The sequence below is a fragment of the Sarcophilus harrisii genome, chromosome 2 (genome assembly GCF_902635505.1).
Source record: "Sarcophilus harrisii chromosome 2, mSarHar1.11, whole genome shotgun sequence".
NCBI classification, from domain to species: domain Eukaryota; kingdom Metazoa; phylum Chordata; class Mammalia; order Dasyuromorphia; family Dasyuridae; genus Sarcophilus; species Sarcophilus harrisii.
In genome coordinates, this window is record NC_045427.1 from 101,805,488 (window position 1) to 101,877,576 (window position 72,089).

The following is a 72,089-nucleotide window of genomic DNA, read 5'->3' on the forward strand; positions in this document are numbered from 1 at the left end:
TCTCTTGAATAACTAATGCCATGAAATAAAGAACAAGGAAAATGCAAAAATCCTCTCAAAGTTAGCAACGTGAGTAGCTTTCTGAGACTTTCCAAGGTAGTCATAAACTGAGAAAATTTTTGATTGCTACCGGACTTCTCTAAATGCTGAGAAAAATGACAGAATTAAGTTTTTTTTTAGGATCCATTTATTGAGGCATGAAAAAGATGACTGAAATCTGGTAGAATTTCAACTCAGTAGTTAGCATTATTAATAAACAAGAATTGGCAGGAACTAAACTGATTGGCACATACATCTGGAATGATAGAAACAAAGTTTCAGAATGGCAAGTTTCTCTGCTAGAAAGATTTTAAAAAATAGGAAATAGCTGGCTTGTATAGACTTGGACACTTACAAATTCATCATTTACTCACATTATTTTTAAATTTTTATAACTGCTGAATCTTCATCTAGTTAAAGAGAAAAGAAACTTACTATTATTTGGGGGAGAGCAGAATATTGATTTTGTGAATGGCACATAATAGGCGCTTAATAAATGTTTATTGGCTTGATCACAGGGTATCTAGGCTCATAGGCTAGGAATAGCCAATGTCTTAAGGGAAATATTATTTAGAGATGCTCCTGTATTAAATATTAATTTCCACCCTATAATTAGAAGGAAAATGACCCTTTGTTCTATTGGCCCAATTCTCTCTGGGCACTATGAAATTGATTAATCCTTTAAAGAAATACTATCACATTAAAGTTATTTTCTTTTTAATTCTATTCATCAAATGTATTCAATAAATATGTTCCAGGCACTAGAGATACAAGGACAAAAATGAAATAGTACCTGTGTTTGAGAAGCTTGAATTCTACTGGGGAGATGTCACATTAACACAGAGCAATAAATACAAAGAATATTTTCTTTTTTAAGCCTTGTATCTAAAGCACAACTCCAATTTCATTTTAACACAGTTATCCCACTGATTTAACAGGATACTTACACTTGGTAGTTCAGGCATATCTTTCTATTTGCTGTCTATTGTACACAGCCCTCCATCTACTATCCCCTTGCCTTTGAACTGACTATACTCTATGACTGGAAGGATCTCCCTCCTTACCTCTGCCTCTTAAAAATCTTGATTTTGCTTGAAGACTCAGCAGAAGTATCACCATTTTCAAGAATTTTCCCCCATTCTCTCAAAAGCTACTTTTCATCTACTCTGTATCTTGCACATTCCCATTTATTTAAATGTTGTCTCCTCCATTAAACCATCCCCCGCCCCTTTTCCATTATGAATCCAGTGCTTAGCACAGTGAATGGCACATAAAGATTAAGAGCTTAACAACTGATTTATTGATTATTTTTTTTTAAATCATTCACATATTTTGTTTTTCCCTCTCCCCTCACCCCCCCCCCCCCCCCCCCCCCCCCCATTCTCCACATACCCAACCTTTGGGCTAAATAGGAACAAAAAAAAGAAATACATCAAAAAGAAAATTAATACATTGACAATTATGGTTTTTTCCCCCTTTCTCTCCAATTCCTGGAAATCAGAAAAGAACTTTTAAATTATTTTTCATTTATTTATTACTTTGAATGTTAGTGGTAGCTTGCCTCTTATCACACAGTAATCCAGGTATATAATCTTGTTGCTGGTTGCTTCTTGAGGTAAATTTGTTACTTTTTAAATGAATGAAAAAGCATCCATTAAGTACTTACTATGTTCTAGTGCTGTGCTACTTGATGAGGATACAAATAAGATTAAGCAAAAGAACCCCTGTCTTTGATACATTTACATTATAAAGGAAAGCTTCAGAAGCATAATTTGGAAATGGCCTCTTAGGTAGAAGTCTAAATTTTGGCAAGTCAAGTCAAAATATCACCCATATGAGTTGAGGAACAGAGTCTCCAGAGAGAGGAAGTTAAGGATGGTAAGTGGGGCAGAAGTAGTATGCTTAGGAAACAAGTACTGATAATGTAACTTATCAATTGTAGCTTAGAGACAAAGCAAATAGATATGGAGACAGGGGAAAACCAAGATTGTAGAATTCTAGCAACCATGATATACCAGCAGTCATATAAGAGCTGTTCATGTTGGCATAGACCCATGAGCATAAAATAAATCAAACTGAAACTAAAGTAAAAATGTTAATGAAATGGAAAATGGGATTCCAATTTTACTACTCCTCACTACTTAAAATGAAATGAAACACTAATAGTAGTTGGTTCTTGAGATGGAAAAACATATACTCAGTTCGTTTCATCCTTTGGACTTAGAGAAAGGAGAAAAATTAAGGTCCAGAGAAATGATCTAAAAACAGATTCATTGGAACAGTTACTTGAGGATTTGAGAAATAAGGGTCACATGGAAATTTTGGATGACAAAGTGCAGCACATGCATATTCTAGTCCTGTCACTAGGTTCCATAATTAAATGACATCTCCAACAAATATGTCAACAACTTTATTGAAAGATTTACTATGCTACTAAATGTCACTTCCATCGAACCTTTTGTATTATTTTTATTTAAGTAATCTATTGAAAGAAGAATTGTGGTCAAAAATATTCGCCATGTGAAGTCTATGCCTGTATTATTATTGAATTTAAAAGGAACTTGTCTTTTGGGTAAGACTTATTAGTAACACACTTACCAATGATTCCAGTAGATCTGGAATAAGTATACCCACATATGTTTGAATTTTACCTAATACGCTAACAGTACGACATTAGGAAAGCCACTATATCTTTCTGAACCTCAGTTTTATCATTTGTAAACTAGGGATGATATTTGTTTATCTACCTCACAGGATTATCATAAGATATATAGCATACATTATTGTTTCATCATTTCCCCAAGCATCTATTATTTTCTCAGTGTGATTACTCCCCTTTCAACAAAAATCACAACCACTTGGTAGACAGTCTTTAAGAAGTGCTATGGCTAAAAGATTCAGCATCCAATAATCACATAGTGAGGAGCCACACCAAATGGAATTATTCTATACACCAACCAAAAGACATATGATATACATTGCTAGTATTGTGCTGAAAGCCTTTTCAACTTGATAGGATCTGTTAAAGCTTACTTTCTATACAATTTTGGGGTTATATATATAAACAATTTTTTAACCTTTGTTTTTGAATTTTTAAAGTTCCAAATTCTTTTCTTTATCCTCACAACCCTCACTGAAAAGGCCTATGTGAAGTTGTGTAAAACAGTTCGATAAAAGTCGTGTTACAAAAGAAAACAAAGATAGTCTCCCTCCCCCCCCAAAAAAAAAACCCCGCAAGAAAAAAAAAAGTAAGTTAAAAAAAAGTATGCACCAGTCTGTTTTCAGACTCAATCAGTTCTTTCCTTGGGTATGAAGAGCATTTTTCTTTTTTTTTTCTTTTTTTTTTTTTTTTTTTTTTAATTTAATAGCCTTTTATTTACAGGATATATACATGGGTAACTTTACAGCATTAACAATTGCCAAACCTCTTGTTCCAATTTTTCACCTCTTACCCCCCCACCCCCTCCCCTAAATGGCAGGATGACCAGTAGATGTTAAATATATTAAAATATAACTTAGATACAGCATTTTTCATCATAAGTCCTTCACAGTAGTCCTGGTTCACTGTGTTGCTGAGAATACCAAAGTCATTCATAGCTGGTCATCCCACAACTCTGCTATTAATAGGTATACAATATATTTCAACTTTGCTTGAGTTTAAGCCTTTCCAGGCTTTTCTTAGAGCATCCTAGCAGAATTTTAAAAGACCCAGATTACTTCAATTTAATGAGGAGACATTCATATTCAATATTAGTTGAGGTATTATTATTATTATTATCCTGAAATGCCATTTATTTCTAATCTGCTTGTTCATTCCCTTTGGAAATATTTAGCATAAGCTCGTGTTCTGGGATTGATTCTATCACTAATTAGTTGTGCATTTTGTATATTATAACTTCTCAATAGGCCTCAATTGTCCTCCGTAAAATAAGGGGTTTGGATCAGCTATCAAATGTGAACTCTAATGTTCTAGAAGTCAATGATTCCAGGACACTGTTAAAGATCCACCTACAATATACACAGTATTCTGTTCTCACTCCTTTGAAGAATGTCTGAATAGGGATCATCCACCATCCACAGTACATTTTAATCCTATTATACTGAGCAATTGTAACAACATTAAATAGTCGAGCAAAAGTGAGGCTCTAGAATTCCCATGTGCCTTTTAATTATTTCATGGAGGAAACAAAATAAACAAAAACAAATAAACAAAGCATAAGACTGGGGTCAGAAATTATATGATACTCCATCCTGTTTAAGCCAAAAAGGTCATTCTCATGGAGATCTGAGGCCTACTTAACTTTCTTCTCTCTCCATGCTCCCATGAATGTGTTTTCCCTCTTCAAAAATTTGACTTTCCCCTGCTTTTGTTCTGCTGATTTATCATCATTCCCAGTCCCCACCCCTCCCCAATTCCTTGATCCTTTGATACAATAGGGGAGTCAGAGCCCCAAAGAGTGAAAGAAAACATAGGACCTACACTTTTCAGTATTGCTTGGAGCTATGTTAATGAAAAGTATATGAAAAAGGATGGATATTCCCAGGTAAATTTTGTAAGCAATCTTTGGATGAACATGTATTTATTGGAAGAAATGTTTCCTTTTTCTCCACTCAATAATGAATGGTATTTCCAGGTTTTATTCTAAAGTGCATTGGATTTGCAAAATAATGCTTTTGTTTGTGTGATTTTATCTGCGTTTTGCTATTTTCTTGTATTCATTTGAAAGCTGATTTTCATTTATTCTATAAAACCTACTTGCAGTTTATTTGAAATGGAGGAAAATATCATGTATTTTTTGTTTTGTTTTGTTTTTTGGTGCGGAAGTAAAAGTGATACTGTGCAAGTCTTGTGATGAAAAAGTACAGAAAGACTTGGCAGAATTTAGAAATTTTGGGATTTGGAGTCCAAGCAAATTTTCCACAAAATACTAAACCCTATCTCAACTTTTGATGAATGTTGACCACAAGAACCTAGTTTGTCATCTCTAATGTGCACATTCTTCCCCTTGTTTCCTGGGCATCTGGGAGAAGAATATGCGTGTTTTGGTTTATCTCCAGATGAAATTCAGCCAAGGGGTTCAGGTGGAATATGTCTGAAGTGTTATAAGAAAGAAATCTCTTGCTGCAGAAGCCAATGCTTCTTAAAAGCAGAGGTGGAGAATTCTAGGGTTTTTTCTTTTTCTTTTTCTTTTGGAGTAAGCCCTTTGGGGGGGGAAATTGTTCCTGTAACTTTGAACACAGACCAGGTGTAGTTTGTGTTGGTGACTGACTTGACACAAGGGGGCACTGAAGTGTCATAGATTTTGCCCAGGGACCTTTCTCCACAAGTATATCCATCCCCATATGCAGATGAGGCCAGGAGGTGCTCCTGACCCACAGCAGGACACTTCTCCTCTGAAGGCCTGTTTGGCAGAGGTTCTGGCCACAGCAGTAGAATCATAAAGCATCCCTTGCATATTGTATTTGCCCAAGCATCCAACTTGGGACCAAATTGAAAATTTGCCACCATGGTAGTTGAAACACCAAAATCAGCTGCCCTTTTTTTTTTTTTTTGGCAAATTTACCATTGCCCTGTCAGTAGAGAAAGAGTTCCATAAAGCATTGAAAAAAATAGCTCAAGCTATAAAATGCCAGAGCCTCTTTAAGATTCAATATATTCTTGACAAAGATGTTAATTTTCCTTTTAAGTTTCTTGTTTCCCTATGAAGACAAAGATGTGTCTTTATTTGGGTCCTTAGCATTCTTCTTCCTTACGTGAATAAGGGGGAAAAAGGAGTTTTTAACTAGGAAACTAGAGGAAATCATAGGATTTGGAGCTAAAAGAGAATTCAATGAGAATCCGGTTTAATTCTCTCAATTTATAGATGAGGAAACTTAAAGTTGATGACCTTATGTGCCAGAATTTCAGACTAAGACCTCTCAATTTAAATCCAGTGGGCCTTATGGATGTACATCTCTTTAGAAAGATAATGGCATAATTTCGGAGGTGGTTACAATGAAGCTATCCTCTGGTTTCTCTTGCTTAAAATTAAGATGGAAAATTGGATTATTGATTTCAAATTTTCACTCTCTGAGTAAAATAGCTTGTATTTTGCTAATTAGAGTCGATTTATAGTGAAATATTATTTTTTATATGTCAAGATAGATTGTTGATTTATTTTAGAATGAGAGGAAGAGGTGAGAGAAATATTTGTATCTACTGAGCACTGAAGTATTTGTTTTATTGATTTGTACTATTTTTGTAAGATTTTTTAAATATATTTTTCATTTGGTTGCAAAATACAATCATGAATGTTCCTATCTAGAATATGTATCAAAGTTGGTGGAAACTACCCCAAGGAGTTGCTGTTAGGAATCTGTGTGAATATATGTATGTAATTCCTGAAACTGAGGACAAGAAGAATTCTTTTTTTCTCAGATACTAACTGAAGGAGTTAGGAATACTACATTCATTTGTTCTGTAGAACTAATCTTCCTTATAAAAATTCTCTCTCTCCTTCTCTTTCCCTGTCCTTCCCTCTCTCTCTCCCTTTTGTTCTTCCTCTTCCTCTACCTCTTACTCTCCTGCTCTTTCCCTCTTTCCCTCCTCTCCTCCCTCTCCCTCCCTCTCTTCTTCCCTTTTTCTCTTTCTCTCCCTCCCTCCCTTCCTTCTTTCCTCCTTTCCTCTCTACTTCTCTTTCCTTCTCCCTCTCCCTCACTTCCTTCCTTTCTCCTTCTCTGTCTCTCTCTTAAATCAAAGACTTGACATATAGAGTAGATCAATGGGATTATACTCCATACTGTTTTCAGTGTAAGGGAAGATGGAACTTAAAATTGGACAAGAAAAAATTTCATTAAAAATGTTATTTTGTGCTTAGTAATAGATAAGAGGTAAGATTCCTGCAGGTTTGCTTCTAAAGAATCAAGTCAATCCACTTTTGTGTTGTTCTTGTATTTTATTAAATTTTTATTTTTTTTCATTTTATTAAAGTAAATAATGGGAGATCACTATCTAGTCTATCATCTATCTGTATCCCCACACTTTTCCCAAATCTTTTTTTTTTTTAAATCAAATTTATTTATTTATTTTTGCAAATTGTGGACTCTTTGAAATGTGAATATTATCCCCTAGTTTATTGGCTGGGTTGGTTGGTGTTTTTTCCAGAGTTGGATATTCTTAAAGTTGTACCCATCTGCATTGCAGATGACCATTTTTTTTCCTGTTTATTTTTAAGAATTTTAAATGAAAAAAATTAAGATTTTTAGTCCCAGTAGATTTGTTTTTTTTTATTTTTTTTATTTTTATTATTTTATTTTTCTTTTTATTTTCTTTTTTTCTTTTTTTTATTTATTTTTCTTTTTTTCTTTTTTATTTTATTTTATTTTTTTTATTTTATTTTATTTTTTTTTCCCAGTAGATTTGTAATGGAAAGGCTCATGCTTGTTCTCTTTTAAGTAATGCCCATTTTTTAGTAGATCTACCCGTTTTCATATTGAAAAATTTGATTATTGCTTTACTTATCTGAATTATCCAGTGAACAAAACAGGCATTTCAAATTTAAAAATATATATATATTGCACTGGAATGAACTGGAGTTTATTGAACGCTAGGAAAGCTTTTTGAAATGACAAGAAGAGTTATATAATATCATAATTTAATATTTTCTTAAAAGACCAATTATAGCTCAATAGTTCTATGTGTTTTTCAGAGTTTATGCTATGACTTTTTATTATTTATTTTAGGGAAATTCTAGGTTTGTCATGTACTAAAGTATTATTAGTTTATGCACATGTGAGATTAGTTAGAACTGTTTGCTTTTTAGTCATGCATAGACTATAATTAAAGATAACTTATCTTACCAATCTAATTTCCTATGGGTACCCAAAGGCTCTGATACTGTCGGTGTTTTAGCAGAGGAAGGAAATGCAAAGGTAAGAACATGAAGGCATGTTGCATTCTAGGGAGAAAAAGAAGCTCTTTTGTTTTGGAGACTGGTGGGTGGGAGGAAGCTTGCTTTGAAGTAATGTTGGGAGCTTAGATAATTTTCCAGGAGCCTTTCCAAATTTAATGCTTTTTGGTGCCCAGTATTTCAAAACTCAAATAGTTCCAGTTGTCATCTTGATTTCAATGCTGGCACATGGGCAGCTGCCATCTATTTTCTGTGCCTTAGAAAGGTACTAAGTTTGGGGTAAGGGCTTTTAAGGCATATATATGTACATATATATGTATATATATATATATATATATTAATTAAATACTCTACTGGCTTCCCTTTATGAGTAGGAAGTGAGAATAATTTTATCATCCTTGTATCAGTGATGAAATTAAGAGATGAACTGGTGGCAGTGAATAATAACAAATAGTGGAGAAAACTCAGGGGAATTTGGTCCAGAAATAACCATTATCAACAATTTATTTTTAAAAGTTAGCAATTAAAAAAAAAGAAGAAATGATAGCCAGTATTTAAGAATGATGAATTTCCATTTCCATCTCTGCATTTAGTCTAAAAGCAATCTTTGTAATTTTATATTCTTATTTATATTCACTTATGGGAAAGTATTTCTTAAATCAGCTGCCATTCATTATATATCTCAAAGTATAAATTGCACTTTACTTGGTTTCCTGACATTGTCAGTAGTTTGTAAAACAGCAGAATCTCTACATTTGAGTGTCTATTAAAGATGGAGCATGGAGTAATGATCTTACGATGAAGAAGACTGCTTTCAAAACCCACTTCTGAAATTTAGTAGTTTTGTGGTCATGGCCAGGACACTTAACTTTTTGAATGTTTTCCTATCTGTAAAATGGGTATGATATTAATGGATATAATATCTGCAGAAACCTCATGACAAAATTGCTACAAGATTAAAATAAGATAATGTATGCAAAACACTTTGTACTCTTTAAAGTTCTATATAAATCCCAGGTCTTACTATTTTTGATTTCTTTTTTTTTTTTTTTTTTTTTTTTTGCTGCCTTGTATAATTCATAGTGTCAAGGGTTTTTAAATTTCATTCTCTAGTCTTCCCTTATTTTCTCAGCTTGATTAGAAACTGGATATAGCTTTTAGGAGGGCACTTATTTTATTTATATATACTTATGAGAGGACCATTTAAATGAACATGTATTGAAATACATAGTTGTTAGGCAACTAGATATCATCTTAATAATAATAATAAATAACAATAAAAAACCACTTTTATTTGACCTTATTTTAAAGTAAGGATATTTTTCCTGAGGTCTGTTTTTAAATATTTTTTTAATTCTTCTATTTTTAAATATTTTAATAACTACATTTCAAAATAATTATTTTCCTTTGTATTCCTATGTGTTATATTTTATACATTTGAAAAATATTATTTTGAGAAGAGATCCATAGACTTTGCTGGAGTGCCAAAGGCTTTCATAACACCACAAAGCTTAAGAAACCCTGTTTTAAGGTTTTTCTAGAAATGAGAGATCATGAAAGAATTATAAAATACCCTGCTTCTCTGAATTTCCAAATGTCATGAGAAAATGCCTGATTTAGAATCATATAGCTAGAACACAAGAATGACAAACTGAACTTTTTGCACTTCATCCAGTAGCTTTGCCTTCACATAGATCTAAATTTGCATAATACCAATGAGAACTTCTAGTCTCACATTAGGAATCAGAGGTGAGGACACAAGGATAGGAAGAGATAGTCCTCATATATCTATGGCAATGGAAAGTAAAACAGGGAAGTATGAACATTGAGCCAATGAACATTGAGCATACTAGCCACAGTTCTCCTTATTAACTTCACAGGCACGTGGGAGCTGGTTTCAGGGCTGCCTTAAAACCTAGATGGCATCTGTCCTCAAATCGCAGTGGCCTTAAGCTTTATTACACAAACACACTCACACACACACACACACACACACACACACACCACAATGGCTACAAATAAGATCACGTGCTCTTCAGGGAAATCACTGGAGGCACCTCAGCAGTTCTGACATTATTCCATGCCACCTTAGTAAAGGGACTCAGTGTGTCATTTCAATAAATTATTCTTCATATCTCCCCCCAAAGAACTCTGTTGTGTAGTAATCCTGGAGCTGAATGACTTTCCCGTTTGAACTGCAGCAGTGACTTCATTTAAGTGGTGAGAGACGTGATCCTTGCATATAAAAGTTAGTAAAGCAAAGATGATTTGAGATGGCGGTGTAAATGTATTATTAATGTGTGTTTCTTATTGTTTGGGCTCTATCTACATTCAAAAACTGGTTTTAGAAAAAAAAAAAGTCAGCAGCATCTCATTGTCTTTAGTTCACTGCTACATGGATAAATTTATCTTTAAATACATTTTCCCTTAGTGCTGGGAATATTGAGTGAGTCCAGTCTGTATGTGACTGACAAATTCCAAAGCCTGTCTGGTGATGTACCTTTTGAATATCCTGGTGTCCTCCTTGTTTCCCATTTTTTACTGTTCAGACCCTCCACAGAACATTATTGTCCCTGCAGACCTTTTATCCAAGGACTGTTGATCACAGCCCAAGAGCTGTCAGCCCATTTGCATTCTGTGGATGCATCATTATTCACAACATTTGATGTCCATAAAACACATTAAAACTATTTCCTTGAGCAAAAATAATCAGCTCTCTGCTGTACATATCATTTGTATACTCAAATTGTAAAGTGTAAATTGATATATAAGAAAATGGCCCATTAACTTTTTCATTAATGACAATAATACATTTTGTACACCAGCAATGGGAGGATCTTGCATTCATTGTGGGCAACCTGAACGATAAATGAGGTTTCTCTCTCTCTCTCTCTCTCCCTCTTTTTCTCTCTCATACACACACTCTGTTTCTGTCTCTCTACATCTGCCTCTGTTTCTGTCTGTCTGCTTCTTTCTCTTATATTAAAAAAAATATATATAGGTATTGCTAAATGTGCTATAGCCCATAAAGAGTTTCTTTTATATGCACTGAAAAAATATAAGGTCTCCAGTTTTATTCTAAAATCAAAAAGACCATAATGTGTTGATATAAATGATTCTCTATCTTTTTTTTTTTTTTTTCTCCTCTCCCTCAAAGAATTCTTTGCTGTTTAAATATGCCCAATAGGACTTGCTTTCAGCATGGGTAATATGTAATTGTCTCCAAGTGTTTATCGTGTTCCCAGAGCTTGCTTTTACACTTTCAGCTCTACTTTTAAAATACTGTCAAAATCTATAAATAGTAAGGGGAACTATCTTTTGTTGCTAGATAACTTTGACAAAGTGCAAATCTCAAATCAATTTTAAAATCCAGAAAGAACTTTTTTTTATTATGAAATAGAGTGACCATGTTTTATCAAGTTTCATTAGCATTTGCTTTGATCACTTTGTGTTAGAATTTAGTGCAAATTTTTTTTTTTTTGTATAGGATTGAATGTTAAATTAATCACATCCATCTCTTTTCAGGTATTAATAACAGTGATATTTTTACCATGCACATGATTTAACTCCTATAGTACCTACATGATGGGCTGTCAACTCACTGCATCTCCTCCATTTGATTAAAACACAGATTAATAATTTGTCTATAACTGATACATCATGCACTAACAGATAAAGAGCATCTGATATTAAGTGAGAAATAAAATCTGCCTTCAGTAAATTGCTTAGAAAAATTACACAGTACATTTAAATTACCATTTGCTTAGCAACATGCCCTTGTAGCCATTCCAGTGGGGCTATAAAATGATCGATTTACTTTAATTTTCTACTGAATCCTGAAAAAAATGGCTATCAGTAACCTATCCCTTCATCATGGCATGCTGATTCACTCTGTGTATTAAATTTACTGGCAAGGAGCAAGACGTTAACAAAAAGTAACAGATAATGTGAACATTTCATGCATAATCTGTAATATGAGATATGTATTAATAGGGAAATTATGATGCATTCAATTATTCTGAAATGCCTTCCAGAGATGTTTTGATTTGGCTGCGCTCTGATAGTAGCAGCACAGCAGGGAACATCTCAAGTGATGAATAACCTAATCTCCTAATCTCAAAATGGGCACTATTCACAGCTAGCCTGGGATAGACTGGTGGAAGAAACCACACTTTTCAGACACGGCTACAGAAAGGAAAAAAAAAAACCCATAAAACCACAATTATACAGACATATTATATATGCATATGTGTACATATGTGTAGGTATATGAATGCAGTGTGGATATGTGTGTCTGTATACATGAGTGCATAATATATATTCCGATTGTCTTATTCCCCTCTCCCCATCTCTTGCTTTGAAAAAAATAAATAAATAAAAAGGTTCATTCCTCATCACTGCTATTTGGCCCTCCATGATTGTACAAATTTGAATTCTAATCTGGGAGGAAACCTTTCCCCACCTCTAAGAGAAACTTGCAAGACAAAAGGCTATAAAAATGATTGTACTTGCATTAGTGTTTTTAGGATCCCGGTATTTATGAAACATTATGTATGCACAAGAATCCTTCCTAATTTGCCACGTTTCATGCACACCTGGAATGATTTCCCTTCCATCTATACATTTTTCCTTTTGTATTTTCCTTAATTTCCAAAGCAAACCCACCACCCCAGGAAACTGTTCATTTCGTATCATAAACCCCATGTTCTATAGAGCTGCTTGGGTGTAATTAAGCGGCTACATTTAGTTCTTCTTGTGGTGAACAATAGTCTGGTTCCTTGGAGAGGTCAAGCAGGATTTATTTTATTGTGTACATAGTCAGAGCAGTCGAAGAGGCTGTCAGATAGGAACCTGCCATTCTTTGCCATTTATATGGCATTCTCCATACACGAGTGAGCGGAGCTGATTTTGCTCTAATTTACTTGCCTTCTTTTCTGGTATCAGTGCTACAAGAACTGTTAGCTAATACCCTACTGTATGGAAAATAAGTCCTGAAGAAAATATGCTATGCATGTATGCAGGTTTCCCCCTAAATTACTTGATTGCAGTAAGCTCACTTTTTGATTAATGCAATTTTGCATAAAGTAATATTACACGAGTGTATTACTTTTCAGTAATTATTCAATGGAGTTAATATGGCAGACTTCTTGAAGAAAAATTAGAGCAGCGGCATCTCATTTCTCTAAATCCCCAGCACTGTTCAGTGGGGTAACAATAATAATTATGTATAAATAAATAAATTTCTTTTATCAATGTTCACACGGGTTAGAAACAACGGGCAGCCCCATCCCAGACCAGGGCACTAACTGTTGTACTTTTAATTGGCAATGTTCCGAGGTTCAGAAATGGTTTGCCGGGCAGTTCTATGTTGCCGCAATTTAGGAAAGTGTGATACGGTGATTTGTTGGAACAAGTACCTTTGCAGTTTAATCATCATGCAAAATTATGTATGCTTGAGGTTTGCTTTGTACCTTTGGGGCTGCGACACTTTTTGCCAAATGGGGGACAGGAAAAGCTCTTTGGACTCCCTTTCCTAAAGCAATTTTCTTGCCTCTACATCTTATTTCATGTGAGCATCATTTTAAACTTAAGCAAGATATGGGGCTTTTTAACTAGCCCTTGCTTCCAGAGGTCCCATGCCTACTATTATATCTCCTTACTCCGGTATATACTTTGCAGAGCATTTTCCTCACTAATCATGCTTTAGCAAACAAGGAGGAAGAGGGCCCCATTTTATGAAACTTTCAGATGAGTGATGTTCAGTTGATTTCAGTCTTTAGTATACTAGAATGTACAATTGCTCTGAAGATAAATAAAAGATTCAGCTGGGTGCCACTAGAGAACAGAGCAGCATGTCTCCGGCATTGCTTGAGTCTTATCTGATTTGGATTTGTATACCTCATGGGGAATGGCAAAATATTGGAACAGACGGCTTGATATTTCCGAAGAATATAGTGGGCTTTATTAGCACCAGTTTCACTCCCTGACTGACGGCTTTTTCAAATTTTTTATCTTATTAATCCGTGCTACTGTATGTAAATGTTATTCCTCTCTGCATAAGGGAGGCAACCAGCGATTTGTAATAAATGCTTATGAGTGCCTGAGGCTGCACTTAAACTTTAAAACATCTATTATTAAGTTGCAAAAAAACACTGTAATGGCCAATAGTGACCTCATAGGAATTTTAAACTGTGGTCTGCTCTTCTGCATTAAAAACAAAAAAATTGCCTGAAGTTAGAATTATGAGCTATGCTATTTTAACAGCTGCATTTTGATTATTAAAGTGTGTTTTACAACTGGATTACAATGCTTTTATGGACTCTAGGTATAAGATTTAAAAAGGTCATTAAACATAGTCGTTCTTGTCACAGTGGGTGTCATTGTGTACAATGGACACTACACAATCTATTGGATGTCAAAGCATTTAGGATGGAAAATAGCACAGAGGAGCATTTGAGTTTGCTTAGCCATGTAGATTACTATAGATCTCTCAAGGATTATGACAGTTTGCAGTCGGAGATGACTACTTTCATTATTATTTTATTAATTTGACAAGAAGCCCTACAGATTTTCTGTGTATTGCTGATCCATTTGTCCCAGAAATAATTAAAAATGCCAGCCTGAAGCAACAGACAACAGAAATACTTCTGGCAAATCAATGTTCAGAAATGCATTGCTTGTACTGGAGCCAATTCTTGAGTCCTGAAACATTTCCACATTTTCTCCATCTGATAGTATATGAGCTCATTGACAATAGGTATTGACCCAGAGTGTGGGTTTTGCAAAAAGCAGGACCTTTAAATTGATTTATCCACTATGTCATATGCTGGATCCCATATGTAATGTTTACGTCTCTTGCAGCCAACACTAACCCAGGGTAAAAGTTGTCCGAGCCGGAGGTCCCCTCTGCTCTAGACAGTTCAGCTGGGCAACACAGGGAAACTCATTCTTTTTGACTTTGTCTGGCTTCGTAAACACATATTTAAATCTTTAATTGCCCCTTCTTCCATTTGGCATGGCATCCTCCCTGTGAATAACTGGAATTCATACCATACATACAACTGGATTCTGGGTGTCTGTATGTTGATGGGGGAGTAGGAGGGGGACAGGGGTGAGATAAGGAGTATAGACACCTCAAAATAGTTGACAAAATGTCACAAAGGATTGTATTTGCATGTAGTACCATGGGTAGGACACAATGATTAGTGTGCTGTGCGTTGCTGGCAGTGTGTACTCCCGCTCAACCTGATAACATGTCTGCTGCACAGCTCTGAATACTGTATATGTACTTTGAACATGTCTATGACGACCACGGCTGTCATTCTGTTGAAAAATGTAGCTGTGCGAATGACAACGCGAGTTTAATTTTTTTTTAAAGAGGACGTCTTCTAAATAATTATTATCATGCTAATAACATTTGTATTCTTTTGTGTATAATTAAGATCTGCCTGTCTAAGCATGAAATAGGGTTGAAATCGTGAATAAGTATGTTATCCTTAACCTATTTAGTAAATCAGTTTTAATTTAACATTCTTTAGGTTAAATCATAACAATAGCCTGCTGTATACAAAAATCCACAACTCAGTGGCTATAAACAATCTTAGAAATATTTAATAATCAGCAAAGCTTTTGTGAAATTAAAGAGACCCATATTATAAGCATAAGTACTGAATCAAAAATGATGATTCAACTATTGCAGAAGTCATGTATTTTATTTAATTAGTGTTAACTCTTTATGCTCCAACATGACAGGCACTCTGGAAATTTTGTCTTGACTTCTGTGACTTTTCAACTTGACATTTTTTCAGGGGACATAATCTATTTTATTTATTTAAATTTATACCCTATTCACCCCTTACATCTAAAAGGCTTTTAGATAGCTGTTGGACTCAGGCAAAGTGTTGCATGATGATATTTAGGGATGAAACAGTGGCGTTCCTGTCATTTAGAAAAGCCACTTACTTGATCTATTTATTTTTCTGAATAATTTTCATTTCATTCAAACAGAGATGTCACTCTGTTTTGTTTTCTTCTTCTTAAGATTCTGTTGTTAATATCTGATCAATTGTGCTTTAAGAAATTATTTTTCTTATTCATACAGGGGAGCAGTACATTTTTTTTTTTTATTTTCAAGTTGCTTATGCTTTCAATACCCCTGCAAATTTACTCTTCCCAATCTGGACTAGAACCATTTGCATGCTGTGATTTATAAGGTTATTGGAGAACACCTCCATTTGTCAATTAGGAGAGGGCACAGACTGCTCAGGAGCAGAGCAAGCAAATAAGATGTCTAAAGAGAAAGGAAAAATAAGAAAAGAAAATGACAACAAGAAGAAAGAGGCAGCAGAGAAAACTAGTGGCACTGATCCCTTCTGCTTTTATCTTACTGGCCAGAGCCAATTATCCTTGTTTTCAATGCCTGGAACAGCTTTTTAGGTATATGCACATATCCCCCTGCCTTTTGGTAGGCTATGCATATTCTTGCCCATTAGACATATCTCTTTTTTATATGTGTATTTTTTTTCCCAGTTTTTCAGCAAATGTATATATGGAATGGATTTACTATGTAAGGAATTCCACTAGGTGCTATAAGAAGTATATTATATGGCTCCTGTCTGCAGGGAGATTACAATCTCATTGGGGAAAATTATATACCAAAAACTGGGAGGAAAATATAAAACAATACATAACTAAATAATTAGGTAAAGTCCATGGCTGAGTTTTTTCAGATTCCTGCTTCAACATATTTGTTAACAATAGAGTTTAAGTCACAAGTCTAATCCAGCAGACAAACATTTATTAAAACATTTCCTTCATGCCAGCCACTGTTAAATGCTGGGGATAGAAATACAAACCACAATAAATAAAAGATAGCCCATGCCCTCAAGCAGCTTACATTCTAATGGGGTAAGACACATAAAAGGGAGCTGAAAAGTCAGATGACTGAATACAAGTGGAATAGGGGTCAGAAAGGAATTTTTTTAGGGTGAGAAGGCTACAGGAAAAGAGGGACTGATTTACTTTCAGTTTCACTTCTCTTTCCCCTGGCTATCTTTTCAGGGAGGAGACAATAGATGATGGAAGAGCTGACATGAAAGAATCAGTAGTATGATGATGAATCTCAAAAATTATTTTTATCTAAACTGGATAGTCAACCCCACAATTATTAAGAATTGAGTTTTAAGATATCCTAAAGACCGACTATATGGATGTCTTAGTTTGGGGAAGAATTTCATTAGATTTTTTTTTTTAATTCAGTTGATGAGAAATGTCTTTCATGGAAAGCTATATTTTTATTCATCAGAATCACAGACTTAAAAAAAAATGTTTCATTTCATCCGACTGAACTAGTTATAAACAAACTAGAAACATCATAGGATCATAGATTGAATACACATACAAAAAGTATCCAAAAGGTGAAGAATCCAATGTCCTCATTTTATAGATGAATAAGGAAAATAAGGTCCAGAGAGTTTAAGTGGGGTCATGGTCACACAGCTAGTAAGTGGCAAAGCTGAATTCAATCTGAGGTCTCCAATGAATAATCCAAAGGTCTTTCTTCTATATCAGATTTACTCCAATTAATCAGCAAACATTTATTGAATATAAATCATGTTGTAATAATTACTTTGGGGGATATAAAAACATCTAAGATTCTGTCTTTAAGAAACTTAAATCCCTTTAGATGACAGTAGGAATACTAGTGATAATAGTAATAGAAGTATTAATTCTTTTTATTTTGTTTGTTTGATTGATTGTTTAGGGGTTTACTCATCTGTTAAGAGATGATGATGGAGTTCAAGAGATAATATTCTACATCTGTGGGGATATATTGTACAATAGACCAACTCCGTCCTATAAAGTTTAGATTTTATTAGATAAAAATGAAGAAGGATTTATTTTTCAAAGTAATGGTGATTAATCAGAGGCAGGAACATAGAATATCCAAATGGTATAGCTGGAAAGTAAGCAAGTATTGATTGAGAGTATCTCATCATAAATATCATAAAATTGTGGCTTCCTTAAGACTAATGACTCGGTTGACTTTAGACTATTAGTGTAACTTCAGAAATATGAACATAAAGACTAGTCACTTTAAAACAAACAAACAAACAAAAATGTGAACAGCAGGGACACAGTCTTGGAATACTCATTGACAAGGGGGCATGTTGAGAAGTGCTGATTTCCCTAATATGTTATAATCTGTGGGTATTGATCAGCTTCCTAAAAGAAAAATCTCTTGTATTTTTTGGTGATGTCTGAAAGAGCAATTGTTTTGTATATTTACTCAGAAATATGTAAGAAACAAAAAAGTAGGGAAGATGAGAAGGAAGAAAATTAAAGACCCCAATCATTAGGAAAGGTAGTGATCAGCATTGAGATGGTTTTTATCAAGCAATATCTGTAAATCCATAGTCCAAATCTTGACATCTTTCCATGAACAAGATAGGAAGTGTGCTACAATAGAGCTAGATATTCCATGGACAAAGTCCCATAATGGCAAGGATTCCAATCTTCTGCAAATGAAAGATTAAAGACAGGAATAAAGTATTAAATTTATTTTTATTTTATTTGCCAGTTACCTGTTGGTTACTCATTTAAAATAAATTTCAATTCCAAATTTTCTCCTTCCTTCCCACCCTCTTTGAAAAGACAATTTAGTATTAGTTATACATGTGAAATCATATAAAACTTATTTCCATAGTAGTCATGTCACAAAAGAAAACATAAATAAATAAAACAATAAAAATTTCTAAAAAGTTTTTAAAAAAATTATATGTTGCTTTGCATTGGAAGCTCATCAGTTTTCTCTCTGGAGATGGATAGCATCTTTCATAATGGGTCCTGTGGAATTGTCTTGAAACACACTCTTGTTCAGAGTAGCAAAGTCTTTCATACTTGATCATCTATAAAATATTGCTGTTACTATGAACACTATTTTCCTGGTTCTGTTCACTTCATTTTATATCACTTCATGTAAGTCTTTCCAGGTATTTTTATAACCACCTTGCTCATTATTTCTTGCAGCACAATAATTTTTCATTTGTATTTATTTAAAAATTAAATGCAAAATAAGAAAAAATATTTAAAAAGAAAGATAGAAGAAAAAATATTGTCATTATCCAAAATATTGTCATGGAAGATTAAAAATATGTAACAAATTTCCATTTCAGTAAAGCATATATTTAATAGAAGACATTTTATTCATGATTGTCCATCTTTTCTTTGTTTCCTTGTAGGTTTTGTTTTGTTGTCTGATGATCACTTTTTACTTTATTCTTTTTTGTACTTTTTCTCCTCCCCATTTCCAAGGAGACTACAGTTAAGTAAACATATATTTAGGTATACATACATATATACATATGCATACATGTATAAGTTTATCTATACATGTACATAAATATATCTAAATGTACACAAATGTATTGTATACACACACCCTTCTCTCTCTCTCTCTCTCCACACACACATACATTTAAAACAATTTTAATGTGGTGAAACATATAATGCAGATTTCTCTTTTGATTGATTTTTAAAATTTAACTTTGAAATCAATGATTACTATCCCTACTGTAAAAAAAAAAAAAAATTCTATTCCTGATCATTGCTATTGTGTTTGTGTTTATCTCTTATTTTCTATCTTTGTTAACTCTTTTTTTACTTCTATTCAATAAGTTGCTTTACTTTTAATTAATCTCCTCACCCCGTCCACTTTGGACACCTCCCTTATCTTCTTTCCAACTTTTTCCTTTTTTTCTTTACCCCATTCCTATTAATATACACCCCTTATCCCACTCCCATTTCTATACTCTACCTTATTCGTTTCTCTTGCCCCTTATTTCTTGATAGAGTTTGGATGGTGCTATACCCTTCTTAGCATATATGTGTTTTGTTTCCTTTTTAACCCATTCCCAATGTGAACAGGTTTTCAGAATTACCATCCCTCTTTCCCCATCTAATTTCTCTGTGTTCTTGTTTTTGCACCTCATCCATGTAGCATAATAGCTATTTTTACCTTTTCCTAGATGATTTTGCTTTTTAAAGTTACATCATACTCAGCTTTATCTCAATCTTTCTTTTGGACTACCCAAATATTAATGTCAATCTTAGTCTTATAATTTATATTATCACATTTAAAACATAAACAATTTGTCCTTATTGAGTCCCTTGAAATTAGCTTTTGATGCTGGCTCATATATATTAAATTTTCTATTGGATTCAAGTTTGTTTGAGATAAAATCCTGAAAATCTGAAAGTTCATTGGATATCCATTCTTTTTCACTTATTATTATACTTAATTTTGTTGGATATAATATTTTTGGCTGCAACCCTAGGTCCGTAGTTAACATATAATATTATAGATATAGATATAATATTCCAGGATCTGTAGTCTTTTAATGTAGCTGCTGATAAATCCTGAACAATTCTAATTGTAGCTCCAGCATCTTTGAATTTTGTTGTTGTTGTTATCACTTATAAACTTTTCTCTTTGATCTGGGGTTTTTAAATTTAGCAATAATATTCCTAAGTATTTTCCTTGTAGCACAATAATGTTTCATAACAATCACACACAAGAAATTGTTTGGCCTTCCCCCAGTTGATGTACATCCCCTAGATCTCAAGTCTTTGCCACCACAAAAAGAACAGCTATAAATATTTTTGTATAAATCAGTGTTTCCTTTTTCTTTGATCTCTCTGATATACAAACTTAGTTCTGAAATTGTCATTTTCCCTTTCTGTCATGCTAGCCAGTATGATAGCTGTGAGGTTGTTTAATTTGAATTTCTTTAATCATTAATGATTTAGAGCATTTTTTGATTGATGGCTTTGCTTTCTCCTTATGAAAATTGCCTGTTTATATCTTTTACCCATTTATCAGCTAGGAAATGGCTCTTATTTTTAGAATTTGACTCATTTCCCTATATATTTGAGAAGGGAAGCCATTATTAGAGAAACTTCCTCTAGAAATTATTTTCTAGTATTATGTTTTCTTTCAAAAATTTGGCTGCATTTGTTTTAAAATTGTTTTAATTTAAAATTTAAATCGTTTTAATTTAAAATTTGTTTTAAAGTGCAAAACCACTTTAATTCCATGTAATCCATATAATTCTATTTAATAACTTCATTCCCTATAATCTTCTCTATCTTTTGTTTGGTCATAAACTCTTTCCAGGACACAGCTAGGTGGTGCAGTAGATGGAGCTTCAGCCCTGAAGCCAAGAGATCCTGAGTTCAAATATGGTTTCAGACACTTAATACTTCCTAGCTGTACAAGACTGGGCAAATCACTTAACACCAATTGCCTCAGCAACAATAATAATAATAATAATAAAAACTCTTTCCTTATCCATAGATCGGAGAGGTAAAATATTCCATGCTCCCCTAATTTACTTATGATATCACCATTTATGACTAAATCATTTTTACTTTATTTTGTTATCTAGTATGAGATGCCTAGTTTCAGTCCAGCTGTGTTCTTTCCATCAATATTTGTCAAATGGTAAGTTCTTGCCCCAAATGATTAGAATTTGGGGAGATGAAATGTTAGATTACTATGGTCATTTACTACTGTATATTGTCGACCTAATCTATTTCACTCTTCCACCACTCTATTTCTTTGAATCAGATTGTTTTGATGATTAAAGCTTTATAATACTATTTGCAAAATATTACTTTTAGGTTGCCTTCCTTCACACTATTTTTTTCATTGATTCCTTTGATGTTCTTCACCTTTTTTCCTTCTGGTGAATTTTCCTATTTTTTTCTAGCTGTGCCATTAACACTCCTAAAATCTTTAATTAGTAGAGCACTGAAGAAGCAAATTAACTTAGGTAGAATTGTCATTTTTTTAATATTGATTTGACCTACCCATGGGCAATTAATCTTTCTCCAGTTCTTTGGTCCTGTCTTTATTTATGATTTTCTGATCACAGTGATATTTTCATAAGATTTTTGTTGTTTTTGTTATTGATAGTCAATTATGCTTATGCTTTTTATATTGAAACAGTGTTGCAATTCTGATATAAATCCTACCTGCAGATAGCATATGATTTTTGTGATTTGTTTCCGTAATCTCTTCCTAATATTTTATTTAATATTTTTGCATTGCCATTTATTAAGAAAATTTCTTACTTTTTGTTCTCTCTGATTTTGGTATCAAACCTATATTTGTGTTATAAAAGTAATTTAATAAGACATACTTTACCAATTTTTTAAAATTATTTTTTTAGTATTGGGATTAATTTCCTTTAAATGTTTAGTAGAATTAACTTTTAAATTAGGTGGTTTTTGGATTTTTTCCTAAGGCAGGAATTCTGTCTTCTTATTTGTGGCTTGCTCAATTTCTCTTTTTGTGAGAGTTATTTAAGTATAATATTTCCTCTTCTGCTAATCCATAATTTACATTTTTATAAATATTCATCTATTTTGCTGAGATTGTAAATTTTGCTGGCATATTATTGGGCAAACAACTCCTAATAATTGCTTTGATTTCATATTCCATGATGCCTCATTCACTTTTTTTTTTGATTCCAGTAATTTGGTTTTCTTTCTTTTTTTTAATCAAATAAATCAATGATTTTTCTTATTGTTTTCATAAAATGAAGTTCTACTTTTATTTTTTAATTCAATGATTTTCTTATTTTTCAATTTTATTGTTTTTCTTTTGATTTTCAGTATTCCAGGTGTTGTATTTAAAGATTTCTGTTTTCTACTCTTTTTTATAAGTTGCATGCCCTCATGCAACTCATTGATCTGTTCTTTTTCTATCTTATTGATATATTCTTGAAGCAATGTAAATTTTTCCCAAGTACTGCCTTGGCTGCATCCCACAAGGTTTGGAATGTTGTCATAGTTTTTGCATTCCTGTTAATGAAATTATTGTTGTTGTTCTTTTTATGATTTGTTCTTTGACCCATAGGATAAGATTATTTAGTTTCCAATGAATTTTTAGTCTAACTTCCATGGACCTTTGTTAAATGTAATTTTTATTACATTATGGCCTAAAAAAGGTGCATTTAATATTTCTGTTTTTCTGCATTTAGCTATGAGGTCTCTATACCCTGATAAATGGTCAGTTTTGTGAAGGTAGATATATAACTCAGACAAAAATATGCTTCCTTTCTTTTCCCATTCAGTTTTCTACAGAGGTCTATCATATCTAACTCTTCTAAGATTCCATTCATCTCCTTGCCTTGTTTCTTATTTATGGTGTAATTCCTTTCTGAGAGAAGAAATTTTTCCCACATTATAATTTTATTGTCCGTTTCCTCCTGAAATTCATTAAATTTTTCCTTTAAGATTTTGGATACTTTGCAATTTGTTGCAAACACATTTAATACTGATATCACTTTATTGTCTATGGTGCATTTTATCGATACTTTTGCTTTCTCTGAAATGAGTACTCTGGACTTTGTAACTTCAGCTGAATTATGATATCTTCTGTTCCAGCCCCTTTATTTTAAACATTCTAATATATAATGTTTGGACTAGCTCTCTGGAGGGCCTCAGGATCAGTCAGAGTCAGGATCAGTCAAACTCCTTGGTCTTTAGGAGGAGAAGTGAAGGAGGCAGGCAAGCTGTCATTTGACTCATTAAAAATGAATCCTAGATTCTTGAGTTTGGAGCCTGAAGTCTTCTCTCCTCAGCATGTGGGAGAGAGATTCTGATCTCTCTCTCTTAGCCCTCTAATCCATTCCTAGGATTATCTCACCACTACACATTCAGCAAGCACCAATGAGGAGAGCCATCATATTACATATCATCTAAGTATATGCTTATAGAACCATTATCTCACATCCAGTAAGTAATTAGCCTTAAGTGCTCTGCTGTCTTAGATTCAATATACCTTTTCAGAGTTCCAGAACCCTCAATTCTAGCCCCTTTATTTTAAACATTCTTTGTTCTCTTCTTCTCTCCTGTTCTCTCCTGTCCTCTCCTCTCCTCAATTGATAATAGAAATCTATTTTTTCCAACAGGGATGTAAAAGAGTAAGCAGATAAGAGAAAGGTATGGGGGGATGACAAAAGGGAGAGCAGATAAAAGAAGGCAGTGGTCAAAAACAAAATAGATTTTAGAGGCAGGGAAAGATAAAATGAGAAAGGAGGATAAACAGAAGTACATAGGATGAAGGGAAAGAAGCAGCTGGTAATCATAACTATGAGTGTGAATGGGAAGAACTCACCTGTAAGATGGAAGTGAGTAGCATAACAAATTAGAAACTTGAATCCAATAATATTTGTATACAAAAAAAAAAAAAGAGAGAAAGAGACAGAGAGAACAATAGAGCAAGAGAAAAGAAGAGAGGAGAGGAGAGGAGAGGAGAAAATTATGTACACACACACACACACACACACACACACGCACGCGCATACATTTTTCTCTTTAAACCAATTTAAATATGTTAGGTTCAAAAAATGCCTACACACTGTGAAAGGCCTTCCTTACATACCTGTTTGTATGAGGTAATTTTCCCCATTCTTCCTCTTCCTCTCCCCTCACCTCCCCCCCGTCCCCCAAGGCCTATCCTAAGATATCCTTCTTTCTTGCCCATTCATTTTTTATACTATCCCAACATATTCAACTAACTTTTGTGCCCACTTTCTATATATAATTTTTCTGACTGCTCTATTAATGATAAAGTTCTTAGAAGATAATGTATAATCTTTTTATATAGAAAGTTAAACTATTTAACCTTACTGAATATCTTTTATGTTTACTTTTTTATGCTTATCTTGAGTCTCATATTTGCAAGTCATATTTTCTATTCAGTTCCATCTTTTCATCAGGAATGCTCAAAATCCCTCTATTTTTATTAACAACCATTTATCCCCTTAAAGTATTATATTCAGTTTTCTATATTGTTTTATGTTAGTTGCAATTCAACTTTTTTTGCCTTATAGAATATCATATTCTAAGTTCTCTGATTCTTTAATATGGAAACTTTTAAATCTTGTGTGATTCTTACTCTGGCTCCATTACATGTACATGGTTCATATCTTCCTGTTTAAAGTGTTTTCTCTTTGACTTAGGAACTTTGGAATTTCACTAAATAATTCCTGGGAATTTTTATTTTGGGAGTTCTTTCAGATAGTGATCAGTTGATTCTTTCCATTTCTATTTTATTCTATGGTTTGACCATATTGGAGCAGTTTTTTTTTTTTTTTTTTTTTGTGACGATTTCTTGAAATATGATGTTTCAACTCCTTCTTTGATGATAGTGTTGAGGTAATCAAATAATAATTAACATATTTCTCCTTGATCTATTTTCCAGAAAAGTTGTTTTTCCTATAAAATATTTCCTTTTCCCCCTTTTTTCATTTCTTGGTTTTGTATTATTAGTTCTCAATGTCTCATAGAATCATTAGCTTTCATATGACCAATTCTAATTTTAATGGAATTATTTTCTTTAGTTACCTTTGGTACTGCTTTTTCATTTGGCCAGTTCTGGTTTTTAAGGTGTTATTTTCTTCAGTATTGTTTGTGCTTTTTTTGAACCAATTTTCATAATTTTCTATTTTAGCTTTCATGTCTTTGCTTAATTTTTTTTTCCCTTTACCTCTCTTATTTGATTTTGACAATAAGTTTTTAGTTATTTCAGGAATTCTTATTGGATTTGTGTTCAGTTTATATATTTTTCCCCCTTTGAGGCTTTGTTTATAGCTGTTTTGACTTCATTGTTGTCTTCTGATTTTTGTGTCTGAATCTTTCCTGTCATCACTATAGCTTTTTATTATTCTTTGTTATCTACTTTTTCCCCATATTATTTCATGATTTGGAACTTGATGTTACTATCTAGCTCTATTTCATTAACCATGCCTTGCAATACAGGCCTTGCTTTGTACCTATAGTTTACCCCTGGAGTTGACTGATCATTTCCTTGATCTGAATTCTCATAGTTTTTAGTTTGTTTTACTTTTCATTACTATAATCATTGTTCTTTATATTTTTCTGTTGGTTCTGTTTTAATTTACTGTGCATCAATTAATATAAGAAGTATTTCTCTGAATTTCTCATATTTGTTATTTTTATGGAATAATATGTCTTGAGATAAATATATTCATATTTATATATTAAAATTTACATATATCACTGTATTATAAAAGAAATTAAGTTGTGGAATAACCAGGATCTTATTCCACTTTCTGCATGTCTCTCTTTTTTTCTCTTTCTCTGCTCCTTCTCCTCCTCCTTCTTCCCAACTATACATTCTATATATCATATATACATATAAAAAGACAGTCAATATGAGTTTTTTTTTTGACAAATTATAAATACATACATCCAAAGAAGGTCAAAAATAAAAAGAAATGTGATCTAATGTATATATGTAATTTAATGCATAGGTATACAATACTATCCACATAGTATACAATACTATCCACATAGCACAATACACTTATGTATATATATGCATATTTATAATGTGGTCATATATGTCAATTGTAGACATACATGCCCAACATGAATATACATGCTAATACAATAAGACTCAACCTAGTCCAAAACTAATTTTTTATAAAATATATACACATAAATTTATTTATGTGAACATGCACAGTCCTGAGGAGGTCAGAAACAGAAGAAAAGATTGTATCTCTCTGCCCATATGTCTGTTTGTCTCTCCACTTACTTACAATGATCCTTCCTATCTTTTATCTTCTTGGGATGTTTGTAACTAGTGATATTAATGAATGAAAGTAAGCGAACAATTTAAGCATATTTCCAAATTGGATTATAGAGCAATTGTTCAAGTTTACTGGTCCGTTGCGTTTTGGTGTGTACAGCCCTTTATATCATTTGTTTTTTCTTTTACCATCTATCATTTTTATGAATAGGAGTCATTTTAATTATTATATTCTATTATAACTAATTCAGAATTATTTTTATATGGTGGATCATCATTTCTATTTCCTCTTTGGAAAACTATTCCTATCCCAAGATATTATTCAGAATATAAAATGTTATTATAGGAGAGATTTCCATAAAGGATCATCTATGCCATGACTATTTTCTTAAATTTTAAATTTCACTATGATGTTAAAAGATAGAAAATTAATATTGATTGCATTGTTAATTTTGCTCAAAGACAGACATTATGAAGAACTCAAAGAAAATTTTTATCTGGTGCCATGTCAGTTAAAATGCTGTTTTCTCATAATGATGAAAATGTTGCAGACTCTGGGGCATATCTCCAAAACACTTTAGCATACTTTTTAAAATGTCAATGAATACATCATCTATAGCATATTAATAAACAGCACAAGTTAGAAGAGTATATGAAAGGTGAAAAAAAGAGTTGTCTATGGTTTAGTGTGCTAATAAGTGACAATATTGTGAATGACAGTCAAGTCAAAGAAAAATGATAATCATAAAGATAACAGTATGGAAGGTGAGAAAACCACATGGAAAAAGGCTGCCTTCACCTTTGATTCCCTATTTTTTTTTAGAATAGTAGCCAAATAATCTTGTCCAAGAGATGATATAACTAGAGATATATCCATGTACATTAATGAGACAGAGGCAACTGCTCAACAGTAATAACCATTTTAAAAAGAAATATCCCAGGGCCATTGCTGGAATTAAATCCTGCTGAGTTCTATATCTCAAAATCTCTATATGTGCTACTCCAGCTGGAACTACTGCTTCATCTTCTATGACTATTTTTTACGTTGAAGAAAAATAAGATCATCATTGAAAAATTAGATTGTACAAAGTGTTCTCAACTTAGCAAATCCAAGAATGGAAAATATATATACTTTATGAAGACTGCCATTAAAAATAATTTTTAAAATCCTATCAGATAAAGTGTTGAAATAGGTGGATGTTAACTTTACCATCCAGAATAAATCATTCCTTGAGTGGATTGTTAATATGTGTATATGCATATGTAAAATATGTATGCATTATTTTATGCCCACAACATAATACAACAATACATGCTAGATATATGTATACTTGTATTACATATCATGTTGTATACATATCATAAAGTATATACATGTACGTTATAATTTGTATATTTATAAATACTTATGTGGTATATTTATAAATCTAACAGTCTTTACTTGAAGATATCACCCAAGTTAGCTTGATCTAGTCAATAACCTCGCCACCAAGATTTCCTTTCCCTTTTTCTGTCAACAAGATTACTTTACAAGGGCAGTTGAACCATGACTCTTAGTTGGAAACCTGATTAATACATATAGATTAATGTGTGAATGACTCCTGACCGTCTTAATTTTTAAGTCTTCTAGGTCTAATCTCCCAATGTCATATACACAACAAAAAAGAAACTTCTTAGAGTAAGGAATGTATATGTAATGGTATACTTTCAAATGTGATTTTTATTTTTTTTAGGTAAGGAAACACTGAAATTATACCATATGGGTAAGACTTTTTTTCCTTTTTAAATATTATCAAGTGTTCATGAAATCATAACTTTTTAACCAAAAATTAGGAGCTATAAAAAGCTTAGAATAGAATATCTAGTACAACCCATACCTAAAACAATCCCTCCTATAATCTCTGCTAATTGGACATTCAAATTCATCTTGAGGTCCTCCAGTGAAAGGGGATTTACACCTCCTGAGGAAGTCCAGTCCTCTGGAAGAGCTCTAATTATTTTTCAATGTTTTCCTTATATCAAGCTGAAACCTGCCTTTTTATAATTAATCAAATTAAAATCTGTTTCTAGACCTGCCTTTTGAGGCCAGGGTGACCCTGTCTAATCTCTCTTGTAGTTGCCATCCTTTCAAATCCCAGAAGATAATAATCATACCCTTCCCAACCAAATTGTCTTTTCCTCTGGCCTAAATGCCCTCATATTCTTCAATTAATCCTCTCATGGCATTATTTTTGAGGAAATAACATGGAAAAGCTGAAAGACCCACCCCTAAATTTAGAGTTAGAAAGTCTGTATTCAAATCTGCTGCTGACTACCTGGGTGGCTTTTCTTTTTTTTTTTCTTTCTTTCTTTTTTTTTTTTTTTAAGAATTACATTTCTCTGGGATTCAAATATCTTTATCTTTAAAATGAAGACATTACATTAAATGATTACTAACATTTCCAGTGATAATATTCTAGGATCTGTAATCTATGAGTACCTTATCCCCCTAGTTATATGCTTCTGAATCATCTCCCATCTGTCAGTGACTTTCTTAGACTTTTCCACATGGAAGAGAAAATAATATTTGAGATGTTTGACCAATAGTGAAAACTGTGAGACTATACTCTCCCTCCTTTTGGACATGACACTTCTATTCATGCCATCTAATATTGTGTTAGTTATTTCAGCTTCCATATCACCCTGTCAACTCATATTGAACTTGCAGTCCACTCAAATGTCATTTTCATATAAACTGTTATCTAGCTACATCTTCCCATTCTATTCTTGTATAATTGATTTTTATTTAAGCCTGAGAAAAGGAATTTACATTTCTTTGTATTTGATTTCATCTTATTAGAGTGGATCTGTTGTCTAGCATGGTCAGGGTCATTATGGATTCTTTTTTTCTGTCATCCATTGTATTTGATATCCTGACATCATGAAATTTGCGGATCTGATGATCCTGCCAGGGTCATTTTATTTTTTAAAATCCAAAACAGTGGTCAAGAGTAGATACTGATTCATTCCTTTAATGATTGTTTCACTACAGATCTTCCTGGGTAAGGAACATGGCACAGTAGGTTCAGATCTCACTTTCTGAGAAAAACTACCTGTGGTAATTTTAGTAAAGAGCTTTGCTTCCACAATTGCCTCAGTTTCCTTATCTGTCCAATAAAGGAGATGGACTAGATGTCCTCTAAAGTCCCTCTCACTTTATGAACTATGGTCCTAAAGCCTTGTACTTCCAAGGCTCTAATGACTAATGACTGCTCTTTGTGTCCAGTTTTTTGACTCATGACAACTTTGTCTATACTTAGTATATTGTCTTCATCTTGTCTACAAGTATCTCATAAGATACTTTGTCAAATTCATTACTATATTTCAAGTAATCCCTGGATCTATCAATCTTATAACTGTAAGAAAAGGAAATTAGATTATGTGACCTGGCCTTTAATGAATCATCCTGGCTCTTAGCCATTGATGCTTCCTTTGCTAAATGTTCACAACACCTTCCAAGTAATAAATTCTTAAATTTAATGAGGTGCAGAAGTCAAGTTCCCTTTTGTCAATAGTTAGAATAATCTAGTTTCTTCCTTTCTGTTAAAATCAAGATATCACCTTGCTCTCTTCACTCGTGTACCATCTCATCTATTATGTGCAATTTTTCAAAGATCGGTGACAAAAATTCAGCAATTACAACCTTATATTCTTTAGTTACCTTAAAATGTAGCTTGTCTGTACCTGCAACTTGGACTCATTAAGAATGAATAGGATTCTTAGCGTTCCTTACTTACTTTGAGTTTCAATTCCATTAACAATTTTTTTTTGTTTTATTTTCCTGTTGTAAAGATCATTAACTTGGTAATAAAAGCAGAAACAAAACTGAAGTTGTTATTTGGTCTCTTTATGTTATCATCATTCCAACTACTCCAGTTAGGGGCTTTTATTTCCTTTAATTTTCTTCTTGTCCCCACTGTAGTTAAAAGTAGCTCTATTTCCTTCAATATTCCTCTGAATCTATTACCTTTTCTAGGCCTTCCAGACATTCTTATTGGAAATGTACCTAAAAATTCTTTTGTTTCCATCTTTTTCTACATCTTTTCTAAATTTAAGTTCATTGATCAGTTTCCTATGAAACTATGTTGTCTTCTTTGAGTATTTCTCACTTTTCTTCTACATCAGAATCATTTGTGTGCTATAGCATGGCACACATTCTTGAAAACCTTCCCTTAACTCTAATTTTTATTGATTTATTAGATGGGAGAACTATTTTTTCTATTATACTTTACTAACTCATTTATCTTCCTTCATTGTTGAATGAACTAATGTACTATTTTCTAGATAACTAATAAAAGTAAAAATATGTTTCAGATTCAGGAGATTAATTTTTTCTAATAAACGATATATTTTACATCTTCTTAAATGGACTATATAAAATTATAGTTTTCATGACCCACAGTAATTATTAATTATTGTCCTGGGTCAATGATAAAAAATGTTGACCCGAGGGACCACTGAAATATGTCAGGGATGTTTTGTATAATAAATAATCATCTAGAATTGTGCTTTTAAGACCCTTGTTTTTTTAATAGTTTTTTAAAAAAAGTTTTTAAAAAAAAAGATGTTAGTTGTCTTTCTTGGTGCTGCCAGCATTCTTACATATAACAGTTCCTTCCCTTTTTCTAATTTGGTGTTTCTGTTTTGTATGATGAAACCAAAATAATTGAACTTGTTAGAATCTTTTGGGAGAAAAGCAAATCAGCTTTGAGGAAATAATCAATTAAGTTATAATCTTTTAAGTTAAATTTCTACTTAAGTTCATGGAATTGTGACATGGAATTGTATCTTGTCAAATTGTTTATTTTATTATTTGGTGCATGTTATTTATTTTCTGACTCTTGACCAGGTTCCACATGGTAGAGATTGCCAGATAAATGACATTAAGGTAGGGGAGTGATTACTATATTCTGAAATGTTTTTATAACTCTATTTTATATAAAGTGAAATTCAGTAGTTCTTTTTTTTTTTTTTTTTTTTTTTTTTTGATTTCCCAAAGAGGAGATATGTTGTGATATGGGAGTCACCTGCCAGTGGCTGCTGGAGGTCTAACTCAGACTTTTAGAATGGATCTCTTCATGTAAGAGGATGATGATGATGATATAAGGAGACCGATAAGCAGTTATGTTGTCTGACCTCTCTCCTCTTCCCTCTGCCTCCAATTTATTTCATTCCCAGTCCACAAGCAACACCTATGTCAGTAAAGGCTGCTTTTCAACTCCTTCAGATGTTATGATCCACAGCTGTGGAGGCTCTCAGAGAATTGACCCCATCTTCACTTAGGCATGGTTCTTTACAAGGATATTTCCCAAAATACTGAATGAATGCACATCTTTGGAAGGTAGTTTAAACCTGACCACAGAAGTATGGCAAAATAATAGTTTCCTCTTTGCATAGATGTTCTCCAAACCTCGATTAGTTCAAATGGAAGTATCATACCAGATCTTCTGTGAAAGAGTGCTGATTATGAAAAATAGCAGCATATTTAGTACATTTTGTGCCTGGGAAAACCATGATACCTTAGTGGGGTATGGTGGGAAAATATATATTGGCTTATCAAAATATATTTGAGGAAGTTACTTGGTGTTGTCTCTGACAGAGTATTTGGATTTTATGAGAAGCCAGGACACTTGGAAGAAAAAAAAAATCTTGCAAAGTTTGCTGAAAAAGACATGTGGGTCTCTAGGCACAATAACTGTCCACTTCTTAGGATATGATTGACATAAGAGTATTTTTCATGAGACCAAAAATCAGAATAGTTATGGTAGAAAGAGGAAATCCTGAGCAAGATCTTTGGTTTAGAATCTCACATCAATCAAAATTTGTCAGCCAATATGAAAATAGTCTGGAAGTATCCTCTCTCTATAATGGAGAACTTTACCTCAGGAGTGACCTATGTGACTACCAGCTGAGAACTATATATGAGGATAAGATTTGGATTGGAATTAAGATATAATGAGGCCACCTGGTCCCTTCTAAACAAGAAAAGGTTAAATGCAAAGGAATTAAGAGGCAGCAGAAAAAGAAGCAAGAACTCTTTCATCTACTGAGAGCCAAGGAGAAGTACTGGGAGTAACAAAAAAACAGAAAGAGAGACCATTGGCTCCTCAATAGGATATCTGCATCAGAAAGTTTTTCCAGGTGTTAAAGCTGGGAGTATATGACAGTAAATAATTAGAACTATGCAGATCTTTGGGGAAGGATGTTTAATGGCAAATATAATTATTTTTATATAGCTTTATTCACTTTTTTATTAACCTGCAAACAAACACTTTTTTCATTGCACTTGAAGAATTATAGGTTTATAACTAGAGTTGATGACCACAAACTGTAAGGTGTCAGATAGTGTAGCTGCAACATATTATAAATGAAGGCAGCAAATTAGAGCAGTAAAATATACCCCCCTTCCAGAATTACTGATAGAATGGAAGCACCCCTATTAACATAAAATTCCTTATTAAGAAATGTTGTGTGTCTATCATAATGTCTATAGAACTAACAGAAAGTGAGATCCCCAGTGATCCCTATTACTACTCATGGTACAAGGGGTAATTGTGAGGGTCCATCTTGTATTAAAAAGGTCCTTCTTATTGATGGTTGGAGAGATTTGATTAGCTTTTTAGACAAATGGCAGTCTACCAAGAACACATGGCAAAAAATATCTCCCCAAACCAAACATATAAGATTCCTTAGACATAATGGGCTCAAAATAACTAAGAAACTGTAGACATATATGTAAGCAGCACATGTGACCAAACATGCAACTCTGGATTATGGGGAGTCCTTTTCTCTCTCTCTGTGAGTCCTCATGAGATTTCATGAAAAGAACGATATTGCTTGTATCCTATTGTATGAGGGGAAACCTCATAGGCCATCATGTTTCTGCTGATAGTCTGCAGTTTCTCCATATATTGCAATGGCCATAATTCACTAAATGTACATATCCAACTTCAAAAGACAGGAGGGAATCTGATCAGAAAATCTTGACCAGATGCACATTTTGTCAATTTGAGGTAAACATTAATATATATACAGCTATAAGGCAAATTACATGCTTAACCATTATTTCTTCTGCATTCCCTTACTCAGATTGGTAATTACTTTTTCATTTAGACTCACAATTTTCTTTAACACCTTCTTCTCCTCTTCCTTCTCCTCCTCCTCCTTCTCCTTCTCTTTCTCTTTCTCCTTCTCCTTCTCCTCATTCTCCTTCCCATTATTTTCTAAGAATTGATTTACTTTCCAAATCCAGATACCAAAACTTTTTCTTTCATTCTTCACAAAATTTCCACTTTCGTTATATTTCTTTGAAAATACCATAGTCCAAACTCTTATTACTTCTATTTTTTTTATCTCACCAAATATAGGGATTGCTTCTTTTCTCTCACTTTACTTTCTTCCTTTTTCTTCCACATAGGAAATATTTTTTGGATCTTCTACATCCCTTTCTATAAGGTGAGGTGTAATTGTTATGATCAGAGAATTTTTTATTTTAATCTTCTCTGGATTAAGAAGACTTCAAAATGAGTAAAGGCCTCCAAGTTATCCACAAATAAGGAAAAGGACCCATATGTCCCCAAATATTTAAAGCAGTCCCTATTATAATAGTGGCAAAAAAATGGAGAATATGTGGATGTCTGTAAATTGGGAACTGTTAAATAAATTATAGCATAGGAATATAATGAAAAACTATTGTATCATAAGAAATGATGAAAAAGATGGTTTCAGAGCAACCTGGGGAATTTTATATGAATTTATGTTGAGTGACATAAATAGAACAAAGAGAATAATTTAGTCTGTAAAAACAACAGTGTGAAGACAAACAACTTTGATAATTTTAACAATTCTTACCTATGTAATGACCGACCATAGCTCCAGAGAACTGATGAACAACTATGTTATCCATCATGTGACATAGAGGAGCTGTATTCAAGATATAGGGGCAATTAAATGGCACAGTATAGGCAACAGTGGACTTGAAATCATGAAGCATCATCTTTATAAATTCAAATCTTGCTCTAGTCACTAGCTGTTTGATGCTGGACAATCACTTAATCCTGTTTGCCTCTCTTTCCTCATCTATAAAAATTAGTTAGAGAAGGAAATGGCAAACCACTTCAATATCTTTGCAAAGAAAACCTGAAATGGGGTCGCAGAGAGTAAGACAGGACTGAACAACAATAACAGCAACATTCAAGATATACATCAAGGCACACAATTTTGGACATAGATTCTATGGGAATGTTTTGCTTGCTTATGCATATTTGTTATGAGATTTTTTTTTTCTCAACTGGAGGATGTAGGAGGCAGAGAAAATAAAAGCATATAAAATAAAAAAGAAATTATTTTTTTTTCAAATAAGAGAAAAGTGGGTGTCTGATGAGTATTAATTAGAGTTTCTTCAATTTGGTCTAGTTAGTGACAACAGTTCCACATTTGTCTAACAAAACAACAGCAGAATTCCACCTTAGTAGCAGCCAGTGTCATTTTGTCTGAATGCAAAAATATACCAAAAATACTTCTCCCTTGACAAGAGCTGTTTTGCCCACCTTCTCAATCAAACTAGAAGAATAATCTACTGGCCTAGATTTTTAAGAGCTAACTAATCAGAGGTGAAAAGGCAGGGGCAATCAGAGAGAATTGATGAGGGTCTTTTTCCTTCTACATATTCTAGCTCTTTGACTTCTGTTTATTTGAGTATTTGTCCAAAAAAAAAAAAAAAAAACAGTGATGGAAGTAGCCAGGAGCAAGCATCTATGTGCATCAACCAGAGCTAAATTTCCTGCATCTCTGGGAAAGAACTTTATTGGGAGAAGTCATTCATCAAGGCTCATGAGAAAAGGAGGGAACTAGAATATTGATAGCATTCATTCAAAAAGATATAAACAGATACCAAGACATACAAAAAAGGGAGAGGATATAGTTAGATATTTCTATCTATCTGGAATCACCTCTGTCTAATAACTATAGGGAGAAGCTTCCTGACTCAAGGAAGAAAGGAAAATTGATATTGGGTTAGATAGTGATGTAATTTCTACTATATTAAAAAAAACGTATATCTGGAAATATACAGGAAATAAATAAGAAAGAAGGTAGGAAGGAAGGTAAGAAGGAAGAAAGCAAGAGAGAGAGAGAGAGAGAGAGAGAAAGAGAGAGAGAGAGAGAGAGAGAGAGAGAGAGAGAGAGAGAGAGAGAGAGAGAAAAGCAAGAAAAGAGTAGAAGTGTTATATTGAAGTGAAACAAGCTGCTTTCTAGGAAAAATAGCAAAAAAATTCTAGACAGGGCATACTCAACAACTAAAGATAAAGTGTTCTTACAAAGATTTATGATTTTTTAAAAGTAAACACCAAAAACAAATTGTCTGTCTTCCTCAGAACTTTTTGAGGCAAAAATTATATATACCCCCCTCATAAACACACACACATATATACACATATTTATATATTCTACAGATATATATTTAGATACTATACACATACATGTGTGTGTATACATAAACATAATGTGTATGTTCATGGGTCAGTTTTTTTATCAAATGGGACTTGGCCATTATTTAGTACAGAGATAAATAGTCTACAAATTGTTTTTGTCAATCACTAGTGAATTCACTATGTATACTTTTGAAACAAATAAAATGATCCATTCTGATTGGCTCATTCAGATTCCAAATAGACTTATTTGGGGAAAATACACATGTGTGCATATATATGTATGTATACATCTATGTATTATACAGATATACATATGTATTATATCTTGTAGTTTTTTGAAGAACAATAAAAATCACTACCAACCAAGTGTCCTAATTTAACAGAAGAACTCTGGGGTCTTGCATACTGTTTTTTGTTTTTTGTTTTTTTTTTACTATAAAGCATATGTTTTGAAACTAAAAAGCTTTATAATTGACCCTTGCATAACCTTGTGTTTCAGATTTTCTCCTCCTTTTCCCCACCCCCTCCCCTACATGGCAAGCAATTCAATATATATTAAACATGTTAAAATATATGTTAAATCCAATATGTATAAACATATTTATACAATTCTCTTGCTGCTCAAGAGAAATTAGATCAAAAAAGAAAGCAATGAGTAAGAAAACAAAATGCAAGTGAACAACAACAAAAAGAGTGAAAATGTTATGTTGTGATCCACATTCAATTCCTGCAGTCCTCTCTCTGGGTATAGATTGCTCTCTTCATCACAAGTTCATTGGAACTGATATCCATCATCTCACTGTTAGAAAGAGTCAAGTCCATCATAATTGATCATCGTATAATATTGATGTTGTTGTGTACAATGATCTCCTAGTTCTGCTCATTTCACTTAGCATTAGTTCATGTAAGCTTCTCCAGGTCTCTCTGAAATCATGCTCCTGATTGTTTCTTATAGAATAATAATATCTCATAATATTCATATACCATAATTTATTCAGCCATTCTCCAACTGATGGGCATCCATTCAGTTTCCAATTTCTTTCCACTATGAAAAGCACTGCCACAAACATTTTTGTACATGTGCATCCCTTTCCCTCCTTTAAAATCTCTTTGGGATATAAGCCCAATAGGAACACTGCTGGGTCAAAGGATATGCACAGTTTGATAACTTTTTAACATATTTCCAAATTGCTCTCCAGAATGTCTGGATCCATTCACAACTCCACCGACAATGTATGATTGTCCCAGTTTTCCCCCAAACCCCCAAACCCCCACCCCCAACATTCGTCCTTTTCTTTTCCTCATCTTAACCAATCTGAGAGGTGTGTAGTGGTATCTCAGAGTTATCTTATTTTGCATTTCTCTTATCAATAGTGATTTAGAGCACCTTTTCATATGATTAGAAATAGTTTTAATTTCTTCATCTGAAAATTGTCTGTTCATATCTTTTCACCATTTATCAATTGGAGAATGGCTTGGATTCTTAAAAATTTGAATCAATTTTCTATATATTTTAGAAATGATGCTTTTATTAGAACCTTTAAATGTAAAAATTATATCCCAACTTACTGCTTCCCTTCTGATGTTGTCTGCATTAGTTTTGTTGGTATTAAAAACTTTTAAACTTAGTATAATCAAAATTATCTATTTTGTGATCAATAATGATCTCTAGTTCTTCTTTGGACACAAATTCCTTCCTTCTCCATAGAGAGGTAGATCATCCTTTGTTCCTCTAATTTGCTTATAATATCGTTCTTTATATCTAAATCATGAACCCATTTAGATCTTATCTTGGTATGTGGTGTTAGGTGTGCATCAAGCCCTAATTTCTTCCATACTAGTTTCCAGTTTTCCCAGCAGGTTTTGTCAAATAATGTGTTCTTATCCCAAAAGCTGGGGTCGGTCTTGCATACTTTTGTGGAAATCCTCAGTTATAGAAATCACCTTATACTCTAGAGTTTTACATAAAAGTTGAAACTTTGGAACAGAATGTTTTTCAATAATACATTCTGTAATGTTAAACCATAAGAGTCACTTTCCTACAGCTTCAAGAACTCAAATATTAAAAAATCATGTGATTTTAACAATAGTAGTTTGTGAGAATAAATTAAATCATATCTTGTCATATAATTAGAAATGTTAAAATCTTCTGATGTTTTATTGTTTTTGCTTTTGCTATGTATTGACACATAGCCTAATTTGTTTTCATCATTACTCAATAGCTTTTAAATGGAGAGGCCTAATAAACTTCAGACTTTATGAATTAAATTATCTACAATTTTCTTCATTATGTTGTATGGATATTTACATATATGATTCTATGTGTGTACATATATGTTTATATACACTTATATCTATTTTTGTTTATATCCACTGTGTAATCCATATATAGGAATGTATGTACACATGTATATTTTTTGCATATATATTTGAGTGTAAAATTACTCATAATACTAAGTGTAAACTAAGAAAAAGGTGATTTCTTCTTTTTGTGTTTCAGTTGGAAAAAAGTAGTCCAAAAAACAAAATACCTCAACCCATCTGCATGATGATTACCGTTTCTTCTTTTTTGTGTATATTATCAAGATGATTGTAAGGAAGCTTTTAGATCCAGGTTTTTCAGTGACCTGTAATCATTCCCCTTGACTTGATGGCTCAGTTTTGATTTACTTAGCAATTAGGAGACTTATCCATCATTTCCTACCAATTGGAATCCATATAAAGTTGAATTTATGCCTCCTAAACCCTATTCTTTTCCCTGACAGATACCAACATTGGAGACTTCTTATTGGCCACTATGGCTCATTTACTACTTATTTTAATTGACTGAGTTGAAAAGACAATAATTTCCTCATTGAAAGAAAAACACATGTATATAGAATATTAAGAGATGATCAAAACCATCCCTTTTCTTCCCTTTAGGAAGAACAAATAACAGATTAAGAATAGTTTTCTCACATGAGTCCTATATTCTTATATCAAAATAAAATAATGCTACCATCATTGTCCTTTTATTTCCTGATTATGTCTTTCTTGTGTTTTACTCATTTTTCTTGTTCATTAGAGATGTAAAATCACTAGACAAAATCATTTGAAAAAGTTGTTTTTGCATCTCAAGATGTATTAATGTAATCTATTAAGTACATTAAGTAATCTGTTAAATCCTTAATAACTACTTGGTCATTTATTCATTGAGCTATAACCTTTACTGGTCAAAAACAAATTTCTTTTCAAAACATTTATTAAATTCCTGTTGTATGTATAGTACTTTGGTGCAGGGATAAAAAGACAAAAACAAACAAAAAAAACAGGCCCTACCCTCTAAAAACTTACAATTAACCGAAGGATAGATACAAATAAGTGCCAGATAACTTGAGGGTAAGAATATAAACAATTAGGAAGGCTAATTAATTTCAATTAATAAGCATTTATGAAGCACCTGCTAAAGGTTAGGAAATATTTAAGTACTGATAATATAAAAATAAAACTGAAACATCCTCTATACTTCAATGGTCCATATTTTAAGAGGAAAAAAACATATACCTAGATAGGTGACTTTAAATTGTCAATATTATATGTGTATGAGAGAGGGGCAGAGATAGAGAGACAGAGACAAAGATAGCAACAGAGAGAAAATGTGTGTGTGCGCACATGCATGTCTATATATGGATAAAAGAAACACAAAGCAGTGTTTTTTGGAAAGACGTTAATATCTATGAGATAATCAGAGAAGACTAGTTAGAAGAAGTGCTATTAGTACCTAATCTTGAAAAACTTGGAATTCTAAAGGAAATGATGAAGAAGAAATTGTCTTTCAGGTTTAGGGGTAGGGAAGGAGAATCTGTACAAATGTACAGAACAATGCCTGATTTGGACTGGTTTACCTTTTAATAGGGAAGAGATACAGTGTGCACCTATATTTTAGGAAATTATATTTAGGCAGCTAGATTCAAGAGAGAAAAGACTGAAAGTAAGGAAATCAATTAAGAGTCTAATGTAATAAATAGCTCAAATGAGGATCTGAACTAGGGGATACCATTCTTATAAGGAAAGAGAATGGAAGCAATGGGAGAAATGTTAACAAAGAACCTCAGCTGTTTTTAGCCTCTTAGTATGAAGTTGATCTAATCTATGTCATATTTTTCTTCTTTCATTTTTATCAAGGTGAAAAACTTTTTTTTATTGCAATTGCTTTCATTTTTTAAAAGTGACAAAATACCCAAAGTTCATTAGTATTCTAGACTATGTATATCAAACAGATTGTTAGCTGATCGTTATCCCAAGTCTCTACCATCTCAATAGACCATATAGATGAGGATGCATTGAAGACAAAGAAATGATGCTGACAAAGCAATGACATTAGAAATACACAATAATATTGTATCAATGTCAATTGTTTTTATGTAGTCTAGGGTAATACTCTCTGTGCTTTATAGTTTCAAGTGTGCTTTTCCCAATTATTTATTTGATCTTTATAAGGCAGAAGATATATTTGTATCTTGATTTACAAGTAAGAAAATTGAGGCTTAAATAAATTAATTTTTGGAACAAAAGGTTTGGCAATTGTCAATGCTGTAAAATTACCCCTGTATATAACTTGTAAATAGAAAACTATAATAAAAAAATTGATTTATTTATTTCCAAAGTCACACAATTATTAAGTGTAATATTTACAACTTATGAATCCAAGTCTAATGATCAGATAACCCCTGGGGGGAAGGAAGGAGGGAAGGGTGTTGGACCTGACTAGAAAAAATACCATTTCCTGCTACAAGTTCGTATTAACTGCCTAGTTCCAAGCAAGTTATAAACATGTTATTTCTGACCATTTTCTCCTAAGGCAAAAGTCTTGCTATTTCTCCTCAGGACAGAAATAGAAAATAGAAAAATTGAAATTCAGCATCCATTTGGAGTCAGAAATGTCTAATTTCTCCTAATGTAGACATTGTGTCACTTTAATATTATTTCTAAAAAATAAAGGAAAATAGAAGTTGAGCAATAATTCAATGAATTTGATTGTTATTCTTGGGTCAGAGTTATCCATGTGACAAAGGGCCCATATATACTTTGTGGGATTTCTTATCCTTCTGACTCATTGATCCCACCAAGAACATCTAAAATCTCAACTATCTGATGCCATCAAGTATATCATCCTCTTAAGCACACAGTTCACAAGACTCAAAGAAAAGTTTTATTTGCAGGTAAAAGAAAACAAATAGAGCTCATAATAGAACTCATGGAAAATAAAAATGCCTGCCAATGAGCAATACTGCTCTAGAAACCTCCATTACTTCTACCACTTATATTTGTGGCCTAAATAGAATTCCCAACAAGTATGACTTTCATCAATAGTTCAGCACATGACTTCTCTTGTTCTTTGTGTCTCTAAAGAAAGAGTGTCCAACATTATTCGTTGTTATGATATATTGTGACTTCTTTGGCCATTCTCTCTGTGTGGTGTAACTCTTCAGGCATTCTAACCAAAACAAATAATAATAAAAATAAAATTAAGACAAAGCAAAACAAAACTTCTCTATTATGAGATGTTTGTCTGCATTGCTGAGAACAATATTTTAGAATTCATCATAGAAAGATCCATTTCTCTTTGAGTTATAGTTCTAACATAGTGGCAAATAGGGTTGCCATACTTTTCCTTGTGCTACCATTCCCATCAACTTCTGGACTCAAATAAATTCATGTAGTGGTCAAGAATGTATAGCTCATCTTCCTGTTTGTTTCCTTCTATCTCTGGCCCAAGAGATGACTGAATTATATTCTGACAGTCATACTCACAACAAAGTTAGGAGAACTGGTGATAATGTGCATATTGTGATATGCAGAGTATTACCAGCTCTGTCTTTAGACATAAAGAATCTTAGCAACTGTACGGATCTCTAAATTTATCAACAAACAATGTAAAACCAACTAACACTGATACATACTTCTGTAAAATATACTTAAAACATCTCTGCCAGGAAGAATACAAATTATTGTCATTTTGTTCATAAAAATTATGAAATGTTTATTTAATTTCTTACATGATTTTCTCAAGGTCTAGAGTTGGTAAATGGCAGAGTCAAGATTTAAGGTTAAATCTCCCCATTCTTAAAGATCTTTGCATTATTCCACAATAACTCTTTTTATATAAAATGCTCTTGGGGTGGGGTTGGGGGGGTCCTCTATTCTTAGCATGAGATATTTATGGAAAATTAGGTAGTACAATAATGTTCTACTTTATTGCATTCTTTCCTTTAAACTCATCTGTGATTGTTATCCCTTACTTGCTTCATTTGGATTATATCATATATCAACATTTCTTGGAGTTGATTTTCTCCATATCCATATGCATATCCTTTGTGTCAGCACATTTGTTTTTACGTTATCTTTCACAAAATTCAGTTTCATATTTTTTTTATTAGATTTTTTTCTTTTTCCTAAGGAAAAAAATGTCATGCTTAATCAAAAGAGTCAATGAAAAATTAAAAATATTCATTTAACTTTTGGCCATTTTTTCAATGTTTGTCCCTCCAATTGAGTATTATTAGATAGGGTATTTATTAGAGTAAAACTGATTTCTGCTTCTCTTCATACTTTTATTCCTCCTGTCTATTAATGAGTTTACATATACTGTCTCCACACATAAAGCATATACAAAACATAAATGAATGAGTGGGATGGGGGAACATACACAAGGATCCTCCAAATTTCTTGATTTATAATTTGTTTCATGATTAATGGGTCAAGCAGGGTAATCTGAAATAAAGCACTAGAAAGGATCGTGTAACTTTAGAATGGAATTCTTAATGTTAAATATTTCAAGTTTTACAAAATTCCTTCTTGTCAATTGAGTGCTTATTCTGACTTAAATATGGAAACTAATATACTTGGAACTTACTCAAGATTTTATACCTATTTTCAAATATATAATTCTTGTTGAAGTAAATTAAATTAAGCGAGTCCTTTGGTTAAAACTAAAGAAGGTAAAGAGTTATTTTATAGCTTGTTACTAAGTCATGAAGTTCATTTGAAGGCATTTTTTTTTGGCATAGTTGATGAATCATGGGAAAAAAATCCCCAGAGAGATGGAAGGAAATGGAGAGAGAACCCTGTGTGCATGGACTAGCATGGTACTCCAGAAGTGTGCATCATTTTCTCTACCTTTACAATGAAATGCTCAAAGATGATATAGCCCAGAAGTGTCAAACATACTACCTATGCAAATCATAGTGTTCCTGAGTGAGATCTGAGCCAGATTAAAATGTAATTGAAGAATATGTTTTAAAAATAAAGAAGTTATAACATGTAGATTATATTACCTTTAAAAACTAAGTTAATGTATAGTTTGCAAGGATTCCTCCATACAGATTAGTGACTTCCATTTCTATTTGAGTTTTGAGATAGCCTATAATTCACATGGAACTAGAAACTTCTTGGTAATTTCTGGATAAGAGATAAAATTGTGTTCTAACAAGAAGAAATGTACCCTTCTGAGAGTCAATACTTTGTTTTCATATTCCATCTTTCATGTAAGCTAGATCTTAAGCACTTTTTCCTACGCCAGAGGGAAAGAGACCTTAGGAGCCATCTGAGATTTTTATACTTCTAAGCCCTGAACCTGGGTTACTCTCTTCTAGTAAGTTTAGGATCTTCTCTGTATAAAATTTTAACGATAGCCTATTAAACATTTACTAAATAATACAGCACAAATGGCCCCATATAGGAAGTAATTATGTTTTTAATAAATATTAGAAATGACTTCTTTCCCACCACAAAGAATCAAATCACAGTAGCTTAATTAGCTGGCCAACTAATATCTCTGAATTTTCTAAATTTCACTCCCAGAGGTGATGATTTTGTGTTTGCATAGGGTAGGCACTAGAAAATTGATAGTTTTAGCAAATGTAATGTCATATAACAAATTTAAAAGCATATTCTCTTATTCTTTGCTTAAGACTGATATCCAGAATGAATACTATTTTTGATAGTCATTTCCTTATTTAAAAATTATTACATCCATCTTGCAAAGAGATGTTTGTCAATTGTGCCTTTTCTTCCCCTTTCCACCTTTATCCCTATCCCACCCATCAGGATAGTAGCAATTTATTTTGGGCCCATTATAAAGACTTCACTAATTTCCACTATTTATATAGGCAGTATTGTGATATCACAAAAGACTGTCATTTTCTGTGTACACAATAAATTGAGTATTTATTTTGCTAGGCTACAACATATTATCTAGAGAGTGAGGAAGCAGAATCAATGGCAAAAATGCACCAAAGAACTACTCTCAAGGATCCATCTATCAGGTACTGCTGCCACTGCTCTTTCTCTACAGTTTTCTCCCCTCACCCCCATTTCCCAACTGATTAGTTGTTCCCAACTGATTGGTTGGCCATATATCCAAAAAGTAGATCAGATAACTTGGAATTGGCTCCAACCTAATAGAAATTATATTAAAAATCCAAAAACTAGGACAGAAAATAGAATAAATGACCAAGTGTTTTTAATACTGATACAAATGACTGACCACAATTCAACAGCAAATTCAATAAGCATACATTACAGGACAACTGTGTCTAAGACAACATATTAGTTACCAGAAGGAAATTGATGAATAAGAGATGGTACCAGCATTCAAGAAGCTTATAGATCAGTTGGGGAGGGACAATGGCATACAAATAAGTACCATATAATCTTAAAATGCAACTCAAAAGAATTTTAAGGAAATTGTTATATAAAATCTGAGCAAAGAGACATTATTTTTGCCTGGAGGAGTTAGGGAATTTTCCAAAGAGAAGAATGCCTCTGAGATAGCTCTTAAATGATGGATAGGATTTCTTTAGGAAGAGATAGAAGAGAGAAGTTCATTTTTAGTCTTGGAAGTAATGGAAGCCATGTTATAAAGGAGGGAAAAACAGGTTAAATTTGGGGAAATGGGAATAATAATAGGTTCATAAACATATAACTGAAAAGATTTTAGTAAGTCTACTTATTCAACCATTTTATTTTATATATAAAAAACTAAGGTCCAATCCAATTTGGCTGGCGCACAGAGCACACAGAAGGATCTACTGTGATATAATAGTGCTCAAAAGACTTCACAGCATCTTAGGATTGGAAAGTACTTCCTTCAGTGAAAGTTTTCATTTGGTTTTATAGAATAGTACAGGCCATATGTGGCCCATGGGTTATATGTTTGACATTTCTATAGCATATGTGATAAGTGGCCATGAAAGTTGTTCTTCAAGCCAACCCATGAATGGGAATCCACTTTACCAGTGAGGGTAAGCTTGAAATATCAGGTTATGGATTTTAGGCTATTTGTAATGTGGTTAAATAGCAAGGGAATTTTACTACTTAATTTTAGGAGTGAAAATCAAATCTCTGTAGTAAAACAATTATTGAGTCATCAGGGTATAGAGTAGATTAGAACCTGGGAACCTAGAAGGCAGGTTTAGCCTAATAGGAACTATTATACTGCTTCATGCTAATGGTAATAAGGTTGTGAATTAAAGTTTTGACAATGAGAATGAAGGTATAGAAGTCGATGATATGGAAGAGATAGAAATGACACAGTTTGACAAGTGATTGATGTTGGAGTGAATGAAATGAAAAGATCAGAGGTGACATCAAATTTTCAGGCCTAAAAAACTAGAATAACAGGCCATTTATAGAAATGGGAAAGTTAGGAGGAAGTACAGATATTAGCAATCATAGGATTATAAACCTAGAGCTGGAACGACCTCAGAGATCATCAAAACCAACTCACTCATTTTACGTGGTATCACATCGGGGTCAGTGAAAGCTAAATGATGTGCTCAACATAACTCAGATAGGAAGCATCAGTCCTGTTATTTCAACCCAGGTCTTCTAGTTCTAGGCACAGTCCCTTTTTTGCTCTTGTCACAGTGCTTCTATTGATAGCTTTGTTTGGGACATGTGCAGTTTGAAATGTCACTGAGGCATTCCAATGGAGATATTTAACTAACAGTTGAAGATGTCAGTTTGGAGACCAAGAGAAAGAGGTTAAGGTTGAAAACAACAGTTTTAGGAGTCTTTTGCATTAGGGTGAGAATTGTGAGAGTAAATGGAAGATCAAAGAGGGAGAGCATATAGAGATTGAACAGGGATATAAGACAAGCATAGGCAAAGACATATTTGGGTGACAAGAGAATAAAGTGAAACTGATTAAAGAGAGTAGGAATTGCCATATCTCAGGGTTGTAGCTTTAGACTTGGAAGGGCTCTGGGTGGTGCTGAAACAGTCATATAGTACTACTGTGTTACTTTACAGATATCACTTTACACATAAGCAAAAAAACTGCCCTAAGGTCACATTGGTAGTAAATTCAGAGCCTATATTTGAATTGAAAGTAATAGGACCTTTGGGGGTCAGCTAGTCCAACTCCACCATTTTACAGTTACTAAGATTCCATAGGGTGATGTGACTTACCCAAGACCACCTATATAGTAAACAGCAGAGCTACAAATTGAATCCAGGAACTCTGATGTACTACTAGCCCTCTTTCCTTTGAACTGCATTGGCTTCAGGGTAATAAGATAATAGAAAAAGAAATAAAGAAGGGTGGGAAGAGACTATTACATTAAGAAAGGAATAGTTTGTGAGGGCTTAGAACCTATTCATTTGATGATCTCAAGGAGAAAAGTTTCAGTAAAGTAGTGGGAACAATTCACAAAATGTAAGGGGTCATTCATATGTTATCCTCTCTGGCTACTCATTCCATTTGCCTTTCAAATTCATCTGGCTACCTATTCTGCACTCCAAGCTTCCCTTATCCTACATTGCTCATGGATGCTCTCCTCTCTTATTTTGTTCCCCTTAACTCATGCTTATACCTGCATGGATTTGTTGTTATTGTTTGTTTGGTTTTCTTTTTGTTTTTGTTTTGTTGGATTTTTTAGCAGCTTGCCTACCTTATTGCTGTCAGTGGTTAGACTTCTCACAACTATTCCTGCCATTGAATTAGGTAGGAGGTTTACATATGCCCCTTTCCATTTGATGTCTCTTTCCCCATATGGGCAAAGTGTTCAGAAAGATTACAGATATTGAGTTGTCATGCTTAATTCTTATTTCTATGTGAGTTTAGTAGCTAGGATGAAGTCGGTTCATCCTGCCATGAAACCTCATGTTACAAATTTTCTAAAATCTAAGTAAATTAATTTTGGTCTAAATTAGAGAAATTTTCCTATCTTCCCATAAGTAATTCAAAAGAAAAAAAGTAACAGTGACCTCAGCCCACTCCCAACTTTTATAGTCTGCCTCTGCAAGAGGGATTCATAAATGATTTGTTGCCGTTTCTCAATAGGCAAGTGGTCAAAACATATGAGTAAATAGTTCTCAAATGAAAAATTGCAAACCATTAAAAATCATATGAAAAAAAGTGTTCTAAAACTGACAATATTAAACTAAACAGTAAGGTTTCATCTTATAGCCAGCAAATTGACAAAGGTCAGTTGGTCAGTTAGGATAGTCATGTGGGTGCACACTTTTGGGGCAATGAATTGGTAAAGTCCTTTTGGAAAGCAATTTGAAATTGTGCAATTAAAGTTACTAAAATACCCATATTCTTTGACAGAGATTCAGCTAGGTGATAAAATGGATGGAGACAGGAATCTGAGTTCAATTTGGCCTCAGATAATTATTAGTTTTGTGTTCCTGGAAAATTTTCTTAACCTCTGTTTATCTTAGTTTCGTCACCTGCAAAGTGGGGATAATAAAAGGACCTATCTCACTGAATAGTTGCAAAGAGGTATTATTGATAAAGTGCTTAGCACAGTGTCTAGCATATCTTACTCCCTATATAAAATGCTCATTTCCTCCCCTTTCTCTCCTCTCTTTCTTAATTCCCTGAAAGGATCCAATGCGATATTTGTAAAAACACTAAGGCTATAAGAAATGACAAATACAATGAATTCAGAGAAGCATTGAAGACTTACATGAACTGATACAAAACAGTATATCCAGTTATTAAAACAATATAAAGAACAAGAATCACAAAGCAATTGAAAATAAGAAGTTATAAATTACAAGCCTGATTCCAAAGAAGAGATAGGAAAAGACAAACTATCTCCACACTTTGCAGAAGTGAGAGATCCATAGATATGGGATCTTGTATATGGTGTGTGCGTGTGTGTGTGTGTATATATATATATATATGTATATATATATATATATATATATACATATATATATATATATTCTTTTTTTTTTGCAACATATTTACAGGTTTTTGTCAATTTTTTTTCTTTTTCTTTTTTTTCCCTAAAAAAAAATTGTTATTTGTACTGAGGGAGGGAGTAGAAGTTTAGGTGATATGGAAAAACTATATAAATAAAATTCTTTTAATAATGATTTCTCAAAGATACTATAAAGTCTCTTACAATTAAAAGGACCTTAATGGTCTAGAGCAGTGGTTCTCAAACTCTTTTTCTCAGTATCTTTACAGTATTAACAACTATTGAGAATATGTCCAAAGAGTTTTTGTTTATATGGGTTACATAATAGATATTTATCATAAATAGAAAAAAAAACTAATTTTGAATTTGTAGACCCTCTGAAAGGATTTCAGAGACCCTCCAGGATTCACTGCACCACACTTTGAGAACCACTGGTCTAGAGCATTGAATAGGGGATTAAGGTGCATATTTCCTTTCTTTCCCATTAAGATATAAGCAACTCAAAACCAATGAATGTTTATATTTCCTGCATATCTGCTTAAAATGTCTCAAAATGTGGTTTATGCATCTGTAAACAATAAACCTATCTTTGAATTGATTACAGTCTGAAAGTTATAGTTGTAGAGGCCTAAGAGCTGGAAGAAGCTCTCTTCCTCTGGTCACTCTAATTCTACAGATGATGAAACTGAGGCTTGCCAGAGGTCTTCAAGTGATCTCTTAGTAGATGATGATATTAACTGATTGAATGATTTTATTTTGGGACACTCAGATAGGTCTTCTAAAAAAGGTGATTTCTCTAGAAGTAATTTGCTGACACTGTACTTGTTGCCTATCCTTCTAATTCTGATAATAAATACACCGAGAATTTGTTCAGAGGGTATACATGTGTTTAAGTAAAGGAAGTTTTTTTTTTTTAATTTCTTTTTCTTTCTTTCTTTCTTTTTTTTTGTTTTTTTAACTGTAAGACTGGGCTGGGCTTGTCCCACCTAGGTTCTTAAGGAAGATAGTCATTAGGGATAGCTTTATTTAATTCTTTAATCTTTTCATATGATTTTGCATGCTCAGCCTGGGGAGAAATAAGGAGCTAAATTCAGTTGCTTTAATTCTCATTTCTATGTGAATATAGTAGCTGGGATGAGGTCGGTTCATCCTCATTGCTTCCTCTTTTCTGGGCTGGGGGCCATCAGGCACTTGGCTTGTAGAGCCCAAGCTGTTCTGTTCTTCAGATATCCCCTGACAATCAATGTATTGAGTGATCTTGATGTTGCTCCAGGGATGAGATGACAATTAGAGAACCACCAGGAAGCAAAGAGGTGGCGAGAACAGCAGTTATTCTACAATGGTGAGGATTAGGGATTTGCCAGAGCAGGAGAGTGAGGAGGGAATGAGAAAGAGTGGGCTGTGTGTTTGCAAAGAAGAGCAGGTGAAAGTGGATAATCATATGTGCATAAAATCCTGTTCTACAAAACAAGCAGTGTAGTATTGGGACTCCATGGGGGAAAATGGAAGAAGACTTACCATGCAATAGAGAAAACTGGGAAAATGGGCTAATGAATGAGATTTCTCTACTTTCTTTCCAAGTAAATCATAAGATCTATCTTACCAATAACAGGGAAGGTACAAGAAAGACAACAGTTTGAATTTTTGACTTATTTTATTTATAGTTGATACCAAACATTGCTTCAGCTCAATTCAATAATAAAAATTGCTGGTAATACCACAAAAAAGTAAAATTTTTAAAATGGCCATTTTATGTATTTAAGGTGTGACAGTCTGAAAGATTTGAGAAGAGGGAAGCATTTGAAGTTACTAGAGCTTGGTTAGTAGGATTTTGTAGGATACGGATAATTTAATTTATTAAGTATTTATTATGTACCAGGTACAGTGCTAAAGTGCTAAGGATACCAAAACAATAAAACAAGGCAACTCTTAAGGAGCTTATAGTTTAATAGGAGAAATTAAGACAAGATGGAGAGCTGGAAAAGAAGGAGAAATGATTAGGGAAGTGATCGTCAAAAGAAACTGATGTGGAGAGGGAAGAAAACTAGAGTGACCAAGAAGTGAAATGAGTAAACATCTCGGAACCTTAGGCAAGGACTCACCAATTATGAGGACTCCTAAGGAATCTTAGAGACTTGCCTGGTATGATGAAAGGTTAAATAACATATCCAAGATAATTCTAAAATAAACTTAACACAAGTATTGTTATTCACATTAGATAGTTAAAAAAAAAACTTAAGGTCAGAGAACTGAAATGATGGGGTAAATTTCAGGGTTAGGATTTGAAAGCAGGTCACTTGATTCCAAGCTGAATCTGTGTCTTTTCCACAATGCTGCTTCTTAAATTCTGTTTTATTAAGTGGAATAGGTTTCAAGTATGGGCCTGGTGACAGATTGTCATGTGAAGACTAGTCTAGTTAAATGTGGAGTTTCATCAACAGAAGGTTGGACACCAGATGCCCTTTTTTTTGCCACAATAAATCATAAAACCATCTGCCAATGTATAGAGGTGTCATGATTTGCAAGAATGGAGGGAATACAAAAATTATGATATCATGGATTTTTTGAAAAATTGAACTTCTTTGTATGTATGTATATGTAGTTGTGTAAGTGGCTGTGTAATTTTTTGAGTGTGTTCTTGTATGTATTCCTCATTTCCTATCCAATCTTTATCTTTAGGAATTTCAATTTCTGTTTCCCTCTCCCCCCAAAAAAAGTAAAACATAGAAAAATAAAATAACAAAGAAAATTAACTTGACTTCTGTCCCATTTAAATCCTAGGCTCATAAATTTTCTAATCTATTTTCTATGTGACATTAAAGAGAAGAAAGGGTCAGTAAATAGGAAGAAACTATGAAAATGCTGTGATACTTGGCAAGAAACAGTTTCCTAATTTATTTGAATTAAGAATGTAAATAAATTTAATTATTCTCCATCTTTGAATTCTATTTGGAGTGGGAAGTTTTTCACTCAGAACTATATGTCCTGTTATGAAGAATAGAGAAGAGAATTCATAAAGATTTTTTTTTTAAAGAAGGGAAACACATTCTGGCAAATCAAGAAATAATATAGAAACAGTAATGTAAGAGTGGTTTTGGGTTTTTTTAAACAGCTAATTAAATTTGAATCTGGGTTTTTTTTAACCTTCACATTTTCTTCTTTTAATTTGTTTTTCATAAACTGTCATTTCAGAGCTCTAAAAAAGTCTAATTTTGCTAGAACACTGTATAAAATCGGAACCAAATCCCAGACATACTGATAACAACTGCCATGCATCCTTTTACATAGCTCCTGAGAATATTAAGAAGTTCCACACAGAATTTCTATGTTAAAGGATTGTCAATAGGATTAAATTCGACCCAAAGCAAGGTGGCAAAAATATGTCATCTAGTAGTTATAAAACAGCATGAGTGCAAATGGACTCAGTCCAGTTCCAGTGTAAATTGTAAACAATTAAAAGTACATGAGTTACAATGCCCAGAGCTGAGAGCTTAGGACATTACTGCACACTTGAGATAACTTTAGGAACTGGAGAAGTGATTGTTTCACAGTGTGACATGGAAATAACAGACAATAACTGACTCTCCGCAGAGTCAGGCACAACCTAGCATGCTTGTAATATGGAGGAAGGTTCTCAGTAAACTGACTTTGAGCATGCATGATGTGCAAATGGTAGAATCATTTTTGGAATAGATTAGTGAGTGATGTCATAGAGAGAGGAATATTTATCACCACAATTTAACACCAGATATAACACAATAGCTTGATGGATTCATTTTAAGGTTTTTAGCCAATCATAATAATGGGCCTATTGACTAAAATTTTATGTATCCTTTACATTTCCTTCATGACTGGGAGTTAGAGGAGGGGGAAGGTCCATAACAGAGAAAGAATGATAAGTAATCAAATACAAGCCTTTTATAAATGTGTTTTCTTGCATCTCAAACCTTTATTACCCAATCCAAGACTCATTTCTCTAATACTGACAAAGAACAAAAAGCTAATTTGAAACCAAAGGAAGCACTTGAGGTGAGAGATCATGTTACCCTTTCCTGCCATGAAGGTCAATCAGCAAGGAATGAAGTAATTTGGGGGACTTGAATTATTGTTGCTTTCCACTACTCATCCCAAATCATGAAAGGGGAACCATCAGTGGGAGAGCCACTTTGAACTACTGAGATATTCCTTCCTCATTGGCTTTTGACAGGCTAACTAGAAAAGAATGAGCTCTTGTTTTTCAAAGTAATAGTAATTCAGTAATGTCAGAAACTGGGGAATTTGCTTAAGGAAAGAGTAAGTGGCTTCCCACCCATTTAAAAATGTTTGGATTTATTTCCTTTTGTTAGTTTAGAATACCTTTCTCCCCCATAATTCCCTTGTTAGTTATTATAATACTCAGCCATGGTTTATCATTATTGCTAATGATAATATGAATAAAATAATTTGCTTGAGCGGAGATTGAAAAACACAAAGCTCTATAAATTACTCTTCCCTTTTCTTAGTTATTCTAAGACATTGTAGCTTAGCAGATAGAAGCTTGTCCTTAGACTTGGGAAAGCCTGGTTTCGAATTCTGTTCCTTTGCAGCAGCTACTATTTGATCCTGTGTGAATTACTTAAATTCAAATTAGGCAGCCTATTCTCTAGGACTGGAGGTTTCAGAGCAGTTGTAGATTTGCTTTCATCCTTAGATCATTCAATTAGAACTAGGAGGGGAGTCACAGATCATTTTGCATATTAAAAAACTGGAGAAGTTCAGAAGGATAGTAAGTGACAGGGTCAAGATTTAAAAAGAGCCTTTGACCAAGGCAAGCCCACATTCTCCTACGTGTGAGTTACCTACACCAACAAAACCACAGGTTCAGTATAGAGAAAAATGTATTCTCTCTATAAGCATCTGTAATCATATCAATGTGAACACTTCCTTCCCTGCTATCAGTTAGAGCATTTTTGGAAAATAATAAATTACCTTTAAATGTTGCTATGGTTTAACAATTCTTTACCCTGTGGGTAAAATTTTGCTGTACTACTCTGGTTTCCCAAGCTACTCACTCTGTAGACAATAGCCATGTAGAGGCCATTATTAGATCCACCTGATTTTACCTGTGTAGATGGTTGCCATCCTTCTCCATATGGTGGATACCTTTGGTGAACATTTGTCTTTCTGCTTTCAGGCATTACCTAATCAATGCTTACTAGGAAGCAGTTAGGTAGCTCAGTAGATGGAGTGCTGAGTCTGGAGTCAGGGAGACCTAAATTCAAATCTGGCCTTAAACACTTACTATATGAATGTGATGAAATCACTTAACCTCCAGGAAAAGTTCCCATTTTTTAATATATATTTGGAAGAACACACATATTGGGGTAGCCCTTTTTCACCTACTTTCTTTTAACTTACCCATGTTTCTGATATATGTCCCTCACCCCCTTAGTAATTCATATATCAGTCCTTCAGTACCCACATAATTGTTTAATTAGATTTAGAAGAGTTAGCAAACTATCACCCAGATCAAATTTAGCCTATCTCCCATTTGGCCAGGAGATAATAATGGGCTTTGAATATAACAAAACTATTTAAAAATGTAAAACAAACAATAAAACTTTCTTAGGGTCCTGGAAAGCAGTAGGCCTAGTTTTTGATTCCAGGTCTAAAAAGTGAACATTTGGAAATACTAGTCCCCAATTCCTTTTATTTCTCTATTATCTTTAGTACCATTTCTAAATATTCTATAATCATCTTGGGATTTATGATGTTATAATCTACATATTTGTCATTCCATTGCTTTTTTCAGAGAAAGCAATTTATTATAATGATTTCTCTAATTTTTCTCCTATTGTATTTTTCTGTATGTAATTCCCTTTCTACCATTGCATATGACTTTGCTTAATTGGATATCTTGGTGAGTTTTCTTCAAACTAGTTTTATACTTCTTTGCTTCTCTCTGCTTTATGAAATGATATATCTCATAACAATAATAATAACTTTATAATGTATTAATAAGATTATAAAATTTTTACAAATGAGTTTATATTCAAATAAGCCATTGCCTTTGGTAGCTTCTTTATTTCAAGTAAATCAGAAATTTGTTGACAAAGGAGCTTTCTGGGGTCTTTGACTCTCCTTGTAGAAATTAATTTACATTGTTTAATTTTCTAGATAAAATTATCATAGTCAGTGTCAGTGTTATTTCTGTTGTCTGTTTCCTGATTTTGGTTTCTAAATATAGTATTTATTTAAATAGTTCAAAGTTAAATTATTTCAATTTTATGCCATGTCATTTTCATTATTCTTATTTTTTTTTACTAATTCTGATTTATAAACATCTTTCATTCTTTACTAAATAATTTATGTCCTTTATGATTGTAGTTGTATACAGCACAATCAGATGTTTTTTAATCACATAAATTGATTGTGATATTAAGACATGATATTCTGTATAATCTACAAGACTTTGTCCTCTCCCATACATTCTTCTCTGAGTTATTATATTTTATGAAAACTTACATATAATCATAGCATGTCAATATTGGTGATTTTAGACTATTCTAACAGTAGATTTCAAAATCCTTGCTACACCAAGTGAAGATGCTTTAATGTTGAGAGTTGAACATTTTAAAAAATTTAATGATATGTATATATAACATACAAGATGAGAGACTCAGTGTGGTCTTATGGATGATGGGAGATCCTTAGATAGGAAGACCTGGTTTTAAGTCTGGACTTTTATATATACTTGTTTTGTAACCATGGACAAGATATTTCACTATTCAGAACTCCCACTTAACTAAGATTTAAGTTGCTAGCAATTTTCTATATCAATGAAACTATGATGAATATAAGAATAAATATTTAATTAAATAAAATGGGGATACATGACTAAGTATATATCTCAGAATTATTGTAAGAAAAAGCTTTTGTAAACCTTAAACTTCCATAAAATAAATGATAAATGATTAAATCATGTATAAAATATTACTATTTTTAATGAATGAAAAACATCTATTAAATATATGTTTTGTTACAGTAACTATTCTAGATGCTAATGATAAAGACTCAAAGCAAAATACTCTCTGCTCTTTAAGAACTTCCATCATAACAGGGAGAGAACAGAATTGTGGAGAGTAGTATCCAAGAAAGGTTGTTTTGGTTGTTAATGTTGTAATGTAGTAAGTGCTATCATAAGGCAATTGATTGGTACACACTTTTCAGAAACAATTTGCAGATCTTAGAGCAAAAGGTAGAAGATGTACAGAATATCAGCAATGGTACAGAGGATGACAAGAAGAGGTCTATGATGAACAATTGGAAGGTGGACAGGTTGTGATAGGAACTATATCCTAAAACCTTCCCCCCACCCCTACAAATTAGGCTACTTTTCCATTGAAGTATATTGAGTAATTCTTTGAGAATTGATTGACTCAAAGGATTAAGGAGTAAGAATGTTGGTACTACTTCTGAGTAGGAAGAAATCATGAAAACTTTGAGGTATCCTTGGAAATCTGGCTAATGTATTATGATGAGTAGTAATTCAAGTAAGGGATTTCCACTTAGGAGGGTCAATTTGAGGTATCCTCACTATCTACCCTTGAATATCCTTGTTCTGTTCTAGGTAAGCAAATCTCTTTTTGTTAACTGTTGAATAACCTGAGTGTCTCACTTTGCTTCATTATTGAACTTATATTACCAAGGGGATTGGCCTGATTCAGATCCAATATAGACTAATGAGTTCCATGTAAGTTTGAATTACTCAATTAACCAGTCAGAACAGTATGTACCAGAGATATACATGACATAAAATATAATCCTGTGTTCCATATCATCTTCAGCCACTTTAATAGAAACAGTTTCCAGAAGGAGGTGGGTTATAATCTTGCTGTTTTACCCACATTATATTGTTTGTGGAGTTTGGTGTTTAGTTCTAAGTATCACAGTTTAAGAGGGCAACCAAAACATTGAAATTATCCCTCAAACAAGGTCATCCAATATGAAGAAAGACTGAAGAAACTAGAAATGTTTAGCCTTGAAAAAGACATGGCTGAAGGTGGAAGGAGAGGGAGAATAAAAGCTGTCTCTAGGTGAAGGGTTTCCATGTCAAAGGAAAACTTAATCTTGTTCTGTTTGTCCCCAAATGCAGAACCAGAAGCATTAGGTAGAAGCTGTATGGAGATAAACTTAGTCTTTCTAGGAATTTTCCAGTAATTAAGAGGAAAAACTTCCTAATAATTAAAACTATGCAAAGGTAAAAAAGGGATAGGAACTAGTAGCTTTCCCCTTATAAACACTTATTAAATTTACTTTAGAGAAGATGCTTGTCTGAGTATGAGTTATATTGGGTGACCTTTAAGTTCTCTATAACAAATTCTTTGATTATGTGACTTTTTAGAAGAGACTTTAAATGAATAATCACCAGATCTACTGACCAATCCAGTGAACAACTTAATTAAACTGGTGGTGTCCTTTCATACAAACAAACAAGCAAACAAAACAAAACAACAACAAAAATCTGAGTGATAGAATGCTATTTTTCTAAATATTTTTTAAGAAAGTTTAAAATCATATGTCTCTCTCTTGTCATTTATGTTCATAACAACCCTATGGTTTCTTGGCTTTCCTTAATGTTTTCAGCCAAGTTTTCCAGAGCTCTGAAAAGAGTACAGAGACATTTGAGTTTTAATTAATGTGTTAGTTCCTCTAGTAATTGGAATTAGCTGATTTCAACAGTAAGAGAGCTACCTGTAGGTGGGAGGAAGCCAGATTGAGTCCGCTTTTGGAGTCATCTGTAATGTGGCCTAGAATTAATACTGTGCCCTGAATAGCTCTCAGTTGTAAGTTAGGAGGAGGAGGCTGGACATATTCATTTGTTAATATTCCTTCTCTGTATGTAGGCATGAAAGGGTGTTTATCACAATGTCATTTTCTTTGTGGACTTGAAATATTTTGATTTGACAGTAGAAGGAAGCTTGCTTAAATGGGCCAATATGAAGGGTGAAACTTTTTTTTCATGAATATTTTATAAAGGAGTAAACCTGTAAAATCAATAAAAATTTCATGATCACCCAAGCTTAATATAAAGCATATGAAGACAGTTAATAAAGTAAACCTTTTAAATAAATAAATCTTCTTTGTTCCAATTTAAGTCAATGTTAAATATACAATGAAGCCATTTGAAATGATTACTTCATATCTGGGACTAGCTGGCCCAAGAGGCCTGGCAATCCCCATGCCTTGCATTTGTAAAGTACTTTCAGTTAAAGATCTATAAGCATTTTATCAACATTAATTAGACGTGTCTTGCTTTAGTCATCTTTAGGTTACTCTTTCAAATATGATCCATTTTAAGGATAGAGAACCAGTTTGGACCAAATATGGGTTTGTCATGTCCTTCACACAGCAGCTATAGGATTCTGGGAAAGTTGCAGCCTCTGAGGATTTCAGGCAACTATCAAAGATCATAAATTTCAGTGGAGCTATCAAGATTCATTCTTTTAGTTCTATTGGAAACTAAGACTTGGGTGGGATTTACATGGGATATAGAATTGGGGAGCACTTGTGATTACAGAGGAGAGACTGCTGTGATTGGTTTTTATGAGACTTTGGGGGGATGGAGGCAGGGAAAGATATGTTTGTATATCTTCTTAGTCATTTTATTATAGTTATTTTAATGAAACTTCTGAAATGTTGAAAGAGAGAAGGAAACTTTATTCAAGAAAAACATAAAAAGAGATGTTGGGTTGTGTTAACTTAATATTGTTTGTCCTTCATGCTTCAAGAGGACCATGACATCAGGAAGGTGATTCTATGACATACAAGTGAATTGGATTTATTGAGGGAGGGCTGTGCAAAGTCAGCAATCTCACTTTTTCTCCTCCAGAAGCATCTGGGTCCAGGGGCCAGATATATTTCAAGATGACTGGAGATGGATGGAATGAGAAACCTTGGCCTTTTAAACTAAACTCTTTAACAGGTCTCAGTTTGACTGAGGCAATGTTCAATCACTGATTAAGGCTAGCTAAGAAAGGGGATAGAGAATGGCCTGTTTTATCTATTCAAAAAAATAATTCAATCTGTGAGGAGAAGCCCCTCAGGGTTTCTGGCCAAAACAGAAGAAAATTGCTATTTACCTTCACTCTGAGTTAATCATGGTCCAAACACTGACCAAATGGGAATTGGCCTGGAACCTATTGTTGATCAATCAAAGAGAGTTAAAGTAATTTATAATTAAGGCACAGTCCTAGCCCATAAATCCAAAGCTATCTTGTGAGGTTTCAGTGATCAAAAACTACATTCCATTGGGCAGAGCATCCACAGGTAAGTAGTATATATCTGTGTTGAATGATATGAAGAGTAGAGTTCCCACCTCAAGGTTTTTCTATATTGAAATCACAAGTCTAGATCTAAAAAAACAAAATATTTTTTTAAAAGTAATATAACAGAATGTTAAAAATAGAAAGAATTGTAGATACACATTTGACAGATAAGAAAAGTTAAAGCCAGAGAGGTTAAGGTAGCATGGCATATTGAAATAAGTACTGGACTTTGGATCAGAATATTTTAATTTCATTTTTGGCTGAAAACTTCTTACCCCTGTGATTTTAGATAAATCACTTCACTTATCTAAGCTTTAATTTTCTGTTCTGTAAAATGGAGAAAATATTCATACTACTTGCTTTATAGCGTAGTTGTAATAAAATGTAAGTTATGTAAAAATGAAAATGCTTTAGGTTACTACAAGTGACTATTACTACTAATGATGATAACTATTGTTATAATAATTGCTGATGATTATTATTAATAACGATGATAGTAATACAAATTGATTGGCCCTATGATCTTGATGATTTGAATACTCACTTGTTAAGACTTGTCTGTGCATCCATAGACTTTTGTCATTAATTCCCATAGATATCCCATGAAGCTGTATTCTGTATGTCTTTCTTTTACATTTTGAGAGTACAAATGGAGTATTGACTGTTTTTCTGTCACATTATTAATGGTTCATTTCATTGAGTCAGGAGGTATATCATTAGGGTACACTAGAGGTCTCTGTCATTGAACCTTTTTTTTTTTTTTTTAATCTAGTGGCCTTTTATTTTCAAAAAGGACCAAAATGACATCACTGTTAGAGTTGAGTTACAGTGTGAACTACTGTTGCTGATCAGACCAATATGAGTTCAGAATGCTCTGCCAAAGGTCAGGCACAAATAGTCCATATGAATATTTGGAGTGGCTTCTCTAAATTTGTGCATCTCACATTTCTTTTGGACTAATTCAATTCTGCTTTGCTCACAGAACACAGCATCTTCTCTGATGAGGGAATACTATGTTAGGTAGTCCTATGCCAGTGTCTCCCATGATATATAATAGATCCTAAAATTCTTAAGAGAGACCTTGAGAGAGTCCTTATATCATTTTTTCCCGAGTGCCTTGTGAACACTTGATTTATGTGAATTCTCCAAAAAATAATTTTTTTGGCAAGCATACATTTAGCATTCGGACAATACTAGATGGTGTAGTGGATAGAGCAGTGACTTGAAATCAGAATGACCTGAGTTCAAATGTGGCCTCACCTGACACTTAGTAGCTGTGTGAACCTGGGTATGACATTTAACCTCAATTGCCTCACAAACAACAAGCAAACAAACAATAACAACTCCATCTCCTGACCTTTTTATCAGTGACTTGGATATGGATATGGATAAAGGCATAATTAATACACTCATTTAATTTGCAGAGGACACAAAGTTAAGAGGGAAAGCTAATACAATGGATAATAGAATCAGGTTTCAAAAGAATTGTTATAGGTTAGAGCATAGAGCTTATTTTATTTAACAAGAGGAAATTCAATAATGATAAATGTAGTGTGATATTTGGTTACAAAAATTAACTTAGCTAATACAAATCGAGGCAGGCATGGTTAAATAGAGAGTCCACATGAACTTTTGTTAAGTTCTTCATATGTTGTAAGACAACAATTTGTTTAAGATAAATTGGAATTGGGATGCTTTAAGTGATGAGCTCTTAGAGAGTGGAGACTATATTTTAGCTTTCCTTGTACTCCCAGCATCCCAGAATGCATGGACACAAAGTAGGCTTTTCAGAAACATTTCCTGATTGACTGACTGGCTCACAGAAAACCTAATGTGGTTTTGAGCCACAGTCAGAGAGCTGAAGATTGCAGGAAATCACTGTTCTTTATCCTTCTCAGAACTTATCAGGAGTATTCTATTCAACTTAAGAATACTGGTTAATTGGGAAAAGTCCAGAAGGGGGACAATCAAGATGGAGAAGAGCCAGAGTCCAAGTCATATGAGGGCTGGTTAATAAAATTGTAGAGTTTAGCCTGGAAAAAAAAGAGAATAATTGGAGAGCTATAATAATTGTCTCCAGGAAAATTTAGGTTTCATATGGAACTTGAAGTGCTGCAGCTAGGGGTAGGCATGCAGGCAAACTTTCTAAATTTAGATCATTCTGAAAGTGGAATGAATTACTGCCTTAAAAGACAGTGGGTTTTCTATGCTTAGAGTGTATCAAGCATAGGCTAGCCAGCCACTTGTCAGGTATATTATAGTTGGCATTCCTATGTATGCATTGGACAAAGTGACCAGTGAGGTCCTGTTATTTTCAAATTCTATGATGCCTTGCCTATGTCACTTGCTCAACTCATTTTCTTTTTCTAGCATATATATTCTTTAAGGGTACCTTTTATCTTCCAAGTTCTTTATATTTTATGTAATACTGACTGTTCACAATGACAGCCCATGTTTCTATTGCCTTCTGTGTGACATTTATTTTCCATTCTTTGGAGACTGTTCTGTTCCATGTTACAGAGTCATATTATAAGATCTACATATTATTGTCATTGACTTACCCAATGTCATATAGAAAATTAGTGGTTGAGGCAGGACTAAAACCCATATAAAACTGCCACTAGGCTAGATTTAGTCAATGAATAGTAAATTGTATAAATAGGCTGCCTTTAGAGTACTGACCAGGCTCTGGGCTAAATCTGAATGTCTTTAATTTGAAAGTTTGAATAATAATAGCTAACCTTTATATAGCCCTTTGAGGTTTGCAAAGCACTTTATATGCATCATTGCATTTATTTCATTCTTACACCATTCCTGGGAGTTAGGTACTACAGGTAGTATTATCTCATTTTTCAGATGAGCAAAGTGATTTGCTCAAGGTTACATAGTTCTAAGTTTCTCACATGGGATTGTATGCTATGCTGCCTCTCAAATCAAAGTATACTTCATGTTGATAACCTATGTATTCTTAGACTTGGAAATATGATACATTCTTTAATGATTCTTTGTGACTCAGAAATGTCCCATTTTCATGTCTACTCATTATTGGTATTGTCTGGAAGAAGCTCTATACCTGAAATATGTAGTCTCAGGTCCCCATCTCTTTGGTGAGCATCATTTTCATGAATATTTGCAATTTTTTGATCCTTAAGTTTTTGTTAAACTTAAGAAAATTATTCTTTTCCAATATCTTTTCAGTCTTTGGTTTTCCTTCCAAAAGACCACAAATTTAGAACTAGAGATAACTACTGAGATCAACTACTAGCCCAGCCCATTCATTTTACCCAAAGGAAAACAAGGAAGGTTGAGTATTTTGTTCCAGGTTAGGTAGTAAGCAATGAAATAAAGAGTCCTGATTCCAAATCTGGAACTCTTTTCATTGTTGTCTCTTCTAATGGACACACTTTCTAGCAAGGGTATGCTATTCTCATTTATTTGACAGAAGGTACATTACTGAAACCTTTCTTTTGAGTCACTATTTTTTCAATAGCCTGAGTAAGACCTTCTGCATGAAAGGATGTTTCTAGGAAAGGAGTTCACCTCCTAAGTCTCACATAAATTGGGTAGTTGTGCCCTGTTTCCACTGTAAGAAGATGGACTGTTCTCCTCTCCCCCAAAACTATCTCTTTTTACATTCAGCCTGCCCTGTTTCCACTCAGTTGATTTTGCTATCAGATCATGGTAAAGTAATACTTGATGAGAGGACCATTTGTCCACCTGAACTTGAAAACTCTCAACTAAACTGATGGCAAATTGAACTCCCTATTTAATTCTTTAGAAAGTAGCCTAAAAGATGACTTCAAGCTGACTAGGATTTAATTTTCAATGCTAACCTTCAATTAATTTGTAACTTTTTTGGCACTCAGTTTGCTGGAAATGGTTGTAATTATGTTGTTTTCTGAACGGTGAATTCATTCAGGGCATACTCTCCAGACTGTTTATACAGCTGGAAAATAGCAATGGTATTAGAGGGAGAAAAAAGAAGTTAATAAGGAACTTACTAAAAAAAATCCAGTTATCTGTGTGTGCTCTTTAAAACATCTCATGAAGTATTATTGGGTAGCTAAAACTGAATTTTTCATGGGTACCATTTTAAATGAGCTAGTAATAAAATTCTTTTCTGTTTTAATTTTTAAAACAGTGTCTGGAACTGGAATATATGCTTGATATTATGAAGGAAGCTGTTAAATGCTTTCATAATCCTCTGTTCTCTGTTGGCTAAAGAAAGCCATGTTGAGTTTCCATAAGAAAATCAAGCTTATCATTCTCATACTTTCTTAACCAGAGTAACATACCTGAATTATTTTGCCAACAATTCAAGACTAGAAAGATGTCATGCTACTGTATTGGTTTCAGGCAAGCATGCTAAAAGCTGCATATGAATTAGATAAATGCTGATCATATGGTACAAATGCACTGATATGATTTGTGACCTTTTCCCCACCAAAGAAATACCTTCTTTTCCTTCTAGAACAAGGAAATGCTGCTTAGTGTTGACAATTATATCTTTAAAAAAAAAACAAAACAGAAAAGTCCCCAGTCTATCTTAAAGTATACTTCCTTTGTGGTGTTTTTTTCCTAAATGGTAACTTTGGATAGACTGCTGATTGTAATGGTGTGCTAAGGGAAAGCTTCTACGACTATTAAAGAAGGGGGAAAATTAACTAGGAGGAAGAAATATGCCCCCAAAATTTGTTTTTATTCCTTCCCAAATCATTAAAATGTAAGAACAAAAATGGGAAATGACAATCTTTCTATAAACATTTAAGATTTTAAAAACATAATTTGGTTTTACTTAAAGGGGAAAAAATTGAAATATTGGATACTCATCACTCCTACTAAGTAGATTCTTCCTGGGGTAGGCTTGTGTATTACACTATTCTTCTATGTTTAAAATTGAGGTCACTCTAATATAAAAGAGCAGCTAGTTGATACAATGGATAGAACACCAGGTATGGAATCAAGAAGACTAGAGTTCAAATTCAACCTTAGACTTACTAGCTGTATGACCCTGACCAAGTCACTTGGGGATAATGACATCTAGCTCCCAGGAGTGTTAGAGAGATCAAAATACATAACATTTATAAAGCATTTAATATAATACCTGACATGTGTCATATAAATGTTAGTTATTATTATTTTATTAAGTATATCAAGGGAGATGGAGTAATGTGATTATGATTATGTAGCAGCCTAATTTTTTATTTGATGTTCTAATACAAACTCTTCTTATCTTCTCCTTCTTCCATGCCTTTTCTATTCTTCCTGTCTATTAAAACCAGTTTTTAATAGGGTATCAAATTCTAGTCATTTACATCTAAATGTGAATTTAAATATGGTTTATCTCTATGAATAAAAATGCCAAAGCACAAGATAAGATGATGAGAGGTTATGGTCTACTCTGGTGAAAAACTATGCATAATAAGAATGGATCTACTGAAGTACCAAGATTTTGCTAGGTGACATGTATCCTGAATTATATTGCTATTGTTGAAATACAACGTTTGTGTCCTAATAATTTTAGGTATCAGTGAATAACTGGACAGTTTTTGTTGTTGTCATTGACCTTTTGTTTTGAGATGTAACCAATACTTTTCTAGCACCCCCAGAAAGTGTGATTTGCTCAAATTGTAAAGACAGAACAATGTATGACCAACAGTCCTTTTCAAAATATACAATGTATCAAAGAACAAAATCCATATTAAAATAGACACTATCTTACTCTTAAAATTTTTGTTGTCTCCAAAGATGTTGCTTCTTGCTTTGCTAGTACAACTGTGCAACATGGTTGTATCTCTTTTACCTAAAACCTTTACTCTAAATAAGACATTTTCTTTCTATCTCCCTGGAATAAAGTTGGTTGAAGGAGAAAAATCACAATTGTACATGAATGAATGTTTTTCCTATAATCAATCTTATTCATACATCTCTGGGATAAAACTTTCATGTTTTAAACTAAATGGACTGGTGGATTTCAGAATTGGTCTGAAACCAAAGATGACACTAAAATATTATTGGCTCTTTCATAAACACCATGTAATTAGTATACACTAGTGGTTTTGTGGTGTTCATCTTGGTGTGATTGATAATAGAATTAATACTTTAGTTTGCTTTCCTAGAACAATTCTTTGGTTTTTATCATTTTTTTAAAATTTGCAAATTATTTTACGCGTCATGACCTCACTTAATTTTCTTTGGTCAGGAATTCACTTTAATTTAACTGATTCATTCAAGGCCAAAGTTGGATACATGAAACCAAAAGCAAGAAAAATCATTTTTCTTTAGAGCTTTAAAAAGGATTACAGAAAAGGTAGGTCTTTTGATTTGTTGCTCCTTAGCATTGTTTGCAAGTGTGTCTGAGAAGTGAATATAATTCTCTAGTCCCAATATTTTAAACATCTGTTTTTTAAACAGTAGCTTTATTCCTAGGAATACTTATTGCCTTGACATTTGCAGATTTTTTGAAATGGAAGACCAATGACTGTGCAGGACTAAAAAGTACATCCCTACTCAGCCAGGTCCCACTGGGGAGACAGTATTCTTACATGTTTTGCAATACCGACCATTGCATTACCCAGGTGGAAAGGTGACTTTTAGGGACACTGAACATGAAATTTCTTCACTGAATCCCAATTATAGGAACACCTGCACTAAAGAGTCCTTTGAAAATTACAGGGCTTAGTCTTCTTCTACACCACATGGATACACTTCCTGAAAGAGCAGCTGCACACTGGAATTACAGTTTCTGCAGAGCCCCCTTCTAATGGGGTCATTTAATCCTTAACCTCGTTAATAAATCTCAAGATATCTTCAGGGTAAATCATTAAGGTACTTAGCATGCCCAAAGCCTACCCCCCAAACTGCCATTTCCTTGGGAAGAGAGTCCCCCAAAATTGTGGTGTCCGTCTTTTCTAAGCCAAAAACCTTGACACAATATAAACAAAGCATATTCCTTTAGGAATATCCTCATTAAATATACCTCATTAAAAAGAGCACTTGCAGTTCTTAAATGTGTGATTATTTTAGAGAATCTAGTTCATGTGGTCACTTTACTCCAAATGTCATAGTATCCAGGATTGCAACCTAGAGTTCCTCTTTTCCATCAATACATATTTATCAAGTGCTTATTATGTGCCAGGCATTGTGCTAAGCACTAGAGATACAAAAAGAGGGCATAAAGCAGATCTTTCCCTCCGAGATCTTACAATCCAATACCCAGTTACTAAACCCCTGGCAGTGGCTACCACATTGAATCAAAGTCACTCCTACTCAGTGGCTCCTTGAGAATGCATTTCTCTGTCTTTATGACAGAATGTGAAGAGAGTGGATTCTCTCCAGGGCAAGTCCTAGGCAAAACTATGATTCAAGTGACATTTGTCTTGGTCATTCCTAACTTCTCATTTCTTTCCTCCCTTCTCACATTTAATAGTTCCTTCTTTCCTCATATCCTTTAGCTCAATTCTTTTTTTCTGTCTACATGTTAAAATCTCTTCTCAGGCTATAACTTAGAGCATATTAAGTATTGATGGCAGTCTTAAAACTGGCTCTATGTTTTGTGAAAAACAGATTTTTTGGAGGAAAGTATTGGTAGGACATGGGGGGGGGGTGTCTCCTATTACATCTGTCATTTGGTCATGTGGCTGTACCTAAGACTTGCATTGCTTCCTCCCTCTGGAGGAATAGGCCTTAGTCCAATGTACTTGAAGACTCCTTTGTTTGTGGATGGCTAATCTTATCAACTGACCCTGCCACCTCACCCCTGGCTGATCTGGCCATCTAGTTTACTGCATTCTTGGATTCCCTTCAAGGTTTGTTTTTCTACTTGTGTTTGCTCCTAGCTCTGCTTTTCATAGAGCATGGAATCTTGAGCAGGTCCCCCCTCCCTTCTTTCACCTCAATTTCTGGTGTTCCATTGTCCTCACCTGCCAACGGGATTTAATAACCTCTGCCCCATCCCTGCCTCCATCTGAGACAGCATGAGTATGAATTAGGTCATACATGAAAAGGAGTTAGAGCCCTAGGGAGAAAGGTGCTGTTTAAGTCCAAATCATTAGCATCAATAAATCTAATAATAACATATATGAATTCATAATGCATATGAATAGCTCTAAAATAAAGATGTGCAGCGATTAAGTGATGCTGTAATTAGAACTCTGTAGGTGGGGGTGGGATGGGAGGGGAATAGAGAGAAATGCTTTCTTTAATTCTTTTAGAAACCCAGATTTGGGAAATGTTACTTGGGATTCTCAATTTTGAAAACACTTCTAATTACTAAGGAAAGGCTAATTTGATCAGTTTCAATGACAGTGTTTTCAAGGTGCTTGAATGTCATGTTAACGTTTTTATTATTGTTATTATTATTGTTTCCAGAATGGTGAAAGAATACTTATATAGGGAAAATGTGAAATGAAGAGCTGGGTTATACTCAGAAAATAACAATATACTTGAGATATGAATAGTATCCATGGATTAACATCCTTCTCTTTCACACATTTCAATCCAGTTTGGCTACAGTGGTTAATTCTTAATGTGTACTGCATAATCATTTTGATACTTGCATAGTTTCTCTGTCTTCAATGTTACCCTTTCAACTCCCCCATCCCATCAAGAGCTTTCTTTATGACACCCCCATATTTTAGATGAAAGAAAACATAAATACATGCAAAACTGTCATTGGCTTTTAAGGTATTATATAAGTGATTAAATTTTATCACGAGGAGACAACCAGCTAATGGTTTTAGTGGAACACATAAAACCTCATAAAATACAAAAGTTAAATTTTGTCATCTAATGTGAATCAGTTATAGGAACCAACAGAGTTTCCTTTTCTCCCTGAATAAATTCTAAACAGTCCTTAGAAAATGAATTACCCAACTGCAAATCAGAATGAAATATTTTATAGCTATAAAACTAAAACTACTTTCAGACCACTTAGTTGTATGTGTTGGTAGTTAGGGGGTGAAGGGAGAGTAATAGGGTAGAGGATGAAGGAGGGGGAAAAGAGAGAGTCATTCCTCAACTTTGTTGTTCCTACGTTCCTGCCAATAGTATCAGACACTTGGTTGTGTCTCCATTTTAGCCGTTTGACCTTGTTTAAAACAACCTGACTCAAATCGACAGACATCCCTCCCAATTTCCCCACCCATAATAGGAAACACAGACCCTGTGAGAGTGTATTCAGTTGGAGCTGTGCCAATAGAAGTAATTACGTGATGAAACTATTTAACTTTGACTAAAATACTCTCACCAGGTTCTTTCAAACGGTGTGTCTTATATCTTGTGGAAGCAATTTTATATCATGCCTTTAAAGTACAGTAATGGCCCCTTGCATTGACAGAATCCTCGTAAAAGAAGAAGACCGAGACCTTGCTCATGAAGTGCTATTGATTTTTTGAGTTCCTGCTCGAGTTGCCAAAGATACAACACTGCTGTTAGGGAGAGGAGACACTTTGGCCTTCAATATCACAGGAGGGTTCCTCTGTAAGCACAGGCGTCGTCAGTAGGCCTCAGTGATAAATAATGTATTTGGGTGATAACTGCCCAAGTTATTTTGTTAGTTTTAATGTGACTCAGCACCAGCACTCTCCGAATATGCCTTGATGTCACCAATGGCTGTGACAGATTGTTCTAAATATATAAACACTCCCTTGGCTCCAAATAGTGAAGGTGAATATGTGTCCTATTTATTTTAGGCAGATTTTGTTTTTAATCACTAACTGAATTGGGGGATGGGGAGACAGTATTTCCATCAAAAGCTATGGTTTAAATTTGTTGCTTTGAGGGAATTTAAAAGCATCTGCAGATCCATAACTGTATCTAATACAGGTTAAGTTAGTTTTTAGTCACCTCTAGTAAGTCAGTGTGAAAGAGATTTATAACACTGCACCCAGCAACTGTGTATGTCATTACAGACAGCAAGCAAGGAAAACAGAGGATCCTGATAGTATGTTCCCAAAATATACACTTCTGGTGACCTACATATACACCAGCAGCTTAGTCTTGGCTCTCTTTTGTGACTATTATATTGATTAACTACAGAGTGTTTAGTACTGAGTAAAGGATGTCTAGGAAAACAGATTTTATGATTTGATTTTTGGCTATTTCCAATTAGAATTGGAAACAATGTTTTGGATTCTGATGAGAAATTTATTTCTGTATTTTAGGAAGAGTTTTCTTTTCCAAGAAGGAATGACAAATATCTCAAGAAAGGTGTCAAATTGATGGGTTTGCCAATTAACAGTTTGTCCATCCCTTTTATGAACTTTGGAGAAAATAAAAGATCTAGGAATTTCATATTACTAGAGAGTTTGTCTCAGATATTGTTACTTACTCTGAATATTTTAGAAACTTATTTTGATTTTTTTCCCTAGGCCATCAGCTTTTTTCTATAAGAAAGGGAAAATTATACTGTCCTAACTCTCATAGAATAAAAATGGAAGTTTTAGGTAAAAAAAAAATATTGTGGTTCAGTGCAGATATGAATTCCTATAACCCATTAAATCACAGGATATGGAGTAAGAGTACCTGGGTGTGGACCTTGGCTCAGTTACATTCTAGCTGTATAGCAATAAGTAAATTTCTTAGCTTTTCTGGTTCTTAGTTTCCTCTTCTATAAAATTAGAATTGATGATGTTTGTGGTCCACTTATGCTCCAAATCTTATGACCAAGAGAATCTACAGACACAAAATATGAAGAGCTCTAAGAGTGTTTAAAATAAATTCATAAATAGAGTCATAATAAGTTCAAAGAAATTATGGATGTTTGTAGTTGTAAATGTAGCAAAACATCCATTGCTGCCACTGTAAGAGATAGAAACCTGGGTTTGTAGACTGTGGGAATGACCCCTGATGATGTATGAAATAATAAGTATGAGGTTCAGATCAGAATACTAAAATTTTAAGGGAAAAAGTGATCTTACAACAAATGCTGGAGAGGTTGTGGGAAAGCAGGTACATTGATGGAATGCAGGTGAAGCTGTGAACTGGTCCAGCCATTCTGAAAAGCAATTTGAAATTTTGCCCCAAAATCTTTTTAACTGTGCATACCCTTTGACTCCGAAATACCCCCATTAGGTCTATATTCCAAAAAAGATCAAAGAAAGAAGAAAAGGAAATTTATATATACAAAAATATAGCAATTCTTTTTGTAATGGTGCTTATATGTTGGGAAATGACTGAAAATAAATAAAGGAACACAATACAGAAAGGTTTGTATAGTGTATATATTTTGTGTGCATGTGTCTGTGATTGGATGTTATCATGCTATGAGAAGTGATGAAGGAGGAGGTTTTAGAAAAAAATATAGAAACACTTTTATGAACTCATGCAAAGTCACTTGAGTAGAACCAGGAGAACAATTTACACAGTAATAACAATGCTATAAAGACAAACAACTTTAAACTTAGGTACTCTTATCTATATAATGGCATCAACCACAGTTGCAAAAAAAATATGCTGAACCATGAGAGGTAACGGACTTTGTTTTTTCTGATCTGACAAATAATAGAACAAATTTCACTTAACTGTATTTGTAATGAGCCTTGTTTTTCCTTCTTTTCTCAATGACTATTGGGGATGGGGAGGAGAAAAGAGAGAATTGAGAGTTGAAAATAGAATGAAAATGAATTTTTCAATAAAAAAGACCTTAGAAGTGATCTAATTTACCTTCTTGTTTTATGACTATGGATACTGACACTGCCCACAGAATAGAAGCTATGAAGGCTAGAACAATGTCTTACCTAAACTTTGTAGCTGCTTCAGAACTAAGCATATTTTTTCTGTCCTTAAGTAAATATCTAATATATTTTTGTTAAAGTAGTTGGCTTTCTAAAGATCATATGATTAGCAAATTCCTTTGAAAGAAAAATGGCAATATCAGAGATTCTTAACCTGATGTTTTTAACTTGTACTGAAGAAAAATATTTTAGCAATAAAAATATTTTAGTGTATGTGTGTATAAATCTATTTTGTGCATTTAAAACATTACTTTGAGAAAGATTCTAGAATTTTTGCCAGATTTTGAAAGGGGTCTATGGCAGAGCAAGATGATAAAAACAAAAACAAAACAACAATAACTCAAACCCCGTACCACATAAATTTAAGGCAATTTTTACTGTTTTTTTAATATATCCATATTTTTTCTTCTCTTCCTCCTCCTCCTCTTCCTTTGGTCTTTTCATTAGTGGGCTAATAAAATCTGTTGAACAAGCTCAACATGGACCCTAACAGCACTAAGTTCTCCAATAAGTTGGTTCTTATTCTCAGAGCCATCCTTAAGAGGAAGGGGTAGGGGTATAAAATAAGGTAAGGAGTGTCCTAGTATCACTAGCTCTCCTTTTCCCTCCTGGGATGTTTGTTAATATCATCATCAGGTATGGGAAAAACCAGGAAAGATAATTTCATAAAATGTTTCAAATGGGTAGTAAGGGTAAATACATTAGTATCATAGTGAAGTTCGAATCTAGATCTGTTGAATTCTTCATATGGCTTTCTTTGAACTACTGAAATCTATCTCTTGGTATGCTGGTTACCTTATAAAGGACAATACAATTTGATAGAAAAGAAAAATGACAATTAACTTTCCAAAGCCATCATCAATATCTTGGCCTTTTTATTTGGCCTTTAATCAAAAGTAACATAATATTTTAAAGCAATGGCTATACATATAGAGCAAATGTGGAGAGCTGCCATTTCCCTCAATTGAGCATAGAGTTAATTGGAAGTCTTCCTTCTTTCCTCTCAAAATAAATCTTTTAGCTGCTGGATCATTCCTGATTTTTAATATACATATATACATACAGAGGCCATACATATATACATACAGAGGCCAAAGTTTTTACAATGAAATAACATTTATGATATAAGTGTCATTAAAAGAAGAAACAAATGACTCAGGTTGGATTCTTTTTTGAGAATAGCAAATTCATATAGAACAGCAGTTACCAAAACCATTTGGTATTGGCTAAGGAATAGATTAGTTGACCAGTGGAATAGGTTAGGTTCAAGGGACAAAACAGTCAACAACTATAGCAACCTAGTGTTTGACAAACCCAAAGACCCCTGCTTTTGGGATAAGATCTTATTGTTTGAAAAAAATTTCTGGGAACATTGGAAATTAATATGGCAGAAACTAGGCATTGATTCACACTTAACACCATACACCAAGATAAGGTCAAAATGGGTTCATGACCTAGGCATAAAGAATGAGATTATAAATAAATTAGAGGAACACAGGATAGTTTACCTCTCAGACCTGTGGAAGAGGAAGGAATTTATGACCAAAGAAGAACTAGAAATCATTACTGATCACAAAATAGAAAATTTTGACTATACCAAACTGAAAAGTTTTTGAACAAACAAAACTAATGCAGACAAGATTAGAAGGGAAGCAATAAACTGGGAAAATATTTTTACAGTCAAAGGTTCTGATAAAGGCCTCATTTCCAAAATATATAGAGAATTAACTCTAATTTATAAAAAATCAAGCCATTCTCCAATTGATAAATGGTCAAAGGATATGAACAGACAATTCTCAGATGAAGAAATTGAAACTATTTCTAGCC